Source organism: Rhinolophus ferrumequinum, chromosome 6 (genome assembly GCF_004115265.2).
Source record: "Rhinolophus ferrumequinum isolate MPI-CBG mRhiFer1 chromosome 6, mRhiFer1_v1.p, whole genome shotgun sequence".
Classification (NCBI taxonomy): Eukaryota; Metazoa; Chordata; class Mammalia; order Chiroptera; family Rhinolophidae; genus Rhinolophus; species Rhinolophus ferrumequinum.
Window position 1 is genome coordinate 354,802 of NC_046289.1, and position 63,202 is coordinate 418,003.

General features: G+C 60.5%; 3 protein-coding genes across 5 annotated transcripts; all 3 read right to left on the reverse strand.

Annotated features, from left to right (window-relative positions):
* Positions 1 to 38,916: 38,916 nt before the first annotated feature.
* TMEM121 (transmembrane protein 121) lies at positions 38,917 to 42,463 on the reverse strand. Its single transcript, XM_033108934.1, has 2 exons — positions 42,368 to 42,463; positions 38,917 to 40,384 (listed from the first exon to the last, which is right to left on the reverse strand). The coding sequence occupies exon 2, from the start codon at positions 40,227 to 40,229 to the stop codon at positions 39,270 to 39,272; it is 960 nt and encodes a 319-aa protein (XP_032964825.1). The 5' UTR covers positions 40,230 to 40,384; positions 42,368 to 42,463; the 3' UTR covers positions 38,917 to 39,269.
* A 299-nt stretch (positions 42,464 to 42,762) lies between these two features.
* On the reverse strand, positions 42,763 to 52,934 carry TEDC1 (tubulin epsilon and delta complex 1). 3 transcript variants are annotated; one of them, XM_033108931.1, is made up of 9 exons: positions 52,503 to 52,918; positions 52,327 to 52,405; positions 51,783 to 51,985; positions 51,288 to 51,443; positions 50,132 to 50,230; positions 47,690 to 47,776; positions 47,108 to 47,275; positions 46,480 to 46,614; positions 42,763 to 45,649 (listed from the first exon to the last, which is right to left on the reverse strand). In XM_033108931.1, exons 1-9 carry the CDS (start codon positions 52,800 to 52,802, stop codon positions 45,338 to 45,340), a joined length of 1,539 nt encoding a protein of 512 aa, XP_032964822.1. In that variant the 5' UTR covers positions 52,803 to 52,918; the 3' UTR covers positions 42,763 to 45,337. The 3 variants fall into 3 exon arrangements, with proteins under 3 accessions (XP_032964822.1, XP_032964824.1, XP_032964823.1); XM_033108933.1 differs by lacking the exon at positions 51,288 to 51,443 and having other exon boundaries at positions 52,503 to 52,934; XM_033108932.1 differs by lacking the exon at positions 42,763 to 45,649 and having other exon boundaries at positions 45,657 to 46,614; positions 52,503 to 52,890.
* A 2,509-nt stretch (positions 52,935 to 55,443) lies between these two features.
* LOC117023996 (cysteine-rich protein 1) lies at positions 55,444 to 57,043 on the reverse strand. Its single transcript, XM_033109305.1, has 5 exons — positions 56,891 to 57,043; positions 55,937 to 56,031; positions 55,807 to 55,864; positions 55,667 to 55,716; positions 55,444 to 55,574 (listed from the first exon to the last, which is right to left on the reverse strand). The coding sequence occupies exons 1-4, from the start codon at positions 56,928 to 56,930 to the stop codon at positions 55,673 to 55,675; spliced, it is 237 nt and encodes a 78-aa protein (XP_032965196.1). The 5' UTR covers positions 56,931 to 57,043; the 3' UTR covers positions 55,444 to 55,574; positions 55,667 to 55,672.
* Positions 57,044 to 63,202: the final 6,159 nt, after the last annotated feature.

The following is a 63,202-nucleotide window of genomic DNA, read 5'->3' on the forward strand; positions in this document are numbered from 1 at the left end:
AGGCTCACTCTGCTCTGGCCACTTTCTATGGGGTGTCTGGGTCCACTGGCCCCACTCCTCACTAACCGTGTCCTCCATCCTGCCTTGGGGGTCCCATCTGTGAGGTGGGCACATGCCCTCTGCTTGGGAAAGGCCTCAAGCCCAAATGGTGCAGGAAGACATGGGCAGAGGTCAGCGGCAGCTGGGAGCGGCCAAGTGAACCCTGGGTCAGAGACCGGGGATGGTGTGCGGGCTGGGGGCAGCTCTGGGTTCTGACCCTGAGGTTGCTGGGACATCCACTGGCACTCTGCCCTTGCACTGTTGCTGTGCTGGTGGGGACAGGCCTCCGGGCCTCAGGAGAAGCCCGTCGACCTGCCAGGGCTGGAATGTGGGGCTGGGAGGCAGGAGGGTCTGAGGACAGTGAAGGACGCTGGAAGGAGCACAGGACAGAAGGCTGGTGGGTGGGCCCAGAGGGGCTGTGTGAGGAGCCAAGGGCCAGTGGGAGCCTGGCTGAGGCTCATCCCGAGGGGTCGGTGAGCAGCCGGAGTGGCCAGGCTGGGTGGGGGTGGAGGGCATGGAGCGGACAGAGAGGAGAGGAGAGTGACTGGACCAGAGAGTGACCGAGCCCAGCCAGGGTGTAATCCTGTGCTGACCCCATCCCCTGGTGGCCGTGTGGAGAAGGGACAGGCAGAGGCAGGGGTTTGGGGGGTGAGAGACATCACGTTATGAAGGGTCAGGATGTGTTCAGTCCTTTCATTCCTGCCTCACGTGTTAGCTGGGAAACTTCTGGAAGGAGAAGTGCCCTTATTGTCCTGTAGTGATTGTACATCACAGATCATTCTGGAAAGAGCAGAGGTGCCGGCCTTCCCTAGAGTCACCACTTTTCAGAATAACGAAATAGTCAGTTCCAAGGGTGGCGGGACCTCTGTGGGTCATGGTGCTCCCTGCACGCACCTGCCCTGCTCACCCCACACTCTGAGGTTCCCCCTCAGCACTCGGGTCTGCAAGGTCTCCAACACCTCCATCCATCACCCTCATGAGCCGGCAGCACCAGGCCTCCTGCAGCACATCTCCCTCCGTTTGAACGGTGACACCATGGCCACCAGCAGCCCCGGCCCCAGTCGGCGTTCCACAAACGCCAGCCACACACCTGGCAGGCACCCCCACCTCCACACCCTCCTGGTCACTTATGCCCAACCCTCACAGCATGCATGCGCCCCGGGGGCAACTGGAAGTCTCTCTGCCGCTGCCCCCACTGCCCGGCTGGGCCCCAGGCAGGCCACATCCTTGCCACTGGTCTCAGCCCCACTGCCCCCTGAGTCCACATTCTCATTTCGGGGGTCCCTCCCACAGGGGTCCATCCTGGGCTGCTCAGCACTGAGCTGTGGGGCCCAGGGGAACCAGTGCCAGGGTGGGCTGGGGGCCGCATTGCCGTGGTCTCTGGGCCCGTAGCCAGGGCGCGCAGGCCCATTCCTGCCCCACACCCTGCCCTCCCCCAGGCAGGTGCCAGAGGCTGTCTCAGTTTCTGCCCAAGTGACTCATTTGGGACAAACTTGGCCCTGGAGGGCACATGCAAATGGCTGTTTGTTCCACACTGAAAAACATGTTTCTCACCCTCTGAATCTGTTTCCAGAAATAGCACTGACTCCCCACCTGCAGCCCCAGCCACAGCCCCCCAGTGCAGCCAGGCTGACCCAGGCCTCAGTATTCAGGGGACCCTCTACCTCCTCCCCTAGGGCAGAGTCCACTTAGGTCAGAAACACAGTGACCACCCTGCAAATGGCGGCTTTAGTGAATTGAAACGGCTCTCAGCTTGTTTCCATCTCTGTAACTCCGTCACTGGTAGGGATTCCAGAGAGAGTGACGGAGCAGAGGAGAAGGTACACTGGGGATCACCCTAGGGACCCTGGTGGTCCCCACTGGACAGATGAGAGGATAGCCAGGCTCAGCACGGCCAGAGAGTTGGCCTGAGGTCACAGGGGACAGGAACTGTGTCCCGAGGTCTGTGGCCCATGCGGTGACCATAGTGCCTGAGCCCTCCTCAGCCTGTCACCTTCCTGTCCTGTCCTTGCCCTCGTCCAGCCCTGGCCACACTCTGACTCCATTTGAGCTTCTGGTTCCTTCTCTCCCTCTGACATTCTCCTGTCTCCTTCTCTTGCCACCCTCATCTGTCCCTGTCTTTCTGTCTCTCTCTGTCTCTCTGTATCTGTCTCTGTCTCTTTGTCTCTCTCTTTCTCTCTATCTCTGTGTCTCTGTACGTCTCGCAGTCTCTCCCCGTCTCTGTCTCTCTCCCTCTCTCTGTCATCTGTCTTTCCCTCTGTCTCTATCTCTCCCTCCTCTGTCTGTCTCGCTCCACCTGTTTCTTATTGTCTTAAAGTTTTGAATCGAGGGAAGACCAGGCACCTCTGCCTGTTCCACAATGATCTGTGCTCCACAGTCGCCATATTGTAGATGAGGGGACGTCTCCTTCTAGAAGGTTCCCAGCTAACATGTGAGGAAGGAATGAAAGGAATTAACCCGTCGTGACCCTTCACGACATGATGGCCAAGGCCAGTGGGCCTAACGTTGCAACACTCTTGAGTGTCCCAAGCCAGCTGGTCCCCCTGCATCTGAGCACCTTTCAGATCCCCCATGCGGGTGAGTCCAGGGGCCACAACTACACAGTGATGGCCAGCGGCCAGCCACACCCACAGCTGTGAGAGCTACAGAGAGAGCCAGGGCTCACAGGACAGAGGGTCTGAGGACCTGGGGGCCGCCCTGGTGCTCTCCACCCACCCCCAGGACCACAGGACTGGGCAGGGGCTCCATGGGACCACCAAGGGCAAAGGATCGGTGTGGGGGACACAGGTGGCCAGGTCCTGACACTGAGATGGTGGGAGAACTCTAGTGGGTCTGGGTGACACGTTGTGAGTCATCACTGAGAGTGACAGGACAGCCTGGCTGTTGTCGCGTCCTCCTGGCCCCGAGAGGTGCACACTGAGGGCTGGGGTGCCTGAGACGCCAGGACAGGGGGACATGCCGGCACACCCTGACTCAGGCCCTTCCCCCACATGCCCTCCCCAGCAAGCATCTTCAGATGGACCTTTGAATGTTCCAGACCAACACGGAGGGAGGGCTGGAAGGACATGCTCACACATGACATTAACACACGCGGGTGGGAAGCAGGCCAAGACACGTCTCCTGTCTTGCATGTGTTTGGAACATCTGTTATCAGTGGAGTGAAAACTCCCACACTCCTTCCCAGTCCAGCCCCCAAGGCTCACCCCATGCCCTGCCCCCACCTGGACCCTAAGCTGTCACCCCTAAGCTCCCACCTGCACCCCCAGCTCCAAGCCCCAATGTTCCCAATTAGAACCCCAGGCTCTCTCTCCAACATCCCTCCCTGCCCCCACCTGAACCCCAGGCATCTGGGCTCAGGCAGAGCAAAACCAACGCCCCCCACCGGGTGCCCACCTGGCCCTGTCACCCCCACGGCTCCTCCACCCCCACCCAGCCTGGCCACTCCGGCTGTTCACCGACCCCTCGGGATGAGCCTCAGCCAGGCTCCCACTGGCCCTTGGCTCCTCACACAGCCCCTTCTGGGCCCACCCACCAGCTTTCTGTCCTGTGCTCCTTCCAGCGTCCTTCACTGTCCTCAGACCCTCCTGCCTCCCAGCCCCACATTCCAGCCCTGGCAGGTCGACGGGCGTCTCCTGAGGCCCGGAGGCCTGTCCCCACCAGCACAGCAACAGTGCAAGGGCAGAGGGCCAGTGGATGTCCCAGCAACCTCAGGGTCAGAACCCAGAGCTGCCCCCAGCCCGCACACCATCCCCGGTCTCTGACCCAGGGTTCACTTGGCCGCTCCCAGCTGCCGCTGACCTCTGCCCATGTCTTCCTGCACCATTTGGGCTTGAGGCCTTCCCCAAGCAGAGGGCATGTGCCCACCTCACAGATGAGACCCCCAAGGCAGGATGGAGGACACGGTTAGTGAGGAGTGGGGCCAGTGGACCCAGACACCCCATAGAAAGTGGCCAGAGCAGAGTGAGCCTCACTGTCTCCCTGAGCCCAACGGGTCTAGAGGGAGGGGTGTGCATGAGAGGGAGTGTGAGTGTGTGGTAGGGTGAGTGTGACTGTGGGAGTGTGAATGTGAGTGTGTGGGTGTGAGTGAATGTGGGAATGGGAAGGTGTGAGTGTAAGTGTGCGTGACAGGGAGGGTGAGTGTATGAGTGAGTGTAAGTATGTGAGCGACTGTGAGAGTGAGTGTGAGAGAGTGTGGCAGAGTTCTATGACTGTGAGGGACTGTGAATAAGTTTAAGTGAGTGTGTGAGAGTGAGGGTGTGAAGATGCGTGTGTTAGTGCGAGAGTGTGTATGTGAATGACTGTGGGTGTGAGAGTGTGTGAGGGTGTTTGAATGAGTGAGTGTGAGTGCACGGTGTATGAGTGAGAGTGTGAGAGTGTGAGTGAGTGTGGGGTGTGGTGTGAACATGTTTATGTGAGTGTCTATGTTCACCTCTGTGGATGTGTATTGAGTGTGTCAGTGTGTTCTGAGTCTGTGTGGAGGAGTGAGTGTGAGTTTGGGTGTTTTATGTGGCTGTATTTTTGTTTGTATGAGTGTATAGCAGGGTATGGTGCTGTGGTGCTCAGTGTGTGTGTGTGTGTGTGTGTGTGTGTGTCTGAGTGTGTTTACCTGTATGTTTGTGTATGTTTGTGTGAGTGTGGGTGTGAGTGTGTTCACATGGATGTGTGGGTGTCCCTGGGTGTGCTGTGAATGGGGACTGAGTCCATGTGTCTGTCTGGGCCGCCGTCTCTCTCTGTCCAGGTCTGAGACACCTACCCTGAGGCCTAAGCTGCCCCCAGAGCTGTGTCACAGGGGCTCCTAGCCCAGGCCATCCCCACACCCCAGGCCTGACCCCAAGGGGCTCCACATTGTCCCCTGGGGAGGGGCCTCCATCAGGAGCTGAGAGCTTGGGGGCTCTGCCCAGACCAATGAGGGGCTGGGCAACGTCACCCCCACTAGGAACCCCCCACCGGCCTGGCTGCCTGGCACATGTATGCACATGTATGTGCACACACATGCACACCAAGACACATGCACCTGTTGTGCATTTTGTGCACATGTGTTTGTACATTCACACACTCATGCCTTCACACTCGGACATGTGCATACACGTGTGTGACATGCAGGCACACATGTACACACAGGCCCACACAGCACACCGTCCCGTCATCGTCCACTATTGTGGCTACATCATGAGTGGACTGCCTGGGGGGCCGTGGGTCCCGGTGCAGGGACCAGGAGGCCTGGAGGGGGAACAGAGCACTTGTGCTGGGGGTGATGGCGACACACACCCATGGGTGGTGTTCACGCCACTTGCCTGGTGCACACTCGTGTGCTCAAGTGAATGTTCACACTCAGGCACATGGGGAGGGTGGGCCCAGCGGCGCCTCCACAGCCAGAGCCAAGCGCAGAGTGAGGCTGCCGTGACAGGACTGCACAGCCACACAGAGCTGGGCAAGGGTCAGCTCTTGTCACCAGGGCAGCCAGCGCTGGGGCCATGGTGTGTGCACACGCATGTGTTTGTGTGTGTTGTGTGTGCATACGCATGGTGTGTGAGTGTGGAGCAGGTCCCTGCCCATCACTGAGCACCACTTTCCATCTGTCCCCTCAGCCAACAGGACTGATGTTCTGGAAGATTCCATCTAGCAGAGTCCTGGACCACACTTAGGACAGGCATCCCAGTCTCCAGGCCTCCCCACCAGGACATGACCCAGGTCTGGGGCCCACACACTGCCCAGGGCAGGAGCCACACACCCTGGGGCCCCCAGGACCCTCACTGTCCCCCACAGGGGAGGCTGACATGTAGCTTGTCCCCTCCCCCAAACCCAGTCTGAAAAACAAGGCCCTTGGGCTGCCTTGGCTCCCACCCCCACCCTACACACAGGCACAAACACACACTTGCAAATATGTCTAAAAACACCAAGGACGGGAACCGCAGGGCAGGTGGGGACCGGGATGGAAAGTCCCTTGTGCCCCTGAGACCAAAACAGCTGAGCCAGAACCTAGGGGACATTTGCATTGAGGTTGGGGCTTGGGGCCAGCTGGTTGGGAGAACGCCTGACCATTTTCCTCCCTGGCCTGGACACCACCCCCAGGAGACCAGGCCTGTGCTGTGGCCAGCCCCGCAGTGACCAGGCCCCCAGGGTGCTTCCCAGAGGACTGCCTGGTGCAGGGGGACACCTGGGTGGGGAGGGAGCAAGTTTCCTGGCACTTTGGGTAGTGGGCTTTGCAGACCATCTGGACACAAAAGCCCTGGCCCACAGCCAGGTCCAACCGCCCCTCACTCTGACTGCCACTGTTCCTCACAGTCCACCCTGCCACCAAAGCTGCCCCTGCTGTGCCCAGAACAGGACTGGCCACTCCACATCCAAGCTTCAGGCTGCAGCCTCTCAGGTGGGCACCCAGCTGCACCCCAGCCCCCAGGACCCTCTGGGCCTGCCCCAAATGGCGACCCTGGGGGCAGACCTGTCCTTGTCCTCAGTGGGCTGTGCAGGCCCCTGTGAGACCACACCCTGCACACAGGGGCTCCATCACCCCCACACCAAGACGCTGGAGGACCAGCAAGGGTGTGGGGTCATGGTGAAGGGCATCCCTGGGGAGGGCATCCCTGAGGACACAGTGCAGGGGGTCCTGGCTAGGCAGGCAGTCCCCACCGCCAGCCTCCCAGAAGCAGGGGTCTGTGCCTGCGCCCACATTGCCAGGCAGACCCAAGCCCTCCAGGGAAGACCCTTAAATCTGAGGGAAGGGTCCTGGGAGGACCCCAGGGAGGACCCCTATGGTGCGGCCTGGGTGACAGGGGTCAGTGGGGTGGCCCCTCCTTACACACACAGTCTCCCACACAGGGTTGCACAGACACAGAGACACAATCACACAGCGATATACATAGAAACACACACAGAGACACAATCACAGGGAGACACACAGAGATGCAGAGACACCCAGAGGAAGAGAGACACACACACAGAGACACAGAGACACACAGAGACACAGACACACAGAGAGACAGCGAGACATACAGAGACACAAAAAGACACAGAAATGTAACACACTCAGGCATTCAGACACACAACTGGACACACACACTGACACACAGGTGTTGACACACAGATATACTCACAGACCCCACAGGCTCAAACACAATACAGGCACTCGTGGCCTGTCAGATAAACATGAAGTCACACTGGCAAACAGACAGATACACACACAGGCACAATCCAAGACACTCACATGCTCTCAGAGGCTCAGTCACCACAGCTATGTGGACACCATGCACACGCACACACTCAAGCACACACTGCCTCCACAGACTCACATGGAGCTGGGAGCACACACTCCATCATGCTCACGAGTCCCACAGGCTCACTCACATGGGCTCAGACAGGCTCACACAGCTCTCACAGGCTCACACAGGCTCACACAGCTCACACAGGCTCACACAGCTCACACAGCTCTCACAGGCTCATACAGCTCTCACAGTTCACACAGCTCACACAGGCTCACACAGGCTCACACAGCTCACACAGGCTCACACAGCTCACACAGGCTCACACAGCTCACACAGCTCACACAGGCTCACACAGCTCACACAGCTCACACAGGCTCACACAGCTAACACAGCTCACACAGCTCACACAGGCTCACACAGCTCACACAGCTCAGACAGGCTCACACAGCTCACACGATTCACACAGCTCACACAGCTCACACAGCTCAGACAGGCTCACACAGGCTCACACAGGCTCACACAGGCTCACACAGGCTCACACTGCTCACTCAGCTCAGACAGGCTCACACAGCTCACACAGGCTCACACAGCTCACACAGCTCACACAGGCTCACACAGCTCACACAGGCTCACACAGCTCACACAGCTCACACAGGCTCACACAGCTAACACAGCTCACACAGCTCACACAGGCTCACACAGCTCACACGATTCACACAGCTCACACAGCTCACACAGCTCAGACAGGCTCACACAGGCTCACACAGCTCACACAGCTCACACAGGCTCACACAGCTAACACAGCTAACACAGCTCACACAGGCTCACACAGGCTCACACAGGCTCACACTGCTCATTCAGCTCAGACAGGCTCACACAGGCTCACACAGGCTCACACAGCTCACACAGCTCACACAGGCTCACACAGGCTCACACAGCTCACACAGCTCACACAGGCTCACACAGCTAACACAGCTCACACAGGCTCACACAGGCTCACACAGGCTCACACTGCTCATTCAGCTCAGACAGGCTCACACAGCTCACACAGCTCAGACAGGCTCACACAGCTCACACGATTCACACAGCTCACACAGCTGACACAGCTCACACAGCTCACACAGGCTCACACAGGCTCACACAGGCTCACACTGCTCATTCAGCTCAGACAGGCTCACACAGCTCACACAGCTCAGACAGGCTCACACAGGCTCACACAGCTCACACAGCTCACACAGGCTCACACAGGCTCACACTGCTCACTCAGCTCACACAGGCTCACACAGCTCACACAGGCTCACACAGCTCACACAGCTCAGACAGGCTCACACAGCTCACACGATTCACACAGCTCACACGATTCACACAGCTCACACAGCTCACACAGGCTCACACAGGCTCACACTGCTCACTCAGCTCACACAGGCTCACACAGCTCACACAGGCTCACACAGCTCACACAGCTCAGACAGGCTCACACAGGCTCACACAGCTCACACAGCTCACACAGGCTCACACAGGCTCACACTGCTCACTCAGCTCACACAGGCTCACACAGCTCACACAGGCTCACACAGCTCACACAGCTCAGACAGGCTCACACAGCTCACACGATTCACACAGCTCACACGATTCACACAGCTCACACAGCTCACACAGGCTCACACAGGCTCACACTGCTCACTCAGCTCACACAGGCTCACACAGCTCACACAGGCTCACACAGCTCACTCAGCTCACACAGGCTCACTCAGCTCACACAGCTCACACAGGCTCACACAGCTAACACAGCTCACACAGCTCTCACAGGCTCACACAGCTCACACAGCTCAGACAGGCTCACACAGCTCACACGATTCACACAGCTCACACAGCTCACACAGCTCACACAGCTCACACAGGCTCACACAGGCTCACACAGGCTCACACTGCTCATTCAGCTCAGACAGGCTCACTCAGCTCACACAGCTCACACAGGCTCACACAGGCTCACACAGGCTCACACAGCTCACTCAGCTCACACAGGCTCACTCAGCTCACACAGCTCACACAGGCTCACACAGCTAACACAGCTCACACAGCTCACACAGGCTCACACAGCTCACACAGCTCAGACAGGCTCACACAGGCTCACACAGGCTCACACAGCTCACACAGCTCACACAGGCTCACACAGCTCACACAGCTCAGACAGGCTCACACAGCTCACACAGCTCACACAGGCTCACACAGGCTCACACAGGCTCACACAGCTCACACAGCTCACACAGGCTCACACAGGCTCACACAGGCTCACACAGCTCACACAGCTCACACAGGCTCACACAGGCTCACACAGGCTCACACAGCTCACACAGCTCACACAGGCTCACACAGCTAACACAGCTCACACAGCTCACACAGGCTCACACAGCTCACACAGCTCAGACAGGCTCACACAGCTCACACGATTCACACAGCTCACACAGCTCACACAGCTCACACAGCTCACACAGGCTCACACAGGCTCACACAGCTCACACAGCTCAGACAGGCTCACACAGGCTCACACAGGCTCACACAGCTCACACAGCTCACACAGGCTCACACAGGCTCACACAGCTCACACAGCTCACACAGCTCACACAGGCTCACACAGGCTCACACAGCTCACACAGCTCACACAGGCTCACACAGCTCACACAGCTCACACAGCTCACACAGGCTCACACAGCTCACACAGCTCAGACAGGCTCACACAGCTCACACGATTCACACAGCTCACACAGCTCACACAGCTCACACAGCTCACACAGGCTCACACAGGCTCACACTGCTCATTCAGCTCAGACAGGCTCACACAGCTCACACAGCTCAGACAGGCTCACACAGGCTCACACAGCTCACACAGCTCAGACAGGCTCACACAGGCTCACACAGGCTCACACTGCTCACTCAGCTCAGACAGGCTCACACCGCTCACACAGCTCAGACAGGCTCACACAGGCTCACACAGCTCACACAGGCTCACACAGGCTCACACTGCTCACTCAGCTCACACAGCTCACACAGCTCAGACAGGCTCACACAGCTCACACGATTCACACAGCTCACACAGCTCACACAGCTCAGACAGGCTCACACAGCTCAGACAGGCTCACACAGGCTCAGACAGGCTCACACAGGCTCACAGAGGTCACACAGGCTCACACAGCTCACACAGCTCAGACAGGCTCACACAGCTCACACAGCTCAGACAGGCTCACACAGGCTCACACAGCTCACACAGCTCAGACAGGCTCACACAGGCTCACACAGGCTCACACAGCTCACACAGCTCACACAGGCTCACACAGGCTCACACAGCTCACACAGCTCACACAGCTCACACCGGCTCACACAGGCTCACACAGCTCACACAGCTCACACAGGCTCACACAGCTAACACAGCTCACACAGCTCACACAGGCTCACACAGCTCACACAGCTCACACAGGCTCACACAGCTCACACGATTCACACAGCTCACACAGCTCACACAGCTCACACAGCTCACACAGGCTCACACAGGCTCACACTGCTCATTCAGCTCAGACAGGCTCACACAGCTCACACAGCTCAGACAGGCTCACACAGGCTCACACAGCTCACACAGCTCAGACAGGCTCACACAGGCTCACACAGGCTCACACTGCTCACTCAGCTCAGACAGGCTCACACAGCTCACACAGCTCAGACAGGCTCACACAGGCTCACACAGCTCACACAGGCTCACACAGGCCCACACTGCTCACTCAGCTCACACAGCTCACACAGCTCAGACAGGCTCACACAGCTCACACGATTCACACAGCTCACACAGCTCACACAGCTCAGACAGGCTCACACAGCTCAGACAGGCTCACACAGGCTCAGACAGGCTCACACAGGCTCACAGAGGTCACACAGGCTCACACAGCTCACACAGGCTCACACAGGCTCACACAGGTCACACAGCTCACACAGGTCACACAGGCTCACACAGGCTCACACAGCTCACACAGGCTCACACAGCTCACACAGCTCAGACAGGTCACACAGGCTCACACAGGCTCACACAGCTCACACAGGCTCACACAGCTCACACAGCTCACACAGGCTCACACAGGCTCACACAGCTCACACAGGCTCACACAGCTCACACAGCTCACACAGGCTCACACAGGCTCACACAGCTCACACAGCTCAGACAGGCTCACACAGGCTCACACAGGCTCACACAGCTCACACAGCTCACACAGGCTCACACAGGCTCACACAGCTCAGACAGGCTCACACAGCTCACACAGGCTCACACAGCTCACACAGGCTCACACAGCTCACACAGGCTCACACAGCTCAGACAGGCTCACACAGCTCACACAGGCTCACACAGCTCACACAGGCTCACACAGCTCACACAGGCTCACACAGCTCAGACAGGCTCACACAGGCTCACACAGCTCAGACAGGCTCACACAGCTCAGACAGGCTCACACAGCTCAGACAGGCTCACACAGCTCACACAGGCTCACACAGGCTCATACAGCTCACACAGCTCACACAGGCTCACACAGCTCACACAGCTCACACAGGCTCACACAGCCTCACACAGGCTCATACAGCTCACACAGCTCACACAGGCTCATACAGCTCACACAGCTCACACAGCTCACACAGCTCACACAGGTCACACAGCTCACACAGCTCACACAGGCTCACACAGGCTCACACAGGTCACACACCCCTGGGGGGTGCAGGGCCCAGTGAGTGGGGCCAGCTCAGCCTCTGCTGTGCATGGCCTCCTGGGTCAGGACTACCCTCGCTCTGGCAGCAAGACCAGGTGCTGGGGCCCGACCAGGACTGTCGGCTGTGACTGGGATGTTTCCTAGGCAAGTGTCCAGGCCGGCCCCAGGGCTCAGCAGGGGTGCTGTGAGGGCGGCAGTGACCATGTCTGTACCTGCTGCCCTCCGGCTGGGCCCTCAAGTTCCACATGGATCCTGCCTGGGACACACGTCCACAGCCAATGTGGGAGCCGGGGGCTGAGAGGCTGAGCCGGCTATGCAGGAGGCAGGGTCTGGCCAGGCTTCACCCTCAGAGCACTGGAGGTTGTGGTCAGCCTGGGTTCTAGAACAATTCCCAGGATGGCAGATGGGAGCTGAGGGAGCTGCAGGCAGAGGAGACACACCCAGGCAGCTGGACTGTAGCCCTGGGTGCCCGGCCTCATTGGTCAGGCTGGGGCCTCAGAGGGCTGCTCGGGTCTGTGAGTGCGTCAGCATGGCTGTGTGTCCAGGCCCCATGTGTGCCATGCATGTCTTCTGTGTTGGGGGGCGAGTGCTCAGGTATCTGCGGGTTTCTGGGTGTGGGCTTATGTATCTGGGACCCCCGACTGCAGGCTCAGCCCAACACAGATGTGTTCCTTCCTGGATGTGAATCTCTGTGCCCAGCTGGGGTCCCCAAGTCCCCAGAATGAAGCCCTGGCCCCAAAGGGTTGTCTGAGGACCAGGCCTGGGGGTCTCTGGGCTGTGCAGAGTTTTCTCTTGTTCCTCAGAAGTCCCGCTGGGCCCACCCAGCACCATCCCATCCATGTGCCTCTGTGAGTGACTGTGTCTTTCTGAGCCTGTGTGAGCTGTATGAGCTGTGTGAGCTGTGTGAGCTATGTGACCTGTGTGAGCTGTGTGAGCCTGTCTGAGCTGTGTGAGCCTGTGTGAGCCTGTGTGAGCTGTGTGAGCCTGTGTGAGCTGTGTTAGCTGTGTGAGCCTGTCTGAGCTGTGTGAGCCTGTGTGAGCTGTGTGAGCTGTGTGAGCCTGTGTGAGCCTGTCTGAGCTGTGTGAGCCTGTGTGAGCTGTGTGAGCTGTGTGAGCCTGTGTGAGCCTGTCTGAGCTGTGTGAGCCTGTGTGAGCTGTGTGAGCCTGTGTGAGCCTGTGTGAGCTGTGTGAGCCTGTGTGAGCTGTGTTAGCTGTGTGAGCCTGTCTGAGCTGTGTGAGCCTGTGTGAGCTGTGTGAGCCTGTGTGAGCCTGTGTGAGCTGTGTGAGCCTGTGTGAGCTGTGTTAGCTGTGTGAGCCTGTCTGAGCTGTGTGAGCCTGTGTGAGCCTGTGTGAGCTGTGTGAGCTGTGTGAGCTGTGTGAGCCTGTGTGAGCCTGTCTGAGCTGTGTGAGCCTGTGTGAGCTGTGTGAGCCTGTGTGAGCTGTGTGAGCCTGTGTGAGCCTGTGTGAGCTGTGTGAGCTGTGTGAGCCTGTGTGAGCCTGTGTGAGCCTGTCTGAGCTGTGTGAGCTGTGTGAGCCTGTGTGAGCCTGTGTGAGCTGTGTGAGCTGTGTGAGCCTGTGTGAGCCTGTCTGAGCTGTGTGAGCCTGTGTGAGCTGTGTGAGCCTGTGTGAGCTGTGTGAGCCTGTGTGAGCCTGTGTGAGCTGTGTGAGCTGTGTGAGCCTGTGTGAGCCTGTGTGAGCTGTGTGAGCTGTATGAGCCTGTGTGAGCTGTGTGAGCTGTATGAGCCTGTGTGAGGCTGTGTGAGCCTGTGTGAGCTGTGTGAGCTGTGTGAGCCTGTGTGAGCTGTGTGAGCTGTATGAGCCTGTGTGAGCTGTATGAGCCTGTGTGAGCCTGTGTGAGCTGTGTGAGCTGTGTGAGCTGTATGAGCCTGTGTGAGCTGTGTGAGCTGTATGAGCCTGTGTGAGCCTGTGTGAGCCTGTGTGAGCTGTGTGAGCTGTGTGAGCCTGTGTGAGCTGTGTGAGCTGTGTGAGCCTGTGTGAGTCTGTGTGAGCTGTGTGAGCCTGTGTGAGCTGTGTGAGCTGTGTGAGCTGTGTGAGCCTGTGTGAGCCTGTGTGAGCTGTGTGAGCCTGTCTGAGCTGTGTGAGCCTGTGTGAGCTGTGTGAGCTGTGTGAGCTGTGTGAGCTGTGTGAGCCTGTGTGAGCCTGTGTGAGCTGTGTGAGCCTGTCTGAGCTGTGTGAGCCTGTGTGAGCTGTGTGAGCTGTGTGACCTGTGTGAGCTGTGTGAGCTGTGTGAGCCTGTGTGAGCTGTGTGAGCTGTGTGAGCTGTATGAGCCTGTGTGAGCCTGTGTGAGCCTGTGTGAGCTGTGTGAGCCTGTCTGAGCTGTGTGAGCCTGTGTGAGCCTGTGTGAGCTGTGTGAGCTGTGTGAGCTGTGAGAGCTGTGTGACCTGTGTGAGCTGTGTGAGCTGTATGAGCCTGTGTGAGGCTGTGTGAGCTGTGTGAGCTGTGTGAGCTGTGTGAGCCTGTGTGAGCCTGTGTGAGCTGTGTGAGCTGTGTGAGCCTGTGTGAGCCTGTGTGAGCTGTGTGAGCCTGTGTGAGCCTGTGTGAGCTGTGTGAGCTGTGTGAGCTGTGAGAGCTGTGTGACCTGTGTGAGCTGTGTGAGCTGTATGAGCCTGTGTGAGGCTGTGTGACCTGTGTGAGCTGTATGAGCCTGTGTGAGGCTGTGTGAGCTGTGTGAGCTGTGTGAGCTGTGTGAGCCTGTCTGAGCCTGTCTGAGCTGTGTGAGCTGTGTGAGCTGTGAGAGCTGTGTGAGCCTGTGTGAGCTGTGTGAGCTGTGTGACCTGTGTGAGCTGTGTGAGCCTGTCTGAGCCTGTCTGAGCCTGTGTGAGCCTGTGTGAGCTGTGTGAGCCTGTGTGAGCTGTGTGAGCTGTGTGAGCCTGTCTGAGCTGTGTGAGCCTGTCTGAGCCTATATGAGCTGTGTGAGCCTGTCTGAGCCTGTCTGAGCTGTGTGAGCTGTGTGAGCTGTGAGAGCTGTGTGAGCCTGTGTGAGCTGTGTGAGCTGTGTGACCTGTGTGAGCTGTGTGAGCCTGTCTGAGCCTGTCTGAGCCTGTGTGAGCCTGTGTGAGCTGTGTGAGCTGTGTGAGCTGTGTGAGCTGTGAGAGCCTGTGTGAGCCTGTGTGAGCTGTGTGAGCTGTGTGAGCTGTATGAGCCTGTGTGAGCCTGTGTGAGCTGTGTGAGCCTGTGTGAGCTGTGTGAGCTGTGTGAGCTGTATGAGCCTGTGTGAGCTGTGTGAGCCTGTGTGAGCTGTGTGAGCCTGTGTGAGCTGTGTGAGCTGTGTGAGCCTGTGTGAGCTGTGTGAGCTGTGTGAGCTGTATGAGCCTGTGTGAGCCTGTGTGAGCTGTGTGAGCCTGTGTGAGCTGTGTGAGCTGTGTGAGCTGTATGAGCCTGTGTGAGCCTGTGTGAGCTGTGTGAGCCTGTGTGAGCCTGTTTGAGCTGTGTGAGCCTGTGTGAGTTGTGTGAGCTGTGTGAGCCTGTCTGAGCTGTGTGAGCTGTGTGAGCTGTGTGAGCCTGTGTGAGCTGTGTGAGCTGTGTGAGCCTGTCTGAGCCTGTCTGAGCTGTGTGAGCTGTGTGTGAGCTGTGTGAGCTGTGTGAGCCTGTGTGAGCTGTGTGAGCCTGTGTGAGCTGTGTGAGCTGTGTGAGCCTGTCTGAGCCTGTCTGAGCCTGTGTGAGCTGTGTGTGAGCTGTGTGAGCCTGTCTGAGCCTGTCTGAGCTGTGTGAGCTGTGTGTGAGCTGTGTGAGCTGTGAGAGCCTGTGTGAGCTGTGTGAGCTGTGTGAGCCTGTGTGAGCTGTGTGAGCCTGTGTGAGCTGTGTGAGCTGTGTGAGCCTGTGTGAGCTGTGTGAGCTGTGTGAGCTGTATGAGCCTGTGTGAGCCTGTGTGAGCTGTGTGAGCCTGTGTGAGCTGTGTGAGCTGTGTGAGCTGTATGAGCCTGTGTGAGCCTGTGTGAGCTGTGTGAGCCTGTGTGAGCCTGTTTGAGCTGTGTGAGCCTGTGTGAGTTGTGTGAGCTGTGTGAGCCTGTCTGAGCTGTGTGAGCTGTGTGAGCTGTGTGAGCCTGTGTGAGCTGTGTGAGCCTGTGTGAGCTGTGTGAGCCTGTGTGAGCTGTGTGAGCTGTGTGAGCCTGTCTGAGCCTGTCTGAGCTGTGTGAGCTGTGTGTGAGCTGTGTGAGCTGTATGAGCCTGTGTGAGCCTGTGTGAGCTGTGTGAGCCTGTGTGAGCCTGTTTGAGCTGTGTGAGCCTGTCTGAGCTGTGTGAGCTGTGTGAGCTGTGTGAGCCTGTGTGAGCTGTGTGAGCTGTGTGAGCCTGTGTGAGCTGTGTGAGCTGTGTGAGCCTGTCTGAGCTGTGTGAGCTGTGTGAGCTGTGTGAGCCTGTGTGAGCTGTGTGAGCTGTGTGAGCTGTGTGAGCTGTGTGAGCCTGTGTGAGCTGTGTGAGCTGTGTGAGCCTGTCTGAGCCTGTCTGAGCTGTGTGAGCTGTGTGAGCTGTGAGAGCCTGTGTGAGCTGTGTGAGCTGTGTGAGCCTGTGTGAGCTGTGTGAGCCTGTGTGAGCTGTGTGAGCTGTGTGAGCTGTATGAGCCTGTGTGAGCCTGTGTGAGCTGTGTGAGCCTGTGTGAGCCTGTTTGAGCTGTGTGAGCCTGTGTGAGTTGTGTGAGCTGTGTGAGCCTGTCTGAGCTGTGTGAGCTGTGTGAGCTGTGTGAGCTGTGTGAGCTGTGTGAGCCTGTGTGAGCCTCTGTGAGTTGTGTGAGCCTGTGAGCTGTGTGAGCCTGTGTGAGCCTCTGTGAGTTGTGTGAGCCTGTGACCTGTGTGAGCTGTATGAGCCTGTGTGAGCCTGTGTGAGCTGTGTGAGCTGTGTGACCCTGTCTGAGCTGTGTGAGCTGTGTGAGCCTGTGTGAGCTGCGTGAGCCTGTGTGAGCTTATGTGAGCTGTGTGAGCCTGTGTGAGCTGCGTGAGCCTGTGTGAGCTTATGTGAGCTGTGTGAGCCTGTGTGAGCCTGTCTGAGCCTGTGTGAGCTGTGTGAGCTGTGTGAGCTGTGTGACCCTGTCTGAGCTGTGTGAGCTGTGTGAGCCTGTGTGAGCTGCGTGAGCCTGTGTGAGCTTATGTGAGCTGTGTGAGCCTGTGTGAGCCTGTTTGAGCTGTGTGAGCCTGTGTGAGTTGTGTGAGCTGTGTGAGCCTGTCTGAGCTGTGTGAGCTGTGTGAGCTGTGTGAGCTGTATGAGCCTGTGTGAGCCTGTGTGAGCTGTATGAGCCTGTGTGAGCCTGTGTGAGCTGTGTGAGCTGTATGAGCCTGTGTGAGCCTGTGTGAGCTGTGTGAGCCTGTGTGAGCCTGTTTGAGCTGTGTGAGCCTGTGTGAGCTGTGTGAGCTGTATGAGCCTGTGTGAGGCTGTGTGAGCTGTGTGAGCTGTGTGAGCTGTGTGAGCTGTATGAGCCTGTGTGAGCCTGTGTGAGCCTGTGTGAGCTGTGTGAGCCTGTCTGAGCTGTGTGAGCCTGTGTGAGCCTGTGTGAGCTGTGTGAGCTGTGTGAGCTGTGTGAGCTGTATGAGCCTGTGTGAGCTGTGTGAGCTGTGTGAGCTGTGTGAGCCTGTGTGAGCCTGTGTGAGCTGTGTGAGCTGTGTGTGCTGTGTGAGCCTGTGTGAGCCTGTGTGAGCTGTGTGAGCCTGTCTGAGCTGTGTGAGCCTGTGTGAGCCTGTGTGAGCTGTGTGAGCTGTGTGAGCTGTGTGAGCTATGTGACCTGTGTGACCTGTGTGAGCTGTATGAGCCTGTGTGGGGCTGTGTGAGCTGTGTGAGCTGTGTGAGCTGTGTGAGCTGTGTGAGCCTGTGTGAGCCTGTGTGAGCTGTGTGAGCCTGTCTGAGCTGTGTGAGCCTGTGTGAGCTGTGTGAGCTGTGTGACCTGTGTGAGCTGTGTGAGCTGTGTGAGCCTGTGTGAGCTGTGTGAGCTGTGTGAGCCTGTGTGAGCCTGTGTGAGCCTGTGTGAGCTGTGTGAGCCTGTCTGAGCTGTGTGAGCCTGTGTGAGCCTGTGTGAGCTGTGTGAGCTGTGTGAGCTGTGTGAGCTGTGTGAGCCTGTGTGAGCCTGTGTGAGCTGTGTGAGCTGTGTGAGCCTGTGTGAGCCTGTGTGAGCTGTGTGAGCCTGTGTGAGCCTGTGTGAGCTGTGTGAGCTGTGTGAGCTGTGAGAGCTGTGTGACCTGTGTGAGCTGTGTGAGCTGTATGAGCCTGTGTGAGGCTGTGTGACCTGTGTGAGCTGTGTGAGCTGTATGAGCCTGTGTGAGGCTGTGTGAGCTGTGTGAGCTGTGTGAGCTGTGTGAGCCTGTCTGAGCCTGTCTGAGCTGTGTGAGCTGTGTGAGCTGTGAGAGCTGTGTGAGCCTGTTTGAGCTGTGTGAGCTGTGTGACCTGTGTGAGCTGTGTGAGCCTGTCTGAGCCTGTCTGAGCCTGTGTGAGCCTGTGTGAGCTGTGTGAGCCTGTGTGAGCTGTGTGAGCCTGTCTGAGCCTATATGAGCTGTGTGAGCCTGTCTGAGCCTGTCTGAGCTGTGTGAGCTGTGTGAGCTGTGAGAGCTGTGTGAGCCTGTGTGAGCTGTGTGAGCTGTGTGACCTGTGTGAGCTGTGTGAGCCTGTCTGAGCCTGTGTGAGCCTGTGTGAGCTGTGTGAGCTGTGTGAGCTGTGTGAGCTGTGTGAGCTGTGAGAGCCTGTGTGAGCTGTGTGAGCTGTGTGAGCCTGTGTGAGCTGTGTGAGCCTGTGTGAGCTGTGTGAGCTGTGTGAGCCTGTGTGAGCTGTGTGAGCTGTGTGAGCTGTATGAGCCTGTGTGAGCCTGTGTGAGCTGTGTGAGCCTGTGTGAGCTGTGTGAGCTGTGTGAGCTGTATGAGCCTGTGTGAGCCTGTGTGAGCTGTGTGAGCCTGTGTGAGCCTGTTTGAGCTGTGTGAGCCTGTGTGAGTTGTGTGAGCTGTGTGAGCCTGTCTGAGCTGTGTGAGCTGTGTGAGCTGTGTGAGCCTGTGTGAGCCTGTCTGAGCTGTGTGAGCTGTGTGTGAGCTGTGTGAGCTGTGTGAGCCTGTGTGAGCTGTGTGAGCCTGTGTGAGCTGTGTGAGCTGTGTGAGCCTGTCTGAGCCTGTCTGAGCTGTGTGAGCTGTGTGTGAGCTGTGTGAGCTGTGTGAGCCTGTGTGAGCTGTGTGAGCCTGTGTGAGCTGTGTGAGCTGTGTGAGCCTGTCTGAGCCTGTCTGAGCCTGTGTGAGCTGTGTGTGAGCTGTGTGAGCCTGTCTGAGCCTGTCTGAGCTGTGTGAGCTGTGTGTGAGCTGTGTGAGCTGTGAGAGCCTGTGTGAGCTGTGTGAGCTGTGTGAGCCTGTGTGAGCTGTGTGAGCCTGTGTGAGCTGTGTGAGCTGTGTGAGCCTGTGTGAGCTGTGTGAGCTGTGTGAGCTGTATGAGCCTGTGTGAGCCTGTGTGAGCTGTGTGAGCCTGTGTGAGCTGTGTGAGCTGTGTGAGCTGTGTGAGCCTGTGTGAGCTGTGTGAGCCTGTGTGAGCTGTGTGAGCTGTATGAGCCTGTGTGAGCCTGTGTGAGCTGTGTGAGCCTGTGTGAGCTGTGTGAGCTGTGTGAGCTGTGTGAGCCTGTGTGAGCTGTGTGAGCCTGTGTGAGCTGTGTGAGCTGTGTGAGCCTGTGTGAGCTGTGTGAGCTGTGTGAGCTGTATGAGCCTGTGTGAGCCTGTGTGAGCTGTGTGAGCCTGTGTGAGCCTGTTTGAGCTGTGTGAGCCTGTGTGAGTTGTGTGAGCTGTGTGAGCCTGTCTGAGCTGTGTGAGCTGTGTGAGCTGTGTGAGCCTGTGTGAGCTGTGTGAGCCTGTGTGAGCTGTGTGAGCTGTGTGAGCCTGTCTGAGCCTGTCTGAGCTGTGTGAGCTGTGTGTGAGCTGTGTGAGCTGTATGAGCCTGTGTGAGCCTGTGTGAGCTGTGTGAGCCTGTGTGAGCCTGTTTGAGCTGTGTGAGCCTGTGTGAGTTGTGTGAGCTGTGTGAGCCTGTCTGAGCTGTGTGAGCTGTGTGAGCCTGTGTGAGCTGTGTGAGCTGTGTGAGCTGTGTGAGCCTGTGTGAGCTGTGTGAGCTGTGTGAGCCTGTCTGAGCTGTGTGAGCTGTGTGAGCTGTGTGAGCCTGTGTGAGCTGTGTGAGCTGTGTGAGCTGTGTGAGCTGTGTGAGCTGTGTGAGCCTGTGTGAGCTGTGTGAGCCTGTGTGAGCTGTGTGAGCCTGTTTGAGCTGTGTGAGCCTGTGTGAGTTGTGTGAGCTGTGTGAGCCTGTCTGAGCTGTGTGAGCTGTGTGAGCTGTGTGAGCTGTGTGAGCTGTGTGAGCCTGTGTGAGTTGTGTGAGCTGTGTGAGCCTGTCTGAGCTGTGTGAGCTGTGTGAGCTGTGTGAGCTGTGTGAGCTGTGTGAGCCTGTCTGAGCCTGTCTGAGCTGTGTGAGCTGTGTGAGCTGTGAGAGCCTGTGTGAGCTGTGTGAGCCTGTGTGAGCTGTGTGAGCCTGTGTGAGCTGTGTGAGCTGTGTGAGCTGTATGAGCCTGTGTGAGCCTGTGTGAGCCTGTGTGAGCCTGTGTGAGCCTGTTTGAGCTGTGTGAGCCTGTGTGAGTTGTGTGAGCTGTGTGAGCCTGTCTGAGCTGTGTGAGCTGTGTGAGCTGTGTGAGCTGTGTGAGCTGTGTGAGCCTGTGTGAGCCTCTGTGAGTTGTGTGAGCCTGTGAGCTGTGTGAGCTGTGTGAGCTGTGTGACCCTGTCTGAGCTGTGTGAGCTGTGTGAGCCTGTGTGAGCTGCGTGAGCCTGTGTGAGCTTATGTGAGCTGTGTGAGCCTGTGTGAGCTGCGTGAGCCTGTGTGAGCTTATGTGAGCTGTGTGAGCCTGTGTGAGCCTGTCTGAGCCTGTGTGAGCTGTGTGAGCTGTGTGAGCTGTGTGAGCCTGTCTGAGCTGTGTGAGCTGTGTGAGCTGTGTGAGCCTGTGTGAGCCTCTGTGAGTTGTGTGAGCCTGTGAGCTGTGTGAGCTGTGTGAGCTGTGTGAGCCTGTCTGAGCCTGTGTGAGCTGTGTGAGCTGTGTGAGCTGTGTGACCCTGTCTGAGCTGTGTGAGCCTGTGTGACCCTGTCTGAGCTGTGTGAGCTGTGTGAGCCTGTGTGAGCTGCGTGAGCCTTGTGAGCTTCTGTGAGCTGTGTGAGCCTGTGTGAGCCTCTGTGAGTTGTGTGAGCCTGTGAGCTGTGTGAGCTGTGTGAGCTGTGTGAGCCTGTCTGAGCCTGTGTGAGTTGTGTGAGCTGTGTGAGCCTGTCTGAGCTGTGTGAGCTGTGTGAGCCTGTGTGAGCCTGTGTGAGCCTGTGTGAGCTGTGTGAGCTGTGTGAGCCTGTGTGAGCTGTGTGAGCCTGTGTGAACTGTGTGAGCTGTGTGAGCCTGTGTGAGCCTGTGTGAGCTGTGTGAGCTGTGTGAGCCGTGTGAGCTGTGTGAGCCTGTGTGAGCTGTGTGAGCCTGTCTGAGCCCATGTGAGTGAGCCTGTGGGACTCGTGAGCATGATGGAGTGTGTGCTCCCAGCTCCATGTGAGTCTGTGGAGGCAGTGTGTGCCTGAGTGTGTGCGTGTGCATGGTGTCCACATAGCTGTGGTGACTGAGCCTCTGAGAGCATGTGAGTGTCTTGGATTGTGCCTGTGTGTGTATCTGTCTGTTTGCCAGTGTGACTTCATGTTTATCTGACAGGCCACGAGTGCCTGTATTGTGTTTGAGCCTGTGGGGTCTGTGAGTATATCTGTGTGTCAACACCTGTGTGTCAGTGTGTGTGTCCAGTAGTGTGTCTGAATGCCTGAGTGTGTTACATTTCTGTGTCTTTTTGTGTCTCTGTATGTCTCGCTGTCTCTCTGTGTGTCTGTGTCTCTGTGTGTCTCTGTGTCTCTGTGTGTGTGTCTCTCTTCCTCTGGGTGTCTCTGCATCTCTGTGTGTCTCCCTGTGATTGTGTCTCTGTGTCTGTGCAACCCTGTGTGGGAGACTGTGTGTGTAAGGAGGGGCCACCCCACTGACCCCTGTCACCCAGGCCGCACCATAGGGGTCCTCCCTGGGGTCCTCCCAGGACCCTTCCCTCAGATTTAAGGGTCTTCCCTGGAGGGCTTGGGTCTGCCTGGCAATGTGGGCGCAGGCACAGACCCCTGCTTCTGGGAGGCTGGCGGTGGGGACTGCCTGCCTATCCAGGACCCCCTGCACTGTGTCCTCAGGGATGCCCTCCCCAGGGATGCCCTTCACCATGACCCCACACCCTTGCTGGTCCTCCAGCGTCTTGGTGTGGGGGTGATGGAGCCCCTGTGTGCAGGGTGTGGTCTCACAGGGGCCTGCACAGCCCACTGAGGACAAGGACAGGTCTGCCCCCAGGGTCGCCATTTGGGGCAGGCCCAGAGGGTCCTGGGGGCTGGGGTTCAGCGGGGCGCCCACCTGAGAGGCTGCACTTTGGAGGCTGTGGGTCGGGAGGCTGCTGCTGCAGCCCGGCCTGAGGGCGCACAGGGTCTGCAGCGGCTCTTGGCTGTGCATCTTGGGCACTTTTGGGGCACTTTTCTGTCAGAATGTGAGATAGCACAATAAAAAAGGGTTTTATTTAAGGGAAAACCCTGGGCAGAGCAGGGGCATCCAGGCCAGCCATGCACACCCCAGGGACTTTGGTCCAAAGACGGAGGGCGAGAGGCTCCGGGGGGCCAGTGAGCAGGAGGGACTGGGGTGGCAGAGCCCCATCCACTGCCTTGGCCCCGAGGCCACAGACCCAGGCCTCTGAAGGCTTGGGGGACGCTGGGGGCTGCCCAGTGCAACGTCTCCCCCTGGCGGAGGCCCCACCGCCAGCTCCCTGTCCCTTCCTTTCCCTCCCCCATCCTTCACCAGAGGAGGGTGGTGGCTGGGAAGGAGGTTCTGTCATGGGGGAAGCGCCCCTCCTGGGACCCCCCACCCAAGCCTTCAGACCCTGCCCACCAGAGAGTCAGGTCTGGGGTCTGGTCAGGAGGGACCAGGCAGGACTGGCTGGAGGAGGGTTCACAGTCCTGCACGCAAACGGGTCCCTCAGCTGCTCAGGCTCTCCTCGCATGGTTAGGACAATCATTTGCTCTGTGTTTTTCTCTCTGTGTTAAAACACTGATTTCTAATACTGCTCTCATAAAATGTCAAAAACACACATATGTTGCAAACACACGCACTTCGGTGAGGAACCTGGCAGACCTGGGCGGGTCTGCACTAGGAGAGGGCGCTGGGCACAGAGCGCCCATCTCTATCGTTCTGCATGTGTCACACGTTACTCTGGAAACATAATTAGACATGGGCGGAGGGCGCTGTGCGTCAAGCAGTGTTTTGGGAACAGTCCTCCCGTCCACCCCACACTCAACACCATGACACTCTGAGAGCCCAGGAGGACAGAAGGGGCAGCAGGGCGGGACTGGAAACAGGGTGGAGGGAAGTGGAGGGTCAGGAAAAGGGGGCCCAGAGGGAAGAGGGGACAGATGGGAGGAGGTGTGGGAGACGGGGGAGGGGAGGAGACTAGGGGGGAGGGGAGGAGACTGGGGGGCAGGAGGGCAGGGTGGCTCCCCAGCTGGAGCCTCTGCCTGCCGCCCATGGCCTCCTCCATCCCAGCCTCTCCTCAGGCATGGTCATGTGCTTTTAGGGTTTGCGGGAGCCCTTGTCCTGGAGCGGCTCTCCCCCGAAGGAAGTGCGGACTTCCCCACACACTGGGCCTGAGCCTGGGGTGCTTCTGCCCTGTCATGGCCTCCCCACCCCCAGGAGGAGCTCGTGGTCTGCAGCTCTATGGAACCTGCCCCACGTGCAGTGACCAGGGCACTGCAGGGCCCGCCTGCATGGCTCTTTGTGGGGGCTTGGCCCTTTCTTTCTCCCAGGTCACTTTGCCAAAAAAAGGGGACAATTTTAAGTTGTTTTAAGTCCAGTAGTTTGAGCAGTTTCACCAGGACGGTGGCTCAGGGTATCAGCTGTGCTGTGCTAGTAGAAAGAAAGCCCCAGGTTGTTTGTCCTTGGTGTGCCCTTTCCTGAGGTTACTGTGACCCCTCCCACCGAGGAGGCCTACAGGTCAGGACGTGGCTGACACGGTGCGACCCAGCAAATCAGCAAACATTGGGCTGACGGGGTCTGTCACTGTCAAGGGGCGGGACAAGGAAAGGGAGACCTGAGAGCCCTCCGGGTGTGCAGGGACTGGGGTCCCTGAAGTCCCAGGGCTTCAGGACACACTCCTAGCCCCGGGCACAAACACACATGTGCCACAACACAGCTCCACATGTGTGTGCACACATATGACAGTTGAGAAGCGGCCTCTGGGGGAGGGGTCCTATAGCCCCTGCAATCTGGAATGTGAGTCCCTGTCACCAAAGGACCTGGCCCCCTCCTGGCTGCCACCACCAAACCCTCCACCTGCAGGCCAAGTGGCCCACAGGCCCAGGCTCCCTCTCCTCCCCCCTTGGCAGGGACCAGTGTAGTGCAGGGGATCCTGCCGACTTCGCCATGTGTCATGCAGGGTGTCATGCGGGATCTCTGGTCCCGCTCCCCACATAAGAATGCAGGATATGGCGAGGCCAAAAAGGAACACCCACGGAGCCATAGGTAGGGGAGTCATACCACTATACTCTCGCTGGCGGCTGGGTTGGAGACACAGGACACAGGAGCCACACAATTCCCAACCCTCACTGCGCCGCTTGCAGGCTCAGCCCCATCTTCTTGCTAGCCCCCATTTCCTGCTAGCGTAGCCACGGCAGTTATATTCATGGCTAATGGCTCACTGGTTACAGCTGACGGCCAACTAGCCACAGCTGATGGCCATTTGATCACAGTCGACGGCTATTTACTACCTGAGCCAGCAACTTTCTATGTGAGGCCGAGAGCCTGGAAACTGCTTTCTGGGGCTCTGTCCCCACAAGCAGGCACTGACCTCCTGCCCCACTGGGGCCCCACACACACTGCAGAGGTGCCCAGGACAGGACCAGTGACCAGAAGTGTGGTCCCCTGGTCCTGTGTCCCAAACACTGCCCTCAGGGTGGACGCTCACCAGACACAGCCACCTCAGCCCCCGACGGCTGTCCTATTGTGGTGAGTCCAGCCAGGCGGGGACGGGATCAAGACGAGCCTGGGGCTGGAATCAGGTGGCCTAAGGCCAGGGTCCAGTGGCCTGGGGCGGCCTCCATGCAGACACCCCCTCGGGCCCTCTCAGGACCAGGGTGCCCAGCACAGCCGCTCTGAGCTGGACATCGGCGCCCTGCACGCGCACAGCTCTGCTACCCCCGTGTGGCCATCTGCAGCATGGCATGCCCGTGGACGACAGGAGGCTCTTCCCAGACCTGAGGCTGAGGCAGGTGGGGGCAGAGGAGCAGATTCAGTAGGGAGGGCAGGTGGGGGCAGAGGGCAGGAGGCAGTGAGGAGGGGCTGGTAGAGGCAGAGGGCAGAGGGCCTTGGGGAGGGGGCATGTGGGCGCAGAGGGAAGAGGGCAGGGGGCATGGTGTCTGGGGTCTGCCTGGGCAGTGGGCAGTTCTGGATTCCTTCCTCACCCCAAGCCCTTTCAGTGGAGGTGGCCTCAGTTGTTCTTAGAACATTACAGGGAGGGTCACACCAGGTGCCAGGCACACCTGGGGGCACTGGGTACCTAATGCTGTCAGGTGCGTACATTGCAGGTGTGTCTGCTGTCCTGATGGCTCCAGGCCCAACCCAGCCTGAGAGGTGAGGCCTGGGTGCTTTGCTAGCTGCTCAGTGGTGTGTTTATCTTTGCAGTTTGGGGGGACGCTCCACAAGGCCCATCCCCACATTGCCCCACAGGGTGACATCCCAGGTTCCACTCAGCATTCCTGTCCCAGGTTCAGTTGCAGCAGGTCCCAGCAGGCAGTCATCCCCGGGTGTCCCCTCAGAGCACATTTGGCAACACAGGTGTGTGGCCACGGCCCCCACAGTCATGTTTCTACAGTGACCACAGAGCAAGGCTCAGGAGCCCCCTGGTGGCCATCCTGTGCTATGGTAGTTCTGTCATTTCCCAGTCACCAGACCCCGCCCTCACAGCTGCTGCAAGTGTGGGCTCTGGGGACACCTGGTGAGCGGTCTGAGACAGGCTCGGGAGTCTGCCAGGAGCTTCAACCACAGTTGGGCTCAGGTTGGGGCTGAGGTCAGCACTCCTCCTGGGCAGGACTCAGTTCAGAGCCAGCTCACAGGCACTCAGAGACTCGCCAACTCCCCCCCTGGACAAGGCCCCACCCCCACTCTCAGGGCACAGCTGTCGGGCACTGCTCCAGGTGCCATGACCCAGAGCCAGGCCAGTCCCAGCTCAGCCCTGGCTCTGGTGAGGAAAAACTCCCCCTTAGTGCCCCACAGCCCCAGGCAGGTAGGAAGCAGGACCCACCACGTCCAGGCCCCTAAGCACCCATGGCCACACTGATGTGGCTGGTCCTATTGGCTGGTCCTCCAGGGGCCTGGCACACGCAGGCCTCAGTCACCTTGGGGGCTGCCCTACACAGGATGTTCAGACCTCAAAGGCAAACCTCAATGAATGCGCACAGATGAAGATCTGAGCAACGGAGCACACGAACAAAGAAAATCATAGTGAAGCAAAACCAGGAAGCCTCCGCGAGCAATACCTGCGGAGCAGGACCTCAGGAAGAGCCGGTTATTAGAATCACCCGATACGGAGTACACAGTGTGTGTTTCACTTTGTAATTAACGTGTTCACGTGGGACTAGGAAATAAGAAGATGATTTTAAATGATCCCGTAGATTTGGAAAGAACTTCTGGACAATGAGATGCCTGACGTTGGAATCGAGACCCATGGGACAGATAGCACAGGGGACACAGCTGCAGGGAGAGTCCCTGAGGTGGAAGAAAAGTCAAAGATGACATACAGGGAGGGGAGAGGCAGTGACTGGGCATTTGGCAACAGTGACGGAAGGCCGGGCTCACATGCTCTGAACCCCACCAAACCCCAAGCAGGAGGACGAACCTGTCAGCTCCAGTGGGGGGCCGCCTCAGCTTAGGGGCTGCAATACAGCCTAATGTCTCCAGTCCTGATGCTGAGGGCCCAGGTCAGGTTTCGGGAGGGCGGGGCCTCGCTCCTGGGCGTGCAGACGGCCCCCTTCTCCCTGTGCCCTGACATGGTTGTCCCTCTGTGTGTGTGTGTCCTGACCTTCTCTTCTTATCCGACCCTAGTCAGACCCACCCCAGTGACCTCATCTTACCTTACTCACCTCTTTAAGGCCCTGTCTCCACGTACAGTCGCGTTCGGAGGTCCCAGGGATTAGGAATTCAACATGAATTTGGGGGCACAATTTCACTCATAACACTAAATAAAAATAAAATGCATGTCCTGACATTTTGAGATGAACCTGCCAACACCTGTGGCAGAGGATTTAGAAAATCCAGACAGAAGGGCAGGTGGCAGGCTTAGCCTCGGTGCAGTCAGGGCCCAGTCAGCTCCGGTCACAATGGCAGGTCAACCTGTGCCGCCACCTCCCTACAGACAGTCCCTGCTGGGCAGTGACCAAAGAGCGGGCTCGGGAGCCCCCTGGTGGCTGTCCTGCGCCAGCGCATATGCTCCAGACCGGGCGGGTTTCTGAGCCCCGGGTGGAAGAGAGATCACAGGGACAGTGCCTCCATTCACCCGGACAACCTTGTCCACCCACCGCCCACACCCCACAAAGCCATCTACAGCAACCAGGACACAATGAGGAGCCAGAGGGAAAGAGAGAGAAGACCAAACACGCAGGCGACCTGGACAGTCATGGCGTGGAGCCTGCCCACAGCAGGAGCACGGTACCCGGAGGCTTCTCAGAGACAGACCGGACCCCGGACACGTGTGGGGCAGTCACGTGACGGGGGGCAGAGGGCACCTGCGCACTTATATGATCACAGGTCCACCTTGTGACCGGGACCCAACTCAGGAGCTGCCTCGGCCAGAACTGGCACAGTTGAGCAGAAAACTAAGTCAAGTTGAATAATAACCCCAAGTACAAAACAAAAGTCCACGCGTCCATGCTGATCTAAGTAACTCACTGAATAAAAATACAACTGGGGAGAAAAGACCGGTCTCCCCGTCTCCCTGCAGAAGAAGCCACATAATTGATGCAGGAGCTCCGCCCTCTGGGAGGAGCCCCTCCCTTAGGAGCCCACCACTTCTAGAGGTCACTGTGGAAAGGGGGAAAGAGTCAGCTTCCAGTGGAGAACCTGACAGCAGACTTCAGCCAGGTGATCAAGGTCAACATCACAGTGACCAGCCAGGCGGACACCGTGTCCACACTCTCCATATCCAACCCCTGCGTCATCATGAGAAAACATCAGGCAGGGCCCAGGGTGAGTGGTCGTCCCACAGAACACCTGCCCAGCGCTCAAAACTGTCCAGGCCGCCAAACACAAGGACAGTCTCAGAAACTGCACACCCAGAGGAGCCCAAATGACAACTAGATGTCACATGGGGTCCTCGAAGGGGTCTTGGAACAAGAAAATAAGCGCACAGGCTGCAAAGTAAGGAAATCTGAAGAAAGTATAGATCTTAGTTAATAACGTATCAGGACAAACATCATGAGGTACGATGTTAATCTATGGGAACTAAGCATGGAACTCTGTACTGTCTTCCCAATCTGTCTGTGACGATAAAGCTATATTCTACGTAAGACATGTACCAAAAGTTTTAATAACCTACAAATAATAAAACCATGCTTTCCTCTCCAGCCCTGCTGCCCACTGTGACTGCCATGGGGCCTCCCCTTGGTTCCCATTTTCTTGGCGTGTAGTTCCCTGTCCTTGTATTTTCCAACTTCTCTGTTTTTTGTTTTGTTTTGAGTTAATTATAAAGTTAGTCTTGATTTTTTATTTCATTATAAGAATATCCACTTTTTAATTGATTAGTTTAAGCCATGAATACTTATTGTAATTACTAATGTATTATGTCTTACTTCTACCATCATGTTTCATTTTTTCCACTTATGGTATTTTCTTTCTATTTCTTTCTTCCTGGTTTCTTGCTTTCCATCGAGTAGATTTCATTATCTTTTGCTGGTTTAAAAAGTTATACTTAACGTGATTGTTTTTAAAGCTGCTTTGTAATCGCCTCTTTTCATTTATAGAATTTACTAACCCTCACAGGCCCTCAGCAAGGCACACAGGGCAGCACAATCGATGTGCCTGATAATTCCATCCTTATCCCTGAGAGTGTTGTTATTTTCGAGAATTTTAGTTCCAGGTAATTATACACATATTTTCCTCCATCATTTTGATGTTCTTATGTTTTTTTCAGCAACAGCTTTACTCTCCTTACTTCTGGAATTCTCCCTGCGGCAAGGACTCCTCCTGACGGGTGGGCAGCCTGGGTCTCTGTCCAGGAAGGGTGCTGAGGCCTCTTTTGCCTAAAAAAAGTTTTCATTACACACTCACATTTGAATGACAGCTTCCTGGATGTAAGGTCAAAGGTGCAAAGCTCTTCTGTGATGCTTTACAGTCCTCCTCTGTCGTCTCCCTGCATCCAGTCATCAGGACGATCTCGTGTCAAGATGACTCTTACTCCTTTTTTGGGTGACCTGCTCTTCTGCTGAGACTTTTCCAGCTGTCGCTCTTTTTTTCTAATATTCTTACAGGTTGCATAATTGTGACAGGGTATGGGTTTCCCTCACTGTATATCCTTTGGAATTCTATGCAGTCTTTCATCTTTGGGGGCTGTCAGCTCCGCCGGCAGGTGCACCTGTGGGGCCCGGCGGTATCCGTCCATCTCGCAGAGCTAATGCTTGGGCGCCTCCTTGTGGCCATCTTCCGCCAGTGCATGTCCCGGCAGCTGTGCCCTAGCCAGGTGGGGCTCTCAGGGAGGTGAGCTTTGTGGGCAGGCCCACCTGCCAGAATAAATGTCCCCTCTTCCAGCCAACCCCGATCGTGGTCAAGTCCCAGTGTAATGTCACTTGATGGGGAGGCCCACCCTGACACAGCCCCACCCACCCTGCTCTCCCCTGCCCCTGTATGACACCTGTATCCACAGAGGCAGAGCGCCTCCTACTGGGAAACGCCAGCCAGCACAGCGTCAGCACCCGGAGACAGCTGGGGTGGGGGCCCTTAGGTGCGTCCCACACGGGACTGGGCACGGGCACGCCCGTGAGTAACTTACCAGCACAGATCCAGTGCAGCCTCTGCTGTCATCTGTCACTCCTCATAGTGTTGCATGTCCCTGCACAGCACAGCCCACCTCCTACGTCCATGACCCCTGGGTGAGACAGCCTTTCTGCGGTAGCCTGCACGCAGCCTCGAAATTGTCCGTGACTTGTCACCACCGTGTGAGTACCATTTCCAATGCTCTCCACTTCGAGCCTACGTCACATAAACTCGACGTTCTCTCCCAAAACCCCATGAAAATAAGAATTCTGACAACAAGAGTAAACGCTTATCTGCCCTTCCACGCAGCGGGCCCTGTCCTCAGTGTCACAAAGGGCTCCCCATTGAACCTCCACAGCTCCTAGCTTAAGGATGGGGCACTGAGGTACAGAGATGAGTAGATGCCCCCGGGTCGCACGAAACTGACAAGGGCCGGTGGGAAGGAGGGTGTGGTACAGCGAATTGTGGAGTCTGCCTGTGAGGACACGGTGAGTGAGTCAAAGGCGGGAAGCGAAGCCAGCATCAGAGGACACACAGCAAGCCCGTTACCTCCACAGTGCCCGGGCAGCAGGATGGTGACAGCGGGTTCTGTGGGCTGAGAGCAGAGGGCTGGCTGGCCGGCCGGGATGGCAGAGGAGGCACTGGACCCCCAGCAGGGATGGCACGTCCCAGGGTAAGCACAAGCTCAACTTGATCAGAAACTCGGAACCTTCTGGGAACTGCTTTGGAACTTGGGGAAGGAGGTCGCCCTTCCATACTTTTGGCCGGAGTTGTCACACTGCTAATGTCACACTGTCCAGCAGAGCTGGGCTCGAGCACTTGCATTTCAGGCCGCTTAGTATAGGCAGCAAGGCAGCTGCACACGGCCAATCACAGTGACTGCCACAGAGCGTCACTGCAGACAGAGGCGTGGAGTGATGCAGGGCCTGAGGGAGTTTCCGCCCACAACCCCTTCGGGTCTGGTTGGACACGTCAGTGACGTGGGACCAGAGTGAAGCTGAGAGGAGCAGTGCAGGGCCAGTGGGCCGCTCGAGGGTGCGCTGTCCTCCATGTGTGACCCAGATGGCTGTCAAACCTGTGCCAAGCGTCCCAGCAGGAAGGGGGTCGGGGGTCTTTATCCAGCAACAGAGCCTCCAGCTAATGGGGGAGAGGGGCACTGGTGGCTCTGGAGAGAAGCTCTGAGAATGTTCTTCCACTGCAGGCCACGTGGACCCCGGAGAGGGCTCAGGGGCTGGGGACACAGTGACAACGCAAACACATGACGTGCACTAATAAATTGACACAGGCAATTCACAGTGAAAGAACAACTGAATTTTGCATTTTTAAAGTAAACCAAAAACCTAAACTACAGTTAGCTGAGGGGGGTAGGGTTCAACTGGCATTAAAGTGGCCAAAATCCCTGATGAGCAGCAAGGAAGATAAGTGTGACCTTTTTAGGAAAACTGGTAGTTATGTGTTCAAGTGCAAGCTCATTGGAGCGTGGTCCACTCACAAATGGGACGTCACTCAGCCTTAAAGAGGATGGACACTCTGACACCTGCTAAGACATGGACTGATCTTGTGGACACTATATAAAGTGAAATAAGGCAGACACACAGGGACAAATCGCGTGTGATCCACTCATACGAGGTCCCTGGAGGAGTCAGGTCCAGAGACAGGAAGTAGATGGTGGTGTTGGGGTTGGGGGAGGCGGGATGGGGACACAGTGTTAATGGGGACAGAGGTTCAGATTGGGACAATGAGAAAGTTCTGGAGACGGATGGTGGCGATGGTCACACAACAGTGAATGTGCTTAATGCCACTGAGCTGTGCACTTAAAATTGGTTAAAATGGTAACTTTCGTGTTATGTGTATTTTACCACAATAAAAAACTTCAGTGAGGCCGGCCCGATGGCTCAGGTGGTTAGAGCTCCATGCTCCTGACTCCGAAGGCTGCCGGTTCGATTCCCACATGGGCCAGTGGGCTCTCAACCACAAGGTTGCCGGTTCAACTCCTCGAGTCCCACAAGGGATGGTGGGCTCTGCCCCCTGCAACTAGCAACGGCAACTGGAGCTGGGGCTGAGCTGCGCCCTCCACAACTAAGATTGACTTGGAAAAAGGCCTGGAAGTACACACTGCTCCCCAATAAACTCCTGTTCCTTTTCCCCAATAAAATCTTTAAAAGAAAAATAATCAGTGAATATATGCTGCCCTCAAAAAAATTCAGAGGTGAATTTTTAACTCTACTTTCCAAACCAGCAAAGGATAAAAAGTATGAAAAACGTGACAGATCCAATGGACTGGAGGGTGGGGAGGGGGGTGAACAGGAACACGCACGTACACGCACGTACACGCACGTACACGCACGTACACGCACGTACACGCACGTACACGCACGTACACGCACGTACACGCACGTACACGCACGTACACGCACGTACACGCACGTACACGCACGTACACGCACGTACACGCACGTACACGCACGTACACGCACGTACACGCACGTACACGCACGTACACGCACGTACACGCACGTACACGCACGTACACGCACGTACACGCACGTACACGCACGTACACGCACGTACACGCACGTACACGCACGTACACGCACGTACACGCACGTACACGCACGTACACGCACGTACACGCACGTACACGCACGTACACGCACGTACACGCACGTACACGCACGTACACGCACACTGAGTGGTGGAAAGAACACATGAGAATTCAGTTAATGTGCTTTGAGCTTGCCCTTTCAGAGACGCCCACATGGGACTTAAATAATGAAGTCCACCCTTGAACCCAAACCAGTCGGAGTGTCTCCTCCGGCAGCTGCTGTAATAAGACATGACAGACAGGTGTCTTGAACAGCAGACATTGCCCTCTGCAGTCCTGGAGGCGGGAGGCTGGGGTGTGGCGTCAGCACACCAGGTCCCTAAGCAGGGAAGGTAAGCTCTGGTCCCTTCCTCTTCTTACAAGGGCACCAACCCCAGCACCGGGCCACATTCACGACTGTCTCACTGCATCACCTCCCAAACACTCCTTCCTAACAGCACCTCACTGGAGGTCCGGCCTTCAACATCTGGGTTTGGGGGCACACAATTCAGTCCAGAGCACAGACTTTGAGAACAAAGGTGGGGAACATATCATGAAAACACAAAGCAACGCGAAGCTCGCAGAACAATTCAGTCAGGAGGAAAGCACACATAGTGATGAGAGACACTCAGAGCAACAAAGGGGCCGTGACCACAGAGCCCCCACCTAAACTTAGTGAAAGGTGACAGAAGTGAAGGGCAGACACAGTCACATGTGGGGTTCCAAGCAAACCACTTGGCCCAGAACCCAGAGCTCACTCAGACAACGGAAGCAGTGACTCACCTCCCTCGGTCAGTGACACATGAAGCAGGCAGGTGAGGATGCAGTGGATGCCACATGGGCCGCTGGGTTGAGGAGAGGCACGGGGATGGTCCCAAGGAAATCCAGGCCTTGTCACCATGAAGGCACAACCCACGGGGTGGCCATGGCCATGCCCAGCGGGCATCCTCCTCACCTGTCTTGGCCTCTGTCTGGCAGCCAGGCCACTTCCTCCTGCCTCCTGCCTGACACCTCCACCTGTGTCAGGACTGGGTCACGGATGCCCAATAGCACATCAGACAGTGTTTCTGGGGGTGTCTGTGAGGGCGTGGGGGAAGGAACTACCATCTGCCTGGATGGACTGAGTAAACCAGGTGCCTCCCCAGTGCAGGTGGCCTCACCCAACCTGCTGGAGGCGAGGATGGAACAAAAGGCAGAGGACAGAGGGTCCGCAATCCCCTGACTGCCGAGCTGGGACCTGGGTCTTCTCCTGCCCTTGGCGCTCCTGGTTCCAGGGCCTTCAGACCCGCCTGGGATCTGCATCACTGGCTCCCCGGGGCCTCCAGCTGCAGACGGCAACTCATGGGACCACTCGGCCTCCGTAATCACGTGAAACACGTGGGTACAAAGGGGGCAACTTAGTAGATCCCCACAAGCTCGGGGGGGGGGGGTCCACATGACAGGCCTGACAAGCTGAGTGACCGAAGTGACCACACGGGATGGTCTGAACATCAAAATTCCTAACGAAAGGCGGGTCGTGGCGGGTAGTCACGTCCTAGGCCTGTAGCTTCCTTGACAAAGGTCACTCTTTACCTGAAGTGAGCCTGTCTGTCGTCTTTTTGCATCTAAGATAACAGACCTTTGAAATGTCAGAGGAATCTCCTTCCCCCGACCCCTCAGGGCACAACCTCCCACAGGAGCCCAGACCACAGACCCCCTCACTGTTATTTTGTTGTTCCCATACCATCTCCACGTGCTTAAGTGTTCATTGTTGTCTGTCCTGTACCCACCCGTGTAAAGCGTCTCCACTTTACTTTTTATCCAACCCGAGATCTCCCCGCTTTGCTTTCTCCCACCCCCTTCACCAACCACCCATGGATTCCATGTAACCCCCCTTATGTCTCCTCCTTTGACTCTAATGTAAAAAACTGCAAAACTGCCGTTCTCTGGAGCGTTTTCTCAAGCCGTTGAGAACCTGCTTCCCAGAAATCATCAGTTTGGCTCTACAAATTCATAAAACTCTTCCACAGATTTGGACATTCGTTCATCTACAGCCAACCCCTCGTACTAGACCCCTTTCTGTGTGTAGAAGTTATATTGGGCTTTTATTATTATGAAGCTGTTTTGCTATAGGAAATGGGACTGTGCCGCGAAGTAGAGAAGGAAGGGTCAGAAGTTGGGGTGCTTGCCATCTTCTCGAGTGACCGAGTGGTATCTGCTGTGTGATGGGACCCACAAGCAGGTGAAGGTGGGCGCCAGGAGGGGGACACAGGACCCCCACTTTTCAGTGGGAGGAGTTGGCCAGGTCTGGCCCTAGGCTGTGGCTTCCAGAACTTCCCACGGACACAGAGCGGCTTGCAGCTTGCTGCCGGGGTCACCGGGGCGCGGACTGAGTGACCTAGTGACTCAGACCAAGTGGGCCGCCTCAGTGTAGGTGCAGCTGGACATTTCCTTGGGGATGTCAGTGTGTGCTGGTATCACAGAGAATGCCAACAAGGGGACTGACCACATGGTCACAGACAGTGTGCGAGCTCCTGGCTCGCCACAGCAGAGCCTCCTGGTTAGGTCTGAGGGCTGGTCAGCTGTGTGCCCCGCACCTACCTGCAGCCCATCCCCCTGGGACTTGGCAGAAGAGCCAACACACATGTGCGGTGCCCGTGCTGTGCCACGAGGAACATGGTCCTCTGCCTCTGGCTCCACTGGCACCCGGGGCTCAAACCCCAGACCCGACCAGTCATACCTCCCATTCCCTGTGGCCAGCCATTTGCACAGAGGTTGCCGTGGAAACCAGATTCGGACTGGGGCCCGAGGGGACTGTACTGGGACCTGTGAGGTCTTCCTGCCAATAAGAGGTGAGCAGGAGGAGCTCTGCCCTTCCAGTCCTACATTTGGGTGTGTTCTCCAGACGAAGTGAGTGTCACGCTGCTGTGAGCCTTGGCACGACCCAGGGGGACATCACTCACCCTCAAAGCTGGGACATAAAGGTGGACAGAGCCTGGGTCCTGTGTGACGGGGCCACCCTGCAAGGGTGTGCCTCAAACTCTGTCCTCAAGGCCACAGTCTGATCTCCCACCTAGCAGCAAGCTGACTCTGAGCTCTTTGGAGGGGCTGTCAAGCTGGGACTTTTAGAACAGGGTTAATGATGCCTGGTTCCCCAGGTGACCGAGGGGCTCCAGCTGGAGCCAATGGTGAGCAGCAGGGCTTGGCTCCAGGACCTCACAGGTGTCTGGGCACCTCAGGTCCTGACGGGGCCAGCTCCCTAGGCATCTGGAAATGGGGCTGTCAGCCAGGATGGTCAAGTGGAGAAGGGCGGGTCCCCCTCTGGGGCACTGGCCTGGATCACCGTGTCCCGGTTTTGTCCTCCAACCCTCTTATGTGCCGAGGTCGGGGGAGGACTGTGAGGTGGTGGCATCTGACTTTGCCCGGTCGGAGGGATGGCAAGGGCAGAAGGGCGGAGGTGGGCCAGCCCCCAAGAGGACCCTGACACACTCTGCCTCTGCCCCGCTCCTCCCCCACCACACCCACTGCCCCCCTCCCGGCCAAACCTCCCCGAGGACTGGCCACACCATCCCCACTGTCCTGCCCACTCACTCGTGAACTCGCTCCAGTGGGACGTCCACCCCACAATCTACAAGCACTGTTCTGTCAAGTTGCCAGTGGCCTCCTGCTTGACCGATGGGCCTCTCCGTCCACCTGGCCGTTCCCCCGGCCCCCACAAGCCCTCTGGCTCTTGCTGTTTCTTTCTCTGTCTGACCCTGAGTTGAGAGCGGCCTCGGCCGTCGTGGGCTGAGGACCTGCCCCATCCCAGGTCCTCTTCCACAATGGGCACCAACAGCCAAATGCCCAGCTGTCCTTACGTGCAATTCCGATCCCTCCAAAATACCAGTGTGACCTCCCGCCCTGCATGCAGGCCTCCGTGTCAGCCAGCGTCCCCCGGTGGGCAGGCCTGGGGTACCTCCTTGTGTCCTCCCTGACCTTCCCCCACATCCAGGGGGTCCCCAAGTCCCACAGCTCCGCATCCTGCTGACTTCCTTGGGCAGTCTTACTGGGGCGCCTGCTGTCCTCACACGGTGGCCTCCTCTGGCATGGATCCGATCACACCACTCCCCACTGAGAACAGCGTGGGTGGGGGTCCCTTGCTCTTGGAGCCCACACCTGCCGTCCCGACATACCCAGGCTGCTCCCCTGTGGGCTCTGACCATCTAAGGCTGCCTCCCACGTGCACAGAGACAGGTCTCTGCCTGGGCTCAGCCTCAGGGCCTCAGAGACAACACTCCATCAGGGCCTGTGCGCTGAGGACGGACGCACTGAGAACATGGGACCCGCTGCAGCTTCTCCAGGATCCGGCCATCACAGCACACCTCGGGGAGCCAGGGAAGCGGGCTGGATCGTGGCCGCTCCCCACCCTATTCCCAAGGCAGACCCAGAGGGCAGACACCTCCTGCCACAACCCACAAAGGCCCCTGACTCCCAGCCATGCACGACCCCAGGTTCATGGAGACAATGGGGGACCTCGCTCAAAGATACAGATGGGGAGCCGTGGGCCGTTAAACCAAGTCAGGACAGTGGGGCCAGCGTCCCTAGTGTGAGAGGCCTGGGAGGCTGGGGAGGCCAGGGAGGCAGTGAGCAGCGTGGAGGGCCAGCCAGTGTAACGGGTGTGTCTGGGGGACTGTGAGCCCCAGCAGTCTTCTCTGCCCTGGGAGGAAGCCACTCGGGGAACCAGCTCCCACCTCTGACACCAAGACATGGGGCCTCACAGCAAAGCTGACCCCGCAGCAGGGTTCCCCATCACTGCCTCCCAACCTCCTCCGGGAAGAGGCTCTGAGAGAAAAGTCCGAACAGGCAGAACCCAAAACAGGCTGTTAGGAGGGCATGGCAGGACAGACCCTCTCTCTGAGCCCACCATTGAGACAGCCCAGAGAGACCAAGTGGGGACTGGATAGGCCAGCTCTGGCCCAGGGGTAGGACGGGACCCACTCGGCCCAGACACTGAGAGGGAGCTAGTCCTGCAGGACTGGCCCTGGGGCCCTCCCCAAACCACACACTCCCTGCCCCACTGGCCCTGGGCCCTGCAGCCCCTCCCACTGTCTTCACCTGGCAGGCTGAGGCCTTTTCAGGGTAGTTTCCACTGCCCCTCCTGCTGCTCCATGCCCTCTCCCCTGCCCACCTTGTCCACTTGCCAGCGCAGCTGACTCCTGGTCCCTGCACTCCAAGTAGGGGGGTCTACCTGCTCCCCAATGCAGGCTCCCCAAGGGCCCACAGAGGTGCTGGGGGATTGGGAGGGCACGGCCGGAGGGACAGGGCCGTAGGAAGGTAGGGAGTGTGAGATGAGTGGTTGTAGCCGTGTAGTCCCTGGGCATCTGAAGAGAGTGGTCCCGGAGGCCAGCTGGCTGGAAAACAGGCAAGCAGACCGCAGGCAGCAGCAAGCTGGGGGATGGGGTTGAAAGGAGAGGTGGGGGATGCACGGGGGTGGAGCTGCCACCTGCCCACAGGCCCCTGTGACCTTTCAGCCAAGCCCTGAACTGCTGTTAGTCCTCTCCCAAAGGATCCCCCACTGCGCCCCAGCTCCCGCCCTTCTGGGAGCAGTTGGTTACAGACACTGGTGTCAGGGACCCAGGCCCTGACATCAGGAAGTGTGGTTGAATGCAGTAAGCATGTGTTAGAGCCACAGGGCTCCACAATGCTGTGCCACCTGACGGACGTGCAGACATCACCCAGCCACCATGCCAGCCATCCTCAGACAGCCATGTCAACAGCCTCCCCAGATGCAACTGACACCTCCCACCTCCACCCCCAGATCACATCACAAGTGCCTAGGAGACCTACACATGCACTTCAGTGCCGTGCCCTGTCTGCCCCACCAGGGTGCCACACTGCCTGGGCCAGGGCTGCTGTGGGTTCCATGGGGTCTGGGCCACCGCCAGGCCCAGGTGAGGTGTAACCAGGCTCCCATGCGCCTGGCCCAAGGCTGCAACGGCCCCCGGGGAGCAAAGCTGGGACCTGATCCCATCGGGTTTCTGGCTGTCATGAGCTAAGGGAGCCCTTGGGCACCAGAGCAGAACCAGGGGCTTGGGGACACTTCTGGGCCTAGGTGCAGGGACATGAGCCAGCACACCCTGCAGTGAGGGATGGGAAGCGTGGAGTCAGGGTTATGGAACCTCTGGAGGTGGGGACAATGAGATTGCAGGGAAGGTGTCTCTGGGACAGAGATGCAATGGTCCCTCCCAGGAGACCCAGCCCCCGCACTTTATTCACTCACACCCTCTCCTCCCAGCCCCTCCCCAGGACGCAGCAAACAGGCAGCACGTGAACCTTTGGATACAAAACTGTAAACACGAGTCTTTAAAATGACAGAGGCCTCCTTGACCCCAAACTCTGAGCCAGAGGCCACCACCAAGGGACCCCCCCCCCCCAGGGACCAGACCTCCACCACCGTCCTCCCTTCCCACCCAGGCCCCAGCAGGCTGGGGAGGGCCCTTCCACTGCAGGCCAGGCTGCACACACCGACCCACCGGCGAGGGGCAGCCTGATCCAAGGGGTCCCTGAGATGAAGAGCCGCACCTGGCCCCATGGGGAGCCGCCCCCACCCCATCCCATGCAAACTGCGCGCCCCACCGCCCAATGTCTGCGCCCCGGGGGCTTCCCTGGAGCTGCAAGGGCCCTGTCACGTTTCCAGGGCGTCGCGCGTGGGCGAGGGCCCGCGAGGGCGACCGGGCGGGCCATGCAGCGGCTGGGATGACGGCACAGAGTTGCGCTGCTGCGGGGGCGGAGGCTGCAGCTCTAGCGCGAGCGCCGGCGGTGGGAAGTCGCGCACCTGGCGGCGGTACTCCAGGAAGGTGCAAGCCTTGGTGGCGAGCGCCACCACGTTCTTGCCAACGAAGATGGCTGAGACGCGGCTGTCGCGGAAGAGCGCCATGTTGGCGGCGCGCGCCAGCACGGCCACCACGTTGACGGTGGCGAGGCTGAGCACTGGGTAGAGCATCATCTTCTGCGGCGCGATGTGCTCGCCCTGCATGCTGACCTCGCTGAGCGCCACGCACGGCAGCACCAACAGCAGCATGTAGCAGTAGAAGAAGGTGAGGCCCTCGGCCCACAGCGGCAGCCCGGTGCGCGGCGGCTCCCAAAGGCTGGCCTGCATGTCCAGCAGGTCCAGCAGGTCCAGCGCTACCCAGAAGAGGCGTCCGCGCAGGTCCTCGCGCTTGCGGAAGGTACGCACGTACTCCATGCGGTCGAGCGCCACGAGCAGCAGGAAGAGGCCGGGCACACACACGGACAGCAGCAGCGTCAGCGCCTTGCGAGCCACCGGGTCGGCCGCGCCCCGCCGCGCCGCCTTGTAGTTCTGGAAGATGAAGTAGAGCTTGATCTCCAGCACGAAGATGTAAAGGAACCAGAGGATCATGGCGTAGCCGCGCTTGGCCGTGCGCACCTCGGCGCCCACCCACACGGCCACGTAGCGCAGCACCAGCAGGAAGCACACGTCGCCCACCAGCACGATGATACACACGCCGATCTTACGCGGGCCCTGGTTCTGCTCCACCAGGTACGCGTCCATGACCGCCATGCTGCCCATGATCACCAGCGTAGTCAGGCACACGTGGCGCCGGTCCGGGGGCGGCAGCACCATGGTGGGCCGCCGGGACCCCGGCCTGGGCGCGCGCGGCCCCCACGCGAGGTGGGACGAGGCCCGGCAGCCGCGGTGCTCAACCCGCAGGCATGGCGCCGCAGGGCCTGTTCAGCCGCCCCCAAGGCACCACCGCTCCCGGCCCGCGAGCTTGGAACCTGGGGCGATCAAAGGAGACAGAGTCAGGCTGTGGTTGAGGGATGGCCTTCCCACCCGGCCGCGCGATGCCCCCGAGACCTGTGTGGCACGCACGCGCCAATGCGCGCCGGTGGGGGGGGGGACCGGGAGCCGGCCGCGGGGCCTCCAGGGGGCGCTGCAGCCCCACCTGAGACCCAAATGCTCATTCCTGCCGCCGTCCGGAAGGAAATGGAATGTTAGTGGCTTCTCCCCGCCGCGCGCGTCCCCAGGCCCCGGTGGTTCATCCTTGCTGGGCCCACGCAGCCGTCCCTCCGGCGCTAGTGGCCTGGGCCCCACGTCCGAGGCCATTCCCGTAGGATGTCGGGCGACCTCTCTCCCCCAGCTCCGTGTTGGACTGGGAGGCGGGCCTGCGCCCTCAGTTCTGCGCACTCGGCGCGGAGGTCCAGGCCCCATCCTGGGACCCAGGTTTTCTGATCCAGGACTGAGAGTCGTCCAAGTTCCGAGGATCCCATCCCATAAGCCTCTCCGTGCCTCCCTACCCCCCCCCCCCCCCCCCCGCCTCAGCCGACTCAGTCTCTCCTCGGGTCCACCCCCCACCGGCAAGCGGACTATTCTCTACCCTGCTCCCCCCATGCGTCCCCATTGCCTTATCGCCTGCTGTGTGTGCTGTGTACACTTCCCTGCACCTGGGCAGCACACCCACGGCTACCCTGCTCAATGAAGGAGTGGGCCCCCTGTGCTCCCTCCCCAACACCTTCATGGCAATCAAGCGAAGCTCGCCCTCCGCTTTGACCACCTGGACCCCTTTGGGCTCCGCAGACCCCTGAACCTCTCACACCCCTGGCACCGGTTGTCGTGGCTGTGCTGGTTGGAATCACACCAGGCCGCGGGTCCCACACTTGGGCCAGTTCACACCCTGGGGACGTTAGAGGCCCCCACACTCTCACCCGCTCAGAAATCAGGCTCACTTCCAGCCAGGCCTACATCCCTCCTCTCCCCTCCACAGTACTCCAGGCCCCACGGCTCTGTTTACTGCCCTGTCTAGACAAGGACATAAAATTTAATGTCACCCGTGACTGTGGAGCCAGTGCTCGGCCTGCCCCTGATGACAACGCGGTCCCCACTGACAAGGGAAGGAAGCCCTCTTCCAACTGGGCCCCCGACCCAGCACCCTGCTCCCAGGGGTCCCTGCAGACACCTTGAGTAGAGGGTGCCTTGGGGTCATCGGCCTGTGCCTCTCCCTCCACAGTTCAGTAAGCTCCTGCTCCCCACCCACACACCCACCCTGTTCTCAGCCCCGCTGGGTGGATAAGCTTGATCTAGGGTGCGCGCGCGCGCACACCCACACTTGGGCCTCCTATGGCAGCAGCGGCGGCCTGGGAATTTCTTTCCCCGAGCTTGGTCAAACCAAATAGCCAGAGAGCCGCCACACCGCCCCCCCCCCCCCCCCCCCCTGCATCCACTCTACGTCGTCCCTCAGTCACTCGTCAAACCCGGGCTGAGGGCTGAGTGTCGGGACAGACCCCCTCCTAACCGGAGCGCACTGAGGGAGCTCCGGCCCCTGCCCGCGAAGCCAGAGCCTGGCCTGACCACCCCTCCCCCACCCTGCCCCGGCTTCTCCCTAGGACCGGTCCAGGCCCTCCTTCCCTGGTTGTCCTGTGCCGCCCCTTGTCCCCTGCAAGCCCCTCAGCCGGGACCTCACAGACTTGGCAGCCTCGGGCGCCCCGCCGCCCGCCCCTCGCACGAGCCCCCACCCAAGACCACCCTCCGAGCCCACGAGAGAGGAGGGGAGGAAGGGCCGTGAGCTCCCACCGGACCAAGGGCGGAGAATGGGTTGGGCTGCTCCCAGCAGGCTGCGTCTCGGCTCCTCAGCCCCACCGCGGGCTCACCCGGCCCAGGCCTCAACCCCGCATCCCACCACCCCTTCGGCCGGCAGTGGGATCGCCCAGACCCGGCCCCCACCCCGCTCCGCGGAGGCAGCCGCCCTCCCTGCCCGCGCCTACCCGCCGGCCAGATGCTGCGCCCGGCGGGCCCGCCAAGCCTCCGCCGGGCCGAGGCCGCGCTCCTCCACCGCTCTGCCGCCGGTCAGTTCCGCTGCGCCCCCCGCCCCGCCCCTGCCCGAGGCCCCGCCCCGCGCCCCACGCGCCCCGCCGCCCGCGGGGATGGGGGTCCGGCGAGTGTTGCCACGGCAACAGCACTGCGCAGCAGCGTCACCGGGCACCGGTGGCACTGGGGAGCTGGACACCCCAAGGGTCCACGCGCAGGCCCAGGAATTCTCCCCGTCACGGTTGCTTACCCACAGCCAAAGAACCGCCCCGAGGGCGCTTCAGTCCCGCTAGCGCCCTGAAATTCTGCTGCAGCCCCCACCCAGCCCGCGCACCAGGGTACCCCCCCTCACCCGCAACAGGGGGCTTGCGGGACCCTGAACCTGCCGGCGGAGCTGACCCCGACATGGAGGCCAGCTGATGCAGGTGGCACCCCGGATCTTGATGGGAACCGAACCGAACAAACAGCGTGGTGGGGGCCTGGGTCCGGATTTCTCCAGCCTTCCCAGGAGTCTTCTGAGTGCGGCAAACAGAGGCAGTGGGTGGCCATCCAGGGGGCACACTGGGGTTTGGAGGGTCAGTTTTCTTTCCCCTGACCAGTCACCAGCCTGTCCTCACAGAGCCCCCCACCCACATCCCAGCCCATCCACCCCTAGGATGGAGGGGAGCGCACCTACTGCCCCTCTGCCCTGCTTCCTAGAGTTGTTTCCACCTCCCTCTGACGGAGGAGGAGCCTGAGGGTCAGAGGTGAAGGGACACCCAGAGCCCACTGATGCAAAGGGGTGGAGCTCAAAGCATCCCATGTCTCCTCACCCGGAGGCCCTGACCAGGTGCCTGGGCCCACACAGGTAACCCACCTGCCACTCCCCTTCGTACTGGGGCCGGGTGCATCAGGCCATAGGAGCGATCCGTGAGCGGCACAGACGCTCACTGGAGTGAACCCGCAAGATAGCTGGTTGGGGGATACCAGCCCCCACACACGCGCGCTGTCCCTAAGTACGTGCAGCCAGAACCAGAAGATGCCTCTGTGCCCAGGGAGGGACCCCAGATCCCACAGGGGTGTTTCTCTCCCCCCTACCCCCCCTGCGGGGGAAGCCTCAAGGGACAAAAGGCCTCCTTAAAAAGTCCCTCAGGCAGCATTGGAGGGAGGAGGGGGAGGCCAGGGCATGCAGGTCCTGCCTGGGCAGACCACCATGGCAGGTCCAGGAGGCAGAGAGCATGCTGGGTTGGATGGGGACCAGGAACACCTGCAGTGTTCCCTAAGCTCACACCACAGCCCTGTGCAGCCTGCTCCCTCCACTTTCTGGGAGGGGCTGCCCCCAGGCCACCTGGACCATTTCTGGAGCATGTCCCTCTGCTCTCACCCAAAAGCAAACTCAAAAAAAAAAGGAATCTTTGTCAAAACCTGTGAGCTTGTGTTAGGGCTCTAAGCACCACGCACCCCACCAGCACCCAGTTCTGGCCTCCTGTCCAGCAAACCCTGGGGCTTTCTCTGCCCTGATGCCAGCGGAGCTCACCCTCCACCCCTCCTGACCCTCATGGCAGTGGCCAGGCCCAGAGTGGTCTGGTCAGGATATTTGTGCTCCCTCAGAACCTCTTGAGAGGAGTGTTTGCCTTGACTTTTGCTTGGCTGTAGATGCACCCCTCCTGCCTGCCTTGGACACCACATGGCCTCCCTGTGTGACTCCCCTCCTAATGACGCCATACTGGAAGGCCCACCCAATAGACCTCACTTTAACTTGATGACGTTTCCAACTCAGGCCACATTCGGAGGTGCTGGGGAAAGCGTCTCTGTTGGCAGACCTCAATTTATTCCCCGAGTAATTTTTCAAATACAACGTGCCCCTGGAACTGGGCTCCAGGAACGAGCCAGCAGGAACAGACTGCAAAAGAGCCATCAGATGCAGCCCGAATAGTGTTTGCTGTGGCCCACGACAGGCCACTAGAAACTATGAATGTGACAGAGCAGACTGGAAAAAAAGAACAGAAATTCAAGCCCTCAAAACAATAACCAGAATTAAGGATCGAAGGAAAAGTTAACAGATTGGACACCACTGAAAGGAAGCTCCGAGAACTGGAGAAGAGGGTAGTGGGAACCGTCAAGACTGACGCAGAGACAGACAGACGGAAACCACAGGAGAGACTCAGAGGGCCACTGAGGTTGCCTGGGACTGGGGGGCAATGCGACTACAGGGGATCCTGGAAGTGGAGGGGGAAAAGGGGTCAGAGGACAGCCTGTGTGGGGACTGAAGACCTGCTGACACCTCACTTCAGCCTGGAGAGCCTGTTGGGCTTCAGGCCTTGAGCCGCCAGACTGCTGCTTTCAGCCACAACGTGCACTAGTCTGTTACAGGCACAGTGGGAGCCAAGCCCCCTGTCACTGCAGCCTTCCCACGGGCTTTCCCTCTGGAGCGGCGCCCCTCATGAACTTTACAATCCGCAGCTGGTCACACAGACACACGGGGTGATAGGAAGTGGAATGACTGCAGGTGAATCTATGAAGTGACAGCTCCGTAACAGTTTGCATTTCTAAAGTCACATTCCCAAGGGCCAGCTGCCACCCTGGCTCAATGGCAGTCCACAGAAGGCAGGGCGTTTTCCAGAATGAAAAGGGCCCCACCGGGTAGTTGCAGTGGTGGGAGGGTGGGGGTGGGGCTGCAGAGAGTCCAGGCACGACCACATATTCAGGGTGCAGGTAGAGGTTCAGGCCCCATGTGCCCTGGGCCACAGCTGGAGCCAGCAGGAAGTGATAAGCCCTTCAGAGGAGCTAGGGAGGTGGTGCTGAGGGGACTGGGGGGAGGGGCTCCAGGCCAGGAAGCATGGACACAGGCCCAGGGGCTCTCTGGGGGCTGGCCGCATAGGACAGGGTCAGGGACATGCTTCTGAAAGGGAGGACCTGCTGGCCACTGCCAGGTCCGGCCGCGGCTCCTACTGCTGCTGCAAGGGTGGCACAGGCATTCCCCAGCCCACGGAATGGCCAAGAGCTGTCCATCCAGCACACCCCAGGCAAGGAGGAAAAGCCTCCGAAAGAACATTGGCAGGGGGTGGAGGTGGGGGGCTGGGAGTGGCCTCAGGCCTGAGCTGGCTGGAGTATGAGTCGGGGTTCCATTGCCTTGGGAAGAGGGGAGCCTGGTTGAGAGAGGCAGGGCTGGGTCTGTGCCTCCTGGGGCGGGTGTGGGGCTGTCTCAGCAGCTGGGGGCACGTTCCCGGACACAGATGGCTCTTTGTCACGGCCAAGCCCTGTGAGCAGAGCAGCATCAGGGACAAAGTCCCTTCTGTCCACAGTGGCCTCCCCCTCACCCCCAGGGCACCACCCCCAGGAATGGAGCAGAGCCCCTACCCCCCAGGTTCCCATCCAGCGCTCACACACACACACCAGGCCCAGGTGGCAAGATGGGAATCAGGGTGAGGGGCGTGGGGTGCGTCCGTGGCAAGTCCCCCCACCCTCACCCCAGGGCCTACACCCACCCTGTGCTACAGGCCATGCCGTCCCTCCAACACCCAGGCACCCCTGGCCCAGCCCAGCCTTGGCCACCACTGCCCAGGGTCCCCTTCCCGCTCCCATCCCCCGAAAGAGAAGTGAAAGGGTGGCAGAGGGACAGCCAGCAGCCTGGCCCCTGCAAGGAGGCCTGCACAATTTATTTCTGAGACCTCTCTAGACCCTGAATGCCCACAGCCCCCACACTGGACATGTCATGACCTCCTCAGAGGGGACTGCCCATGCCGTCCCCACTACCGTCGGCCAAGGAGCTGAGCTCTGTCCAAAGCAGGGACAGCCCCAGGCCTGCTGCTTCTAATGGACCTGTAGCCACCCAGCCCTGGAATCAGCCCCTCTGAGGCCCAGCTAGGTGCCCCACTCCAGGAGGACATGTCCTCATCCCTCAGCGTCCAGGCGGCAGGATCCAGATGACGCTGGGCAGGGCTTCCGCCAGCTTGGCCAGCTCCTGCCGACACTGTCCCTGGAGCCGGTGCAGTGTCACCTCCAAGCAGGCCTCCCGACTCCTCAGCACCCCAATCACCTCAGCAGCCTGCAGGCCCGGGCCCCCCAGTACCCCGGCTTCACTCCTCACCAGCCGGTGGGGTCCGTGGGGCTGGGCCCGGCCTCCGCCTCGCTCCCAGGCCTGCCGCAAAGCCGTCAGTTCCTGTCCCACAGCCTCCTGTGTGGCCTGCTGTGTGGCACTCCACTCCGGCCCCAGGCCTCCAACCTGCAAGGGGCAAGTCAGTGACTCCACGTCCTGCTCGTGAGGACCCACTGCAGATGTCACCTGTCACCACCAGAGTGGGGAGGGGCCTGAACAGCAGCCAGATAGCACAGAGGCTGCAGGCCCTTGGAGACACCCTTGCTCTTCCGGGGTCCTGAAGACATGAAGGGGAAAAACCATGCCCGTTTACGATGCTTCAGAAAAGGAAAGCAGAACATGCCTGCTGTCTGCAGCCACGAACCCATGTGCTCAGGCTTCCCTACCCTCAGGTGGGGTGGGGGACCATGTGCCCACCAGCAGGTCAAACAGGCCATGTGGACGGGAGCTGGCAGGGACCACACAAGAATGCCCGGGGGGAGCCAACAGACCCCAACAAGTGCTTCAGGCAGCTGGGGGGCCCTCACCGTACACCGACCACACTTATGCTAACCCATGTCAACTCCACAGGAGGCCCCGGGGAGGCACCACCTCACGCCAGCAGCTCCCAAGCCCTCACCCTGGACACCCAGGCCGCCCGCCGGGCCTCTGCAGCTGCCCGCAGCTCCTCCTGCAAGGCCTGCAGCTCCCCGGCCACCAGCTCCAGCTCATCAGCACCGCGCTCTGGGATCCTGGGCAGAAACGCGGGCCACGAGGACTCTGGGGGGCAGGCACCCAGGACGGTGTCCTGCAGAGAAAGAGGCCCCAGTGAGGGTGGGTGGCAGCACAGGCGTCAGCTCCCCAGCCTGCGGGACGGAGGCACAGGAGGCATGCCCACCCCAGGCCACACAGCAAGCTGCATGGCTACCATCACCCAGGCAGGCCTGGGGGCCAGGGAGGCACAAAAGCCAGTCTTCTGGAAGGCTGAAGACCCCTAAGAAGTCAGGGCTCCCCAGGAGCTGGGCAGGGTAGGGCTCATGGACAGGTGGAAGGAGCCCCAGACTCAGAGCTGCAGGCCTGAGTGCAAAGCTGGATGCAGGCCGGGATGGTGTGTGGCCCCGAGTCTCCTCCTCCTGTCCTCTGGGAAGAGGGAAGATGCCCCACCCCACCCCAGGGCTGCTATGGTCAAGGCCAGGGAAGGGGGGCGTCCCAGCTTCCTGACCATCCATTGCCAGAAGACCAGCTCCCTGCACCGCCACTCCAGGGCAGCCTCCAGCCGTGCATTCTCACTCTGCAGCCTCCGCAGCAGCTGCAACGCAAACCATAAACCAGACCTGTCAGCAGCCCGTGTGCACTGGGCCACCAGTGCTGAGACCCCACCCATCGCACCCACCCCTCCCTGCAGCACACAGCAGCCCAACCTCCACGCACCACCAGGCCTGAGCAGCCCGGGGACCCCCTACACCGGCCCCCACTGCTAGCCCCTCAGGGTCAGGCTGAGTGCAGGTGCCCCCTGACTGGGGACCTCTATCCACACCCCTCGCTAACTGGGGGCTGCACCCCAGAGGCTGCTAGCAAATGGGGAGGCAGACCGCGAGCCTGCCACCTCTGGGGGAGGGAAACCCCTCCCCTGTAACTTGCAACCCCAAAGGCAGAACAAGCTTCATGGCGTGCAGCTGGGAAGTGACAGGGAAGAGGCCCCACCACACCCCTGCCGGGCATGCACAGCTCGTGCCCACCGACCTGCACCCAGGCGGCCGGGGCTGGCTGAGGGACCACCGTGCATTCCACCGCTCTGGCCCCTGCATCAGCCTCGGGAAGCTGGGCTAAGGGCCCCACCCAGGAGCAGCCGAGGCAGGTGGCACTGTCCCCCTGGGGGCCCACCCGAGATGGGGAGAGGCCGTTTAGCCCCGGTCCCCCTTGGGAAGCCCCAGGCCGGGCACCTGCTGCGGCTCCTCCAGAAGACAGAGGTACTGTGCCATTTGGGAACCCAGCAGCACGTTCCAGGCAGGGACAAATGTCCAGAGTGTGGCAGCCAGACAGGAGCTCTGCCAGGCCATTACGCTGGGCTACCACACCAGTGACCCTGGGTCTCCCCTAGACAGGGAGGGGCCCCTGCTCTGCCCCCCAAACCCGTTCCTGCCCCTGGCTCCACAGAAAACCCAGACTGCTGGCCAGGAAGCCAGGGGTCTGCTTGCTGCGGCTGGAACCTGGGGCTCCAGGGGCCAGATGGGGGCGGCCTTGAATGCCAGGCCGAAGGCCCAGCAAGCCAGTCACTGGTGCAGGCTGGAGGGAGGCGTGAACCAGCCCACGGCCTGGCAAGCACAGAGCCTGGGAGGGCTCAGACCTGGGGAGAGTGCCCGCACACTCAGAGCGCAGGTGCCCGCACATGTACACACACACCCCCGCCGGGCACTGGCCACTGAAAAGAGCAGTTAACGCCATTTCCAAGAACAGTCCCACAGAGTGACCCCCCCCACACCTCCCAGGCCACAGGAAAGAGGAACAGGCACAACGGAGGGGGTGGAAACAAGTCCCCTTCACACCCCTAGGGCTGGGGCAGGGAGGGGGCACAGGGATGCAAGGGAAAGGCTGCAGCCCAGCCACTCCACAGCACTCCACAACCACAGATCATTCCAGAAGCCTCTGCGACTTGTCCCAGGAGTACAGGCCCTTCAGGTAGGCCAGTCCAGGCTGCTGCCAGCTCCCCCTCCAGAAACTGTGCAAGGAAGCCGACCGTGGCCTCTGCCCACCTGGCCACACTGTCTGCAGTCCTCCAGCACAAACAGGTGCAGCCTCCAGGAGGCAAGGGAGCCCCACTCCCCCACACCCCACCCCCACCATCCCAGAGGCCAGGATCCCAGGCAGCACCAGGCTGGAGCTAGCACAGCCTCAGCTCTGTTCCAACCCAGGGGGACCAAGGGCACCAGGGGCAACAAGCCAGGGCCTCACTAAGTCACCCATAAAAGGAGACAGAGCCAAGGGCACCTCAGGACTGCTGCCTCAGCACCTCCAGGGCCCCGTGCAGCCCTGCCTGAGTGGGACCCAGCCAGGTGTCGGCCAGGGACACAGGCCCAACAGACACCAAGGGCCAGGCAGGCATCCCCACTTGGGCACACAGACCCTATAACGGGATGCAAACCCTCACACGAACACAACAGCTCTGGACCTGCAGGGACCACACCAGCCCCGGCCTGAGCTCTCCTGCCTGGCCAAGCACTCAGGGGGGATAGTGGTGCCAGCCTAGTATGCTGGACAGGCCAGACCCCAGCCTTCAAGGGACGGCCCGTCCTGGGCGTGTCCCAGGACCCCTGGCCAGCGTGTGGGGCATGCTGGGCAGGCACCCCCCATCACCAGCTGACACCTGCACAAGCTCGAGATGCCAACACTGTCCCCTTGGAGGTTGCAATGGTCTTCCTTCATTCCAGCACCCTCCTCCCTGCCTGCCAGCCCGGCCCCGACATCGGTGCCCTCGGGCCCTGCCCATGCCGGCCATGTGCACACACAGCAGCCAGTCTGCATTCCCACAGCACTGGATAATCTAGAAGACCGGGACAGGCCTAACATGCCCGTTCCAGACACCAGCAAGGTGGTGAGCACGACAGACACAGCTCAAAGCCCGGGTTCCCCCCCAGATCCCTCCCAACCTGGGTCCTGCCCTCACCTGCCGGCCGGCCTCTGGATCCCTGAGCAGCTCTGTTTCGGTGACAGACAGGTGGCCAAGTCTGTGGTCACTGTGGCAACCGCGAGTGTACGAATGGATCTGAAACGGGCAGCACAGAGCCCAGGCTGAGAAAGGGTGGGTGCCTCCCGCAGCGCTGGACAGAGGCCCTGGAGCCGCCCTCTCAGATGTAGAAACGGGGCTGGGGGCCACAACTTGCGAGGCAGCCCAGGGCAGAGGTCCTCAGCACCGCAGGGGGCCAACGCAGGGCCTGCCAGGTGGCCCCTGCAGAGGGAGGGGCACTGGCATCTCCCCACAGTTCCCCCGTCCTACCAAGCTCCTGGGCTCACAGTGGAGGGTGGGGGTGGAGGGGGCACCCCTGCTTCCTCCCCCCCTCAGTTCGTCGAGTGCCAGGCCCATGTGGGCCAAACAGCCTGTGGACAGGCTCAGCGGTCCAGTGGGGCTGATGGTAAGACACAGAGCGATTTGTCTGGCCCTGGGGGGCAGTGAGGGCTGCCCAACCAGGTGAGGCCTAAAGGTAGCACGGAGGTTAATAGGTGACCGTGTCCCAAGCAGGAGTGGCTGGAGCCAAGGCCAGGTAAAAGGGAGTGAGGGGTCCTAGTAAACGCCAGCTGAGCATGAGACCCTCGGCTGGGGCTGGAGACGCAGGATGAGGGGTCCCAGCACCAAGCAGCCCTGCGCTGGAGGGAGCCTGCAGCCCCCTCAGCCCAAACCTTGCGCTGGGCCTGTGGGGGACACCTGTGCCCCCAGCTGAGCCCCACCAGCCCACAGCCAAAATGCAGTGGGAAGAGGGGAGGCCCAGGCCGCAGCAGCTCCCCCAGGGCCTGGAGCCCGTTTCAATGCTCAGTGACACAGAGCCTGAGGCCGCTGGTGGCTTCCAGGGACAGGAAGGCCAAACCTGCAGGCTGCTTGCCCCAGTGATGCCCAGCTCCACCTGCCCTAGGCCCCCTCCTGGACCAGCTGGAGCCCTGGGCTCAGGCTCTGTGCCACTCCAGGGCAGTGCCTAGCCAGCCTGGGAGGCCTACTGCCAGCCTGTTCAGGGCCTCACTGGACAGGCCACGGGCAGGGAGAGGCAGCCTGACAGCCTGGAGCATGGAAGGTAAGTGCCCCTGGGTGGGCGATGCTCAGGTGGCATTACCTTGCCCAGGAGGGAGCACTGCTCCTGCTGACTGGCCATCAGCTTTCGCCACCGGAACCGCAGCTTTCCCATCAGCCACTGTAGACGGCGGATGTCTACACAGCCCTCTGCTTCCACACGTGCAGCAGGCAGGCTAGGGCTGGCCAGGGTCTTACACTGGAGAGGGGGCAAGGGTCAGGCCCTGCTCCCACACCGCAGTGGAGAGCCCAGAAGGGGAAAGAGAAAGGAGGCCCCTGGGAGTGAGAGCCCTGCGGTCTTGGGGGTGCCAGGGGAAGAGGCGGCGCCGCAGCCTGTGGGCACACACCCCCCCCCCCGGGCCCTGAAGGAGGGGAGATGCGGGCCTAGGAGGCCAGGACAGGGAGGCCAGCCTCCCAGTCCTCACCGGGGCGGCCAGGACGGCAACACTGACCCACTGGCCTATCCTCAGGGGTCTGGCAGGTGGCGCCCAAGGTTCCGGCCAGGGCTAGGACCCCCTCAACCTCGCCCCACACCCACCTCACACACAAGCATCTCGTCGCCCAGCCACACGTGGGTCTGGGCCAGCAGCAGCTCGAGCAGGGGCCCGCGGGCCAGGAGCCAGGAAAGGGCCAGGAGCAGTTCGCGGCTGCCCCGGGAGCCGTCCTCTGGGAGCTGAGCCAGCCCCCGACGGGGGTAGCCCTGGGAACGCAGCGCAGATTTCACCCAGCGGGCTTGGGCCTCTGGGGATAGCAGACTGTCAGCTCAGGGGACCGCCCATTGGAGGTGACACCACCCAGACCCCTAAGGAAACCGGGCATAACTCCCAAGCAGAGGCCCAGGCCTTAACCAAAATGAGGAGGCAGGGCTAACTGGAGGCGGGGCTTATGAGGTGGGAGGGACCAGAGCCTACGAAAACTTACTGGAGGAAGCGAGGCTGATGGAGCGGGGCCTCGCATGGAGAGCGCGGAGAGGATTTTACCGGGGAGGCGGGGCTAACGACGGGGTTTACAGGAGTGGGCGGAGCCAGTGACGTGATGGACAGCCCACCAGAGGTGGGGCTTAGAGGGGTGGTGGGGCTTACCCGGGACAAGCGAGACTGAGGCGCCGTTGGTCCGCAGCTGCGAGAGCAAGCAGAAAAGCAGCCGCCAGAGTGCGGGGGCCTGCGGGGATCAAAGGGTGGCGATCAGCAGGGCCGGCCGCCTCCCTGCGTCCGCCCGGGGCCCAACTGGGCCTGGTCGCCTGCCTCGCGGGCCTCACCGCCTCCGGAAGGTCGAACTTGGCGCGGCGGAAGATCTCAGGGCTGGGCCCGGCGGGCAGCGTCCGACTTAGCGCGGCAATGGCCTCGGGCAGGGCCCCACCCGCGTCCGCCCGGTCCACCCGGCGCCGCCGCCGCCCCATGCAGCTGGCACTGTCCTCCTCCCAGGATCGCGCGCCACTGCCGGCGGTTCCCACTGTCCAATCACCGCGCCGGTACCGACTCTGCTGCGCCTGCATCCAATCCCCGCGCGGTTCAGGACACGCCTCTGACTCCCGCCCAATGGGCGGTGCCCTCGGCATTTGAGTGCTGTCTGTTCTGTCCGTTGCGGAGGCACTTCCGGTCTAACGAAGACCAATCGGTGTTGCCGGCTCTGCGGCCCAATCGCGGCGATACCGGACACCGCCTAGTCCAGACTCCACCAATCAGCGTCTCACCTCCTTACACCAAATGGCAACCCAGCAACCGCCCGAGGGTCCGCGGACGCGTTCACGGAGCTCTCGCGGTCCTGAAGACCGCGCCGCGGGGCGCCACAGACCCTTCCCCCCCGCCCGAGGGCGGTTCTCCGCTTCCGCCAAGCCCTCTCCCGCCCGACCGCCAGGGGGCGCCCGGACCCCGCAGCGCGCACCGGGCGGGGCCCGCGGGGACCACTGCAGGAGCACGCCCTCACCCCGCCCAGCTCAACCCCGCCGCTCGCGGGCGGAGGGCTCCTCCAGGAAGGCCGGTGACTTTCCCCATCTAAACCTCCATCTGCAGAACCCCCGGCCCCGATTCCTCCCGTCCAACTTCTGCGCAGCCAACCCTGCCCCGCCTCCCTCCGTCCTGCACCCTCAGCCTCTGCTTCCCGCCACTGAAGAGGCTGTCTTGGAAGGAACAGTTGGAAAAAACTTGGCGGTTCTTTCAGAGTTAAACACAAGTTTACCCTAAACCAAAAATGCCAGTGCCAGAACCTATGAGAACTGTATTCACATACACGGAAGGGCATAGCAGCTTTGCTCGTAATAGCCCCAAACGAAACAATCCGAAGGCGGTCAGCTGTGCAGTACGGCCATCCGTTGAAGCAGTGCTCAGGAGTCAGTGGCAGCCACACCACTGACACGTGCGCGTGCATGGCTGCAGCTCAGAGAGGGGAGATGCGTGTCTGTGTCCGCATCTGTGGGAGACCCAGAGAAGCAGATGTGCAGGCAGCGATGGCCTGGAAAGAGTCCCAGAGTGGGCAGTGACATCAAATGGGCACGAGGGGACTTTTGTGGGTGACAAGAGTGGTCTAGAACTAGATTGTGGTGGCCGCTGCCAAAGGCTGTGAACTGGTTAGTCACTGCATGTACACAGGTGAACTTTATGTATGTAAAGTGTACCTCAAAGCTGTAAAAAAAAGACTGCATGAAAGGGGGAGCGGAGAGGGAATGAGAACGAAATCTGTCCTCTGAACCCCGGCCCTCCCCAGCTGTGGCCAAGCCCACAAGCAGAGCCGTCATGCCGGAACCCTATCGTCCTCGCAGGCCTCGCCTTTGCCCGCCTGCCTCCCTCTCAGGCACAATGAGCCCCTCGCCCCTGTCTCCCCATAACCGACCTCCTTCCCTGGGCCTCCATCGCAGGTGCCCCTGGTCCCCTGCCCCAGTGCCCCCACCGAACAGCCATTTCTCGTGGCCACCCCCGCTGGCCCACATCCTGCTCCCCTCCAGCTCAATAACTGCCTGCTCCCCCAGCCCTCCTATCAGTCCCCTCCAGGGTCCCCTTCAGCTCAGGCTGGGACTAGCGCAGGCCCCAGTCTGGCCCCGCCTTCCAGATCCCTGACAGCCGGAGGCCTTTCTGGCTAGTCTCCCCGCAGCCTTCAGAATAAAGACCACATCCCTTAGCTTACACAAGTGGTTCCTGATGTTGGGTCTGGAACCCTCTCAGGCCTTTGCACCTGCTGGGCCTTCCTCCCAGAATGCTTTCCTCCCCACCTGAGGCCTGGCTGACCCACTCTTCTCTTCCCCCAGGCCTCAGGACAGGTGTCCTGTGCATCGACTGCCCACTCGACGTCCCCCGGCCCCCACCCCACCACTGTCCACTGAAAAACCCAGCCTCACCTTAGCATGTTCTGCTTTGTGCCTCCCTGCCCACATCCCATCTGGTGGAATCCCATGAATCCCCAGTTTCTCTCCCTCTACCCCACCACCCCGCAGACACACACTGCCCCTCATCCCCTCTCACAGCCTGTCCAGCTCCAGCCTATAGTCCACCTCCACCAAAGCCCTGGGACAGGGCCAAGGCCACTTGGCATGAAGGTCACTTCATGCCAAGCTGAAGTGACCCCTCTGGGCTCTTTAGGTCAGCAGTCCTGGGAGGGGTGGAGTAGATCGGCAGTGGGGGAAACGGGAGGGCTCTGAGAGTGGCCAAGTCTGCAGCTGCTGCCTGAATTGACACAGACTGTCCAGAAAGCCCCCAGCCATCACTGCACAGCCAGTCCTCAAATGCGCCATTGGGCAGCAAGCCACTTGGTAGTCCCTGGACACAGGGTGGGGACAAATGAGGGGCGGTGATGTCCAGATGAACGCCCTTGCAGAAGCACAGCTGGCCCGGTCTTGTGGGATGGGGTGGGGAGGGGACAAGGTCAGGGCAGCAGGAAGTGGGGAGGCAGGCAAGGACTCCCCACAACTCCCGCCAGCTCAAAAAAAAAACGGAACTAGCATGAGCTCAGCTGATCCGCTCCTGATCTGGTAGCCTGGTGTTCTAGCTGTCGGCCTTCCCCCCACCCCCTGGGGCGGGGGCACCTTGGGGGCTGTCCAGGCCACGTGCTGTGCAGAGGGGGCTGCAGCCTGCAATGGGCCCCCAGCAGAGCTTCCACCCCCAGGGCATCCTGCTGCAGCAGAAAGGGCAATTTCCACGCAGGGTCTGGCATTGGTACCCCCACCTGCAGCTCCCCTGGACCATTCCCCAGCAACAGGCACACACAGGCAAGTCCCCAGTGTTGCGTTTATTGAGGGTGTGGGGTCCTCAGGGGAGCCCCAGGTGCCTGGGGTTAAGGCCGGGCATCAGCCCAAAGGGGCAGTGGTCCGGCAGGCAGCCAGGGATGGGGTCTCCATAACCTGCACAGAGACAGAGACCAAGGTGAGTGCAGGCCTCACTCAGGACTGGGGGAGCCCATCCTGAGGGCCAGTTGGGGGCGATGGGGGTGTACCTGGGTTTACTTGTTGAAAGTATGGCTCTCAGCTCCACCCCGTCCAAAGCCTGCAGAGAAAATAGTGGGCAGTTTAGCAGTGACTAGCCGTGGCAGGCTGCGTGGGCCGTGGGGGGCTGGGTGGGCCATGGGGAGCATACCTTTGGGCCCGAACATGGCGGCATAGCAGGGATGGTTGCAGTAGGGCTTGCCTTCATGCTGCAGAGAGAGAGGTCATGAGGGGCTGCCCCCCTGCACCCCTTCCCCTGCGGCCCCCCAGGCCCCACCTACCTCGGCATGGCCCCCTGAGGTCAGCGTCTTTCCACACTTCTCACACTTCAGGCAAGGCCGATGCCAGTCCTTCCCCAGAGATGTCACCCTCTCAGCTGCAGAGGTACATAAGGCCCCCCATGAGACACTGCTCTGCGGACACAGGGCACACCCACCTACTCACATACCCACCTTCTCCAGCCACCCCTGCCCAGGACCTCGGCCACTCACACCTGGTGGCCCATCAGAAGTCTCAGATAGCCCTTGTGCCCCATGGGTCTTGAGCAGCACCTCTGGTGCCCCCGGCCAGTCCAGCCAAATAAACAGGGGGAGGCGCTAAGGCGGGGGCAGGGGGTTGGAAGGTCAGGAGGGCCTAGCAGCCGGGTTAAGCCCTCCGACCTCTGCACCGATCACGGGGTGGGGCCTGCAGGGCGCCTTCTCCGTGGCCCGGGCTGGAGGACTTCCCACTTCTTCCTGCTCCTCCCGTGGGTGGGTCCTCGGACACAGGGCACGGAGGTGGAGCCCCGGACCTGAGCGCGCCTGGGATCGCGCCCCGGGCGCTGGTTTCCGCGTCAGTTTTAACTTAACGCTAGCCGGGGCGGCCGGAGTCCCGCGTTCCTTCCTGACCTGCGGGGTCCCCGCCCAGGGCGTGCCCAGGAGGAGGCGGAAGAAAGCGGGACCCAGAGATGGGGAGACACAGAGTCGGGGTGAGAGAGAGTCGAGAACACACAGAGATCGGGAGGCCCAGAATCCGGGAGACAGGGTCACCCTATACAAGAGTCCCGACCCGCACACCCAGGCGGCTGCGGGCAGGGCTGAGGTGTCTGCTCCCGGGGCGGTTCCCCAGGGTCCCCCGGCTCCTCCAGCCCCTAAACAGTCCCGGCCAGGTCGCCCCAGGGCCGCGCTTCCGCGTGGGTGGCGGGGTGCACCGCGGATTGGCGGGGGGTGGGCCGAGGTGCCCTGGGATGCGCTCACCGAAGTACACCTCCTTGTCGCATTTGGGGCACTTGGGCATGGCGGCGCTGGGTCCGGTGCTGGCGGCGGGCCTGGAGCAAACAGAGCACTGGACTGGGTGGGTCCCGCCGGGTGCGCGCCTTTCAGGGACCCTGGGACCCCGCCTCTTAGAGACCCGCCCCTCGCGCTCCGCCCCCTAATTCCGGGACTTGGACCCTAGGACCTCGGCTCCAGAACTGGAGGCCGAGAAAGGTCATCTAGTCCACCCCGCCTCCGGGCAGGACCTAGAGGGGACTCACTGAAGGGTGGGGCTGCTCCTGGGGCTCCAGCCCCACCCCTCGCCCAGGGCTGTGGAATCGCGGGGTCCAGGATCTGCACCGGAGTTTCCCCAGGAGCCCCCCTTGCCCCTAGCACCTGTTCGCGCGCCCCCAGGAGATACGCTGCAGCGGGGTAGGGGACAGCTTATCTAAAATGCAAATAGATGCAAACAGCGGGCTTCCCACACCGTTTGACCCGGCCTTCTCCTGGACAGAGCGTTGGGGACACCTGCCAGGGAAGTCTCAGCCTGGCAGCCCCCCCGTCCCCCGAGAACTCCCCTCCATCCTTCACCACACCGGGCCAGCCCCACCCCCACGGAACATCCGGGCTTCTGCGAGCCCCCCCATCCCCACCGCTCCTGGGAAGTCCAGACCGCAGCGGAACGTCCCCAGGGAATTCGGGAGAAGGGATTCCAGACGGTGCGCCCCCTCCCTCGGCGGGGACAGCAAGGGCTGCGGGGGCCGAGGATTCTGGCGAGGATTGTGGGGCGCCACGCCCGGGAGGTCTCTAGAGGCCGGCCTGCGGGGGGAGGGTCCTTATCTCTGAGGAAGCTCATAGCCTGGTGGGTGCGGCCCAAGTTCGCTGCCCCCATAGTGGCTGGCCTGTGCCTCCCAGTGCCAGGCAGAGACAGTGCCTCCCGCCTGCCCCGGGAGTGGGGTGGGCCCAAGGGCCTGGCGCTGGACTGCAGGGTCCCAGGCCATCCTTCAACCGGCCAACTCAGGGGTACAGGTGGGAGAGGGGGAACCCCCATGGGGAAATCCCTGCCCTGTAGGGCACTGCCTGGCCTGACCCTCCCCCCTGTCACCCAGGACACCTCCCTGTTCTGGGGGAAGGGGCTGTCTGTCTCTGTGGACCCTTCGCTTCCCTCCTCTGGCTGGGGGGGGCGGGGGTGGGGGGTGAGGGGTGCCACACCCAGTTCCTTGGCTTCCTGAAGGCCTGAGCTCCCAGCCCTGTCTCCCTCCTGTCCCCAGCTCATCAGCTCTTCCTCCCCCGTCCACGACCCCTCCCTTCAGCCACCACAGTTACTAATGTTGTCATCTCCCATCTCAAAAGACACATCCTGTCCAGGCCCTGTCCCCATGGAGGATGCTGGGGACATCCTCCCACAGGGCCTAGGAGCTCTCGGCCTCCCTACACAGACACTCAGTGCCCACAGTACCCAGTGCAGTGACCCTACCTCACCCTCCCTGAAGCCCACCTACCCACCCTCGGCCCTGGGCCCTGTGGCCCGGCACTGGGAGACATAAGGAAGCCACGGATGCCTCATCTCAACACCCCACCTACCTGCCGTCTGCCCCCCAGGAGGCCAGATTGGGGTAAGGGTGGGAGCTCCAGGCTCAAGGGTGCCAGAGGCCACATCCAGAGTCCCCTGTTGGTAAGGGTGCCACAGTAGAACCCACAATCCCACTCCTCCTCCCCACATCTCTTTCTAGGCACTCCTTCCTCCCTGGGAACCCCCTCTCTGATGCTACAGTTCTTCCCCCACTGGGGCTCTGCAAGCCCAGGGGCCTGGGACCCCTCAGTAGCTGGCTGCCCACTGACCTCTGGTGTGGAACCCCCAGCCCACCCACATTGGCCTGCTCCTGCCCTAGAGCCTTGACACCCATGGTCACGTTAGGCTGCTGCCCTCACTGTGGTTTCTGGAGCTAAGGCCACCACCCCAACTGCACCCACTGTCCCCACTGCCCCCACCCAGGCCTGGGCCCTATGCAGGGGCCAGGAGAAGGAGGACGGGTCCTAACTTCTCTCATCTCCTGGGTCCATTATCCCAAGAGAGCAGGACAGGGGAAGGAGGGGCACAGGGTGCATGCACACAGACCAGCCAGGGACAGAAATGCAGAGGCAGAGGCAGTGAGAAGAGAGGAGGGATGCAGGGTCCAGGAGGGTCAGGTGTGTGGCACAGGGCCACATGCAGCACACACCACCTGCAGTCCCCTGGGTGTGCTGGGAGGAGGCCTCCAGAGGGGTCGGTGAGTGACAAGGTGCCTGGATGCATGCTTGTGTGTGGCCCCGTGCTTGGGGCATACTTGTGTGTGGGGGCGGCCACCTGATTATCTCTGGAGGGGTGGGCACAGGGCCCCTCTCATAGCAGCGTCCCATGTTTTCGTCCAGTCCAGGCTGGAGCTCTCAGGCAGGTGGGGAAGTGAGCCAGGTTTGTCCTCCCCTCCACCTGCCCTCCCCCACACGCAGACTCCAACTCCACCCTGCAGGGGAGCCCCCCTTGAAAACCAGGGTGATGAGCCCCTTCCTAGCCTCCCCTGCTGTTATTGCCTGTTGCTATGGTCATGGTGGGGAGGCTGCTAAGAGCGGGGCAAGGGCCACGGGCCACGCCCTTTGGTTGGTACACAGCACGGTTTTTCCAGACACACAGACACACACACACACTCAAGGACACACACACTCCCTGGAACCCTCCCAAAGCTTCAGCCCAGACTGATGTGTCCCTCCAAATGCCCTGAGCTCCCCCCACCCACGCTGCTTGCGCATGGACGTTGTGGAGCCCTCATCCACTGCAGTTCCTCAGGTCCCTGGCACCACGGGTGGACAGCTCCTGCCTGCCCCAGACTCTATGTCCAGGCGCCCCATCTGAAGCTTGGCCCTGACAGCAACCCCGAGACCTGGGACCCCCTGACTGCAAGGGCTCCTGCTTCCATCAATGCACGTGGCCCAGGATGCACTTGTGGGGGGAGGTGCACTGACCTGGCCCAGGGTCCACCTGGCTCAGGACCTGCTGGCCAGTTGGAGACCAGGTCCAGCCCTCTGCTCCTGACCCCTCTCTTTTAAGGCACTTTTGGCACTGAACAAATGGAGGACATACTGAACCCCCTGATTCACTCCAAAGTGCAGCCTCCCAACCTTGCCCCTAAGTGGTGCCAGCACTGTGGCCCTGGTCCTTGCTCTTCTGTGTCCCAGCACCGACCAGCAGGCACAGGCAGTGTCCAGGACAGGACACAAAGCAACCCAGCTGCTCGCCCCAGTCTGCCTTTGTGCCCAGAACTTTCCACCCTGCACCAGGACAGCATGAGAGCACCCCAGGGCCCTGAGACCTGGGGGGGATGGACACTGCAAGGTTTGGGTGCACCAGCCGAGGCCGCCTCTATCTGCTCATCCCCGCGTCCTCTCCTGCTCATGCTTCAGTCAGGCTCGGCTGGGGACGCAGAAGGGAACCAGGCAGGACCTTGTCTCATAGAATTTTGGGGAAGCCCGCATGCACCGGGCAGTGACCTCTGAGGAACCCACCTGCAAGAGTCAGCCACTCGCCCCCCCAAGAGAGTTCTAATGCTCGGGCAGGACAGACCTTCAGGCCCTCCCTCCACAGACTGGAACGTGCCTCTGGCCTCCGCTCTGCAGCCCACACCCAGGTATGCTTCTCAGTATGGACAGGTGTAAGAATGTCCCCTCCTAGGGCAGGAGGTCGGCTGGGCTTTCACACACAGGTGCTCTGAGCAGTCAACACGCACTCCGGGACGAATGCAGAGTCGGGAGGTGGGGCAGAGCAGCTCCCACCTCAGGGTCCAGCCCTGCCTGCCCTTCCCCCAGTCCTGGCTGAGTCAGTGACACTCAGACATTCCCAGGGTCTATTTTCAGCAGCTTGTCTCCCGGGACCCCCTGTCTGCCCCAGGCTTGGCTCCAGGGTAAGCCTGTTGGGCTCCATGCCCTCCTGGCACTGAGGTATGGGGGAAGGCTCCGCTCACAGCCACCCAGGTGGGAGGAAAGCCTTTCCCCTTCACTCCTGGAAGGAGGGATGGCATACAAAGGGGTGGGGTGCAGGGATGGGGGCACGTGCCCCTTGAGCTCCCTCAGCCAGCCCTGTCTGGAGTCCAGATGGGGTGCCCCTGCTCACTCCTGTCCTTGAAGCTGAGCCTGGTTCCAGGAACCTCTGGGTCCTGAAGCCAAAGCCCATGCAGAACCGCCTCCAATTCCAGTCTTGCCAGTGCCACTGCTGGGCCTGTTCATGGCCTGGGCCCACCCCCGGAAGCCAGCGGGCCCTGGGAAAGCAAGCTGCCCACACCTGGCTGCCCTGGCCCCGCCCAAAGGCCACTGGCACTCAGCCCCTGCCTATAGTCAAAGGCCAGTGAGCCGGTGCTCGGACCCAGGGATGGGAGGGAGTCGTGCACCCCCACCCCCAGTTCTAAATAAGTCTGAGCTGGGTGGGGTCCTCCAGCAGGTAGGGGAGGGGCTGCCCAAAGAATCTGCGCCTCAGAATTGGGGGCAGTGAGAGCTGCAGATACACCAGGCCCGGCAGAGATGTCTGGCTGGGGCCACGAGCCAGAGCTCTACCGGCCCAGGTCAGAAGCGGGACGGGGGGGGGGGGGGGGGGGGGGGGGAGGGCGCAGCTTGGAAGGGCCTGGCCAGGAGTCCTGTGAAGACTGGGGCAGTGGGGGTGGGGCGCGATGGGAGAGCAGGACGGTGAAGCAGGCCCGGGTGTTGTGAGCAGCCCTGGGATTCTGGGGCGGGGGCAGCGAGGAGGTCAGATGGCATTTCAGGGCCACCTCACTGGCTGGCCATGGGTTGGAGGGGCGGGGGGGTAGGTTAAGCAGAACGCAACACACACCGGGACACTGATGCCCATCCCCCTCTAGCATCTTGCGGGAGCCCGCGGGAGCACCTGACTTGTGGGGGAGCTCCCTGGAGCTAGTGCCACCTAGGGAACACCCTCAGCGCAGGGGGCACCGCGGCCCCCACCCACGCGCCCAGCTACGCCGCGCAGAGACCAACAGTAGTGGCACCGCCCCGGTTTCCATGACAATCCCTAGGAAACAAACACGGAGGCGCGTCACCCTCCGCCCGCAGGAAATGGGGCGCGCCCGCCTCAGCTAGATTCAGGGGAGGATGGGCGACTCCGCCTCCAGGCCGAGCTCACTCAATCCTCGGTGGAGGTGACCACTGCACCCCTCACCCGCGCCGGCCCGGGCGGGGCCTTCCAAATAGGTCCCGCCCCTCCTCCCCCCACCCCCCGGGTTTGGGGACTGGCGCGCCGTCTACCACGTCTCCTCCCCACATAGTTTCCACTGGAGACTCCCGAGGGAGGGGCCCAGGCTGCGTCCTTAGCACCCCCACCCCCTAGGAATTTCCCATCCAAGACCGGGAGCCCGTTTCGAGGGCAGAAGTTGAGTTCCCCCAGAGTCAGCCCCCCCCCAACTGGGGAGCCTAGGCCTGGTAGGAGGTGGGGACGAGGAGGGGAGTCGTCCCAGCCCCACCTCTGAGCACGCGTCGGGTGCCCCTACCTACTCAGTAAGTGGGGCGCTGGGGGCCCCTGGGGTACCTACTCAAGCTCCCCCCCCCATGCAGCCCGGCCCGCCCATCACACTCTGGCTGCATTCCCAGGGCCGGCCAGGTGGGAGTAGACCTAGGGCGCCTGACTGGGACTGGACTGGAGAAGGGCTGCCTGGCAGGACACGGGAGCCGATTGCTCCACCCACCCCCACCCCGGGAAAGGGATGGCTACTCGTCGAACAAAGGGCCAGGCATCAGGTTCAGCTGTGTGAGCCCACGGAATGGAGGGTGGGCCGGGAAGTGGCCTGAGTCAAGAGCTGGGATACAGGGCACATGAGAAGCCGGCCGCCTGTGGCGCTGGGGACAGGGGCCCAGAGGTGACTAGGCTCAGATGCTGCTGGCTCCAGGCAGGGCGAGGTATCTTGGTGCCTGGTGCTGGGGGCCGGCCGGGGCCCGGGGGTTTCTCTGCCCCATGGCGCCGAGTGGAAGAGAAGGCGCGCCCTCTGGCGGGCTGCCCGGGAACGGCAGATAAAGGGGAAGGCGGACAGCGAGGAGGGGGCTCCCGAGGAGCTCCCAAGAGGTCCAGGTTGAAAGGGCAAAGCCTGGGCCGCGAACGAGTCTATTATCATTACAAACGCCACGCAGACTTCCGCGGACGCTGGTCGGGCAGGAGCATCGTTCAAGCTCCCGCCCTCAGACTGCCCACCTTCAGTCCTTGGCCCCTACCAATGCTGAGGCAGACGACCACAAAGGCCTCCACGTGGCCAGCCCTGCAGGTGGAGCCGGGCAGTCTTGGTG

What these genes read in the sequence shown, in the direction of transcription:
- TMEM121 (XM_033108934.1), bottom strand. Translation starts at nt 40,229, where the DNA reads ATGGTGCTGCCGCCCCCGGACCGGCGCCACGTGTGCCTGACTACGCTG.
- LOC117023996 (XM_033109305.1), bottom strand. Translation starts at nt 56,930, where the DNA reads ATGCCCAAGTGCCCCAAATGCGACAAGGAGGTGTACTTCG. An exon ending in CCTCAGGGGGCCATGCCGAG is followed by an intron (nt 55,865 to 55,936) that starts GTAGGTGGGGCC and finishes CTCTCTCTGCAG; the next exon opens with CATGAAGGCAAGCCCTACTG. An exon ending in CGCCATGTTCGGGCCCAAAG is followed by an intron (nt 55,717 to 55,806) that starts GTATGCTCCCCA and finishes TTTTCTCTGCAG; the next exon opens with GCTTTGGACGGGGTGGAGCT.
- TEDC1 (XM_033108931.1), bottom strand. Translation starts at nt 52,802, where the DNA reads ATGCCGAGGGCACCGCCCATTGGGCGGGAGTCAGAGGCGTGTCCTGAA. An exon ending in AGTTCGACCTTCCGGAGGCG is followed by an intron (nt 52,406 to 52,502) that starts GTGAGGCCCGCG and finishes TGATCCCCGCAG; the next exon opens with GCCCCCGCACTCTGGCGGCT. An exon ending in ACGAGATGCTTGTGTGTGAG is followed by an intron (nt 51,444 to 51,782) that starts GTGGGTGTGGGG and finishes CCCCCTCTCCAG; the next exon opens with TGTAAGACCCTGGCCAGCCC.